Below are 72,089 nucleotides of genomic sequence, written 5' to 3'. Positions count from 1 at the left end.
GGGTTACATCGACTACTGGAGTAGGACGTGCGTTGAAGTCGCGAAAGTTGACGTCGAGGTTTATTGGGCCGTTTGAGATTTTGAAGCGAGTTGGGAAAGTTGCGTATAGGATTGCATTACCGCCATCATTGGCGAATTTGCACGATGTTTTCCATGTATCACAGTTGCGCAAGTATGTGTCTGATCTGGCACACGTGATAGAATCGGACGATGTTCAAGTGAGGGATGACTTGACCATCGAGACTGTGCCTTTGAGAATCGAAGGGAGAGAAGTGAAGAGGTTGAGAAACAAAGAGATTGCATCCGTGAAAGTCGTGTAGGGAGGACCGGCTGGTGAGAATGCAACGTGGGAGTTGGAAAGCAAGATGAGAGATTCTTATCCCGATCTGTTTCTAGGTAATTTCGAGGGCGAAATTCTTTTAAGGGGGGTAGGATTGTAACGACCCATTTTTCGTATTCGTATATTTTATTAAATGTTATTTTATTTATTAATTGGCTTTTATTATTTTAGTGAGCGACGAATAATTATTTAGCCGAACGTAAGTTATTAGACGCGAGAACACTTGTTTTGGGCTTATGGGCGTGAGAGGCAATGGGCCTAAGCCAATTGGGCTTGGTTCATGACAATAGAAGTAGTATATGTAGCAAGTCAAACACATGAATAGTATCACAATTCATTTTCTTTGAGCTTTGAGTGAGTAAGAGCAAGAGCAAAGCTAAGCTAGGGTTTTGGCTAGGAGAATCACGAGCAAGAGAGGAGAGGAAAGGCTTGGATCATCATCTTTGCTTAAGGTAAGAGATTAGAATTCATGATTCTTGAGTGGCAAGGAGAGGGGAGATTGTCTATGTCTCCATTCCCGAACTCTCCCACTCAATTTCTTTTAGACTTTTGATTAAGCTTTTGTATGTGAGTGTGATGTTCTTCATCATTACTTGGTGTGTGTTAATCACTAGCTTGATTTCATGATAAATATGTATATGTTTGGATCATGTTGAAAAAGTTTATGAAAGTTACTTAAAACCCAAGAAATTGGCATGATTTTGATTATTTGAGGTATTTGGATGTTTGGAAGAGATGATTAATGTTCCTTGATACCATATATGTTTGGAATGGCTGTTTATAAGAATTTATAACATGTTTGGATGAATTTTTGAGTTGATTCAATGTTAAACCGCCTTAGAAAACTCAAGAACAGATTTTCTTTCTGGTGTAGTTCGCTAAGCGACCAGGAGTTCGCTACAGCGAACCTGTTCGCCACGAGCTCGCTACCTGTTCGCCATGTACCTGTAATCCTCTGATGTAGTTCGCTACAGCGAACTGAGCTTCGCTTAGCGAATAAGTTCGCTACCTGTTCGCTACGGATTCGCTTAGCGAATAGTACTGAACCTGCAATTTTTGTTGATGTTTGTAAGTGTGATTAGGCACTTGTAACATGGTTTAAGAGTATCCTTACATGATTATTGATACATGTTGATACTGTTAATGCTTATTGTTAATCGTTATATGATTGATAAACGTGTATGCAATAAGTTGTAGCTTAAAGTGAGCAATGTGATGTTTTGACATTAATTTGTAATGTTAAGTGAATGTGTTAGGATTGTGTTCCCGCATTCATAAAAGAGTAGCTTCAAGCTAGAGAATATCATATGGTTGATATGTGTATGCATACATGCATTCATGATTGTATGTGAACATTGGAAACTTGGGTTCCAATAACGAAAATGGATTATGTGTCCATAATGAAGCCGAGGATCGGATTAGATGAATCCATGAGTCCGGAGTTGCTATCCAACAGGATATAAAACTGTGTTGGCTTATCCAAGGGAGATAAGATGGTTCGGTAAGTTCCGACATATCCAGCATGATATAAAACTGTTCTTGGTCCACCGTTGGTGAGACATCTTGGTACCACATGCATTTAGTTATGTCTAGGGATGGCATGACAGTGAATTAATTGGCATTAGATACCTTAGGGTAAATGCGCATATATTTGATAAATGGTATGTGACATTAGTTGGTTGAATTGTGTTGAACCGTATTAATTGATAATCGTTTAGTGCGATGTTTTGGCGTGAGTTAGAATATGTATGATGTAGTTCGAAAGTATAAGACCTTTCTTATGTTCATATGTTATGCGATTATGTTTTTCTAACTCTCTGCTTTGTGTTATTTGCTGGACCTTTGGGGGTTCAGATATTCAGGCTGAGGGCTGTGCCGACATTTAGACTGCGGTTTCAGCGTGGTGTTGAAGTACCTTTTGGTGAGGAGACTTAGAATAGATTACTCCTCTTAGTACTAGCTTTTGGTTAGAGTTTGTAAATAGTAAATGCTGTGGTAATGTAACATCGAGTCGGGGATTACGCTTGGATTTCATCGTATATCGGTGTTACCTTTTGATATGCTAGTTCTTGTATAAGTGACATCCTTAGGGATGAATATGGCTTATGTATATATATATGTATATATATGCATGCTTGGTTTGAATGAATCCGCTGTTGTTCTTCATGTTAAAATTCATGACGCTCTGTGTGCATGCATTGTGTTTTAATTACCGCGTGGCACTCTGCCTTTACACTTGTTAAAAAGTTTTTAAAATTACGTTTTTAAGGGTAGTATGGGTTAGGGTGTTACATCATCTACATATAAGACCAAGAAAACGATCATGCTCCCACTAACCTTCTTGTAGACACAAGGTTCATCTTCATTCTTGATGAATCCATACTGTTTTACAATTTCATCAAAACGGAGATTCCAGATTCTGGAAGCTTGCTTTAATCCATAGATTGATCGCTGCAACTTGCATATCTTATGGTCTTCCTTTGGTATGCCAAATCCTTCAGGTTGTGTCATGTACACATCCTCAAGGAGGTTTCCATTAAGGAAAGCTGTTTTGACATCCATCTGCCATATTTCATAATCATGATATGCAGCGATAGCAAGTAAAATCCGAACAGACTTAATCATGGCAACTGGTGAAAAGGTTTCATCATAGTCAACTCCTTGAATTTGTTTGTAACCTTTAGCAACCAGTCTTGCCTTATAGGTATGTACTTTACCATCCATGTCAGTCTTCTTTTTAAAGACCCACTTGCATCCTATAGGATTAACTCCCACAGGAGGTTCCACCAAGTTCCAAACTTGGTTTGTGTACATGGAGTCCATTTCAGATTTCATGGCTTCTAGCCACTTCTCAGACTCAGGGCCAGTTATAGCCTCTTGGTAGGTCACAGGCTCAACTTGATCCATGAGCAATACGTCACCTTGATCAGTTATGAGATATCCATATCTCTCTGGTTTGTTACGTATCCTGTTTAACCTCCGCTATTCTTGTTCTACTTGAGCAGGCTATTCTTCCACAACTACTTATGGTTCCTGCTCATGTTCCTCCATAGGTTCTTCAATGCTTTGTGGTTCTTGAATTTCTTCAAGTTCTACTTTTCTCCCACTGATTTCTTTGGAAATAAACTCCTTTTCCAAGAAGACTCCGGTTCGAGCGACAAACACTTTGCCCTCTGAAGGATTATAGAAGTAGTACCCTTTTGTCTCTTTAGGATACCCCACAAATAGGCATTTGTCAGATCTGGGCTCAAGCTTTGTTGAGAGTTGTCGTTTCACATAAACTTCACAACCCCAAATCTTCATGTAAGACATGTGTGGTTTCTTGCCACTCCATATCTCATATGGTGTCTTCTCAACCGTTTTAGAAGGAACGCGGTTTAGTGTATAAGCTGCTGTTAATAGAGCGTGTCCCCAAAAGGAGTTTGGAAGATCAGCATGACTCATCATAGACCGCACCATGTCCAAAAGGGTTCGGTTTCTCCTCTCAGATACACCATTCCATTGTGGTGTTCCAGGAGGAGTGAGTTGGGATAGGATCCCGCACTCTTTTAGATGGTCATCAAATTCTAGGCTTAAATACTCATCTCCCCGATCTGATCGAAGGGTTTTGATTTTCTTTCCTAGTTGGTTTTGTACTTCATTTTTAAATTCTTTGAACTTTTCAAAGGATTCGGATTTGTGCTTCATTAAATACACATATCCATATCTACTGTAGTCATCAGTAAATGTGATGAAGTATTGAAAACCTCCTCTGGCAAGTGTGTTCAGTGGTCCACATACATCAGTATGTATGAGACCCAAGAGATCACTAGCCCTTTCACCTTTACCAGTGAATGGGACCTTTGTCATCTTTCCCAATAAGCAAGATCTGCATGTTTCAAAAGATTCATAATCAAATGAATCCAAGAGTCCATCTTTATGGAGCTTGAAAATGCGTTTCTCATTTATATGGCCTAAACGACAGTGCCAAAGGTATGTAGGATTTAACTCACTAGATTTCATCCTTTTTGTATCAATGTTATAAATTGGCATTTTAAGGTCAAGAATATATAATCCATTACTCATTTGTGCATTGGCATAAAAGATATCATTCAAATAAATGGAGCAACAATTGTTCTTTATTATAAATGAAAAACCAAGTTTATCCAAACAAGAAATAGAAATGATATTCCTGCTAATGGCAGGTACATAAAAACAGTTTTCTAACTGTATTATTAATCCACTAGGTAAAGTCAAAACATAAACTCCTACGGCTAATGCGGCAACTCTTGCTCCATTTCCCACTCGTAGGTCGACTTCTCCTCTAGCCAATCCTCTACTCCTTTGCAGCCCCTGCACATTAGTACAAATGTGAGAACCACATCCGGTATCTAATACCCATGTAGAAGAAGTAGATAAATTAATTTCAGTAACAAAGATACCTGCTGAATTGGAACTCTCTATTCCATTCTTCTTATCTTCCAGGTACTTTGGGCAGTTCCTCTTCCAATGTCCAGTTTTGTTACAGTGGAAGCACTTACCCTCCTTTGCAATGCCACCAGTAGGCTTCAAAGCTTGAGAGGCAGATTTGGGTTTGACAACTTCTTTGCCCTTCCCTTTGTTGCCCTTCACTTTGTTGCCCTTTTTGTGATTTCCTTTGCCGATCATCAGGACATGATTCGACTTCCCTTTTGACTTCAAATTCTGTTAAGCCTGTCTCAACATGTTTAACAATTGTGGCAGAGTTTTCTCCTTGTCAGACATGGTGAAATTCAGCACAAACTGATTGAAACTTTCCGGCAATGATTGCAGGATAAGATCAGTCGCAAGCTCATCTCCGAGCGGAAATCCCAATCTTGTCAAGTTCCCCACGTACCCAATCATCTTGAGCACATGTGGACTTACAGGAGATCCCTCAGATAACTTAACTTGAAAAAGGGCTTTGGAAACCTCAAACCTCTCAATTCTAGCTTGCTCTTGGTAGAGCGTTTTCAAGTGTTCAATCATATCGAACGCATTCATTTCCTCATGTTGCTTCTGAAGCTCAGAGGTCATGGTAGCCAGCATGAGACACTTTGCATCCAAGGCATCATCAAGACGCTTCTGATAAGCATCCCTTTGGGCCTTAGGAGCATTTGGGGCAGGTTCCTCCTCAAGATCAGGGTGGGGTTCCTCAATAGCATACAACTTTTTCTCGTGCATGAGGACTATCCTCAAGTTACGGTGCCAATCGAGAAAATTTGTCCCAGACAATTTTTCTTTATCAAGGATTGATCGCAAAATGTTGTTAGAAGTGTTGGTTGTCATGGTAATCTACATTTAAAGAAGTGAAAAATATAAGTATCATTAACATATTCAATTAGGCCTTTAATTAAATACGCTCCCACTATTTTATTCAAAACAAATGACCCTCATCATTTGATTCGGAAAATCCCGTTGGAAGATCTTCTAGTGGATCGAGATCCATATTTCACTATGTATTGAGTCAGCGTTGGCTGATCACCCAAAACATAGCTATTTAGGTAGGAACTCCTTCCAATTGTATCTTATACAATTCTCGAATATTTCAATTGGGTGAATAACTCCTTATTCTAATCCATCTTATGGATCATTCCCAATTCTTGCTTCTTAACATATATAATCTCATTATATTTTAGCTTAGTTAAGTTCGACCCAATATTTTAGAAATTGGATATTACGTTTATCCCATCGCGCCTTACTAATGTAAAATATGCACTTCGCGTTGGACGAACCCACAATATTTGACACTAGTCTTGACGAGTTCTAAAATACGGAAAGCATAAACTTAATATTAACCTTGAGGGAATTTTAATTAGTTTGATCTCACCGGCTTATTTATCATATAAATCGTCTCTCACATGCATCAACATACATACATATACATGCATCAACATACATAAATAAATGAAACAGTTATGGCCCCTAGCGTAATTGTTCTCTCAAGCCAATGAGAGAACCTAAGCTAACCTAATAACGATCTATACTTCTCCAAGCATGATCTCCAAGGTCATCCTCCTTTGTTCTTGAATTCTTCTTCAAAATATTTACATTACATAAAGAATACTCGCTTTACATACGAGGGAATAAGATGAGAAGAGAATTACATCAAGAGATTGAGAGATAAGGCACGACACGCAGGTCGTATTTAAAATCCAAAATAAAACAAAAGAAAAAAAAAACTAAGGCCATAACCGATCATTATAGAAGCATAATAACAAACACATATTTTATTATTATAATCCATTTAAGTCCTGTTAAGTAAATTAAAAATCAAAATTTTGGCAAACGAACGCGACCCTAGCTTCTGCCAGTCGTGCCCAGCGCGGCATGTCTGGCGCCCGGCGCCAGAACGCACTTAGAATTGTTCCTGGCCTCTGCTAGTCGCGCCCAGCGCGGCGTGTTCAGCGCCCAGCGCCAGCACGCAAATGATCAAGTTTTATTTTCGCTTTTGACAGCACAACCCTTGTGTTGTCGCAACCCTAATTTCATGCCGTCAAAACCCATCATGACCGAAACTCAATTTAATTGATCAACATGTCATTGCTTCACCATACTAACGTCGGATTCCAAAGCAAATGAACATGGATCGCTTTAATTGGGTATCTTTCACAATTTGTTTTAATGAACGAAATTATGAACGGTATATCACATACACCGCTTTGCATCACGATCACTTATATCACATATAAGTCTTGATCATTCTTGTTTGTGTAAACTTAGGAAGATTAACATATCGCTGCTTCACCATACAAAAGTCGGATTCCGAAGCCGTTTCAATGTCAATCATCCAAATCAAACACAAATAGATGCCAAATTTTAATTACTCAATTTTAATCTTTATTAAGTGTTTTAATCGAATTAAAACAAAATACAGGAATTAAACAAACATCAAATCATGGATTCGTAAGTGGCTCTGATACCACTGAAGGAAAATAGTGATTAAAAAGGGCAGCGGAATTTAAAATTTTCCTTTGTTGATCCTTACGAATGAGCATGATTCGTGTTAAGAACTTTTACCTCTTGTGAAGGATGAGATTTGATTCACAATCAAAATTGATCACGAGCGTTGAAGATGAACGGCAACGCCTCTAGCTAGTCCACACGAACAACAACCTTCAAGAAGAGTGCTAGCTCCAAGGATGAAGGTTTTTAGTGAGAGGTGGGAGGAATTAGAATTTAGGGTTTAACAAGAGAATTTGCTTCAAATGATTTTCTCACCATCACAAGGGTTCTATTTATAGAATTCCTTGTCTTGTGCACCAAGACAAAAACACTTGTCATTGGGCCTAAATTACACTAAAGCCCTTTTCATTAAATAACCAAAGGGGCGCTTGCCCCATGTGTCATGTACACATGGACGCTCCCTCACCATACCATATGGTGTACCGCTTATTTAATTACCGTGATACCCTTATCACATCTCCATATTCCTCTGAGGTACACCGTACCTTACGGTGTTCCTTATCTCACACTAGGCTGTCCTTATGTGTGTGACCCTTGTAGGTTTCCGTAACGTTGGTAGTTATACATTTAATTATAACAAACAGTGAGCGGTATCTAGCAACACATCACTGCTACCCAAGTCACGGAATTGTCTTGTGATCTGACAAACCTTATCCGGGATAATGCTTATGTGCATAATTACCCTTTTGCCCCTATGTCTATATTGAACACAAGGCATACACTGTGTCACCCTTGTTCGATTCAATATTGGGCCCTTAGACATTTATCCTGTTATGCAGGACGGGCAAATTCCATCTAGGTCACTCATGTCCCTCAGCATGCTTTGTGAAGTACCCATTAACTGTCTTTATGGTTATCCTGTTACGGACAACATTTGATCAGCAACAAAGTACCCGACTCTACATTTAGGGTCCATAGTGGTTTCAGGTCGGAGGGTGGTATACACCACTATCACCATGAGAGCAACTTATGACATCTTGCATAACATTATATGTAGTACTCTCATAGCGGGTCAATCCAGTATAAATATTACTCCTAATATTTATATCTATGTCAAGACTTGATAACTCCTTATCCTATGATCCATGAGATGTGATCATCAGTCTATCTTCATAATAGTCTCTATGTTTTATTATTATCCCAATTCATAATAAAACTCGACTACGGATACTTTAAGAATAGTTAAATGGATTCAACTATTCTAGGGACTTTATCATTTTGGACATACAAACATAATAAAGAAATGCCTTTTATTTATTAATAATAGATTGATACAAGCATCAAAAGTATTGGCCTCTAGGGCTTACACCAACAATGAGATGCCTCCTGTTGCTTCTGTTGGTTCAAGTTCCGGAACAAATCAAAGCCTCGCCATCAATGGTGAAAACGATGAAAAATATGATGGTGAAAAACAAAAAAAAAAGGATTCGATTGATCCTGCAGCAAAAATTAAAGCCCAAGAGCTTCAACTGAAAAAGGAACAACAACTCTGGTTGCATAATGATTATTTATGCAAAGGCTATATTATAAATGGTCTCTGTGATGATTTGTATGACTATTACAGTATATACAACTGTGCTAAAGATGTTTGGGAGGCGCTGAAAAAGAAGTATGATACTGAGGAAGCTGGTGTGAAGAAGTATGTTATTAGTAGGTACCTGAAGTACCAGATGGTGGATGAAAGATCTGTGGAGGCGCAATCCCATGAGCTCCAGAAAATTGCTCATGAAATCATAATTGAAGGTATGCCTCTTGATGAACAATTTCAAATTGCAGTGATGATTAACAAACTGCCACCGAGTTTGAAAGAATTCAAAAACCAACTTCGGCATAAAACAAAAGAATTTTCTATTGAAAGTCTGATTACCCGCCTCCGAATTGAGGAGGAATCCACGAGACAAGATTAGAAAGAAGAAGAAAAGGCCTATGTGGTCACCGGTAACAAAAAGAATGTCGGTGCGGTTCTGAAGCCTAAAGGCAAACAATTAAAGAATCAGAACCGTGGTCAAATGAACCAAAATAAGAATGGTAACCCTTCAAGGGCCCATAATGCTAAGCAGCAGCCACCAAGAAATGACAATGGTGCAAGTGGTGTAACATGTTTCACTTGTGGTAAATGGTCATTATGCTAAAATTTGTAGACTCATAAAAAAAATTTGTTGCTGCCTCTAATGCACAAGTTAACGTGACTGAAGAGCCATATGTGGCTATGATCACCGAAATCAATATGATTGGTGGTACTGATGGTTGGTGGATAGATACTGGCGCTACACGCCATATCTGTTTTGAACGTGCTATGTTTAAGACATACACGGCTGCTGGAAATAAGAAGGTGCAGATGGGTAATGTTCACACTTCTGATGTTGCTGGTATTGGAGATGTTGAATTGAAGTTCACATCTGGAAAGACTCTGATCTTGAAGGATGTCATGCATGTGCCTGACATGAGAAAGAATTTAGTTTATGGTTTTCTTCTTAATAAGGCTGGGTTTAATCAGAATATTGGGGCAAATTTGTACACCATCACTAAGAATGGTATTTTTATTGGAAAAGGGTACGCCACTGATGGCATGTTTAAGCTTAATGTTGATTTGAATAAAATTTCTCCTTCCATTTACTATGTGTGTGATTTTAATATTTGGCATGCTAGACTTTGTCATGTTGGTAAAAAATCTATGTTTAATCTAAACAACATAGGATTAATTCCAAAGTTTAATAATAATAATAATAATAATAACAACAACATAGAAAAATGTAAATTTTGTAGTCAAGCGAAAATAACTAAAACTTCACATAAATCAGTTATTAGAGAATCTGAACCATTAGATTTAATTCATTCTGATATATGTGAACTTGATGGAACTTTAACTAGAAATGGTAAACGATATTTTATCACTTTTATTGACGATTGCTCTGATTATACTGTTGTATATCTAATGAAGAATAAAAGTGAAGCGCTTGATATGATTACAATTTTTGTGACTGAAATTGAAAATCAATTTAGTAAGAAAATTAAAAGGCTTCGTAGTGATAGGGGAATTGAGTATGATTCTATTTTGTGCAATGAATTTTATCAACATGGAATTATACACGAAACGACTGCACCATATTCACCTGAAATGAATGGTAAAGCAGAAAGAAAAAATAGAACTCTTACTGAACTAGTTGTAGCTAGTATGCTCCATTCTGGTGTTGCCTCGTACTGGTGGGGGAAAATTATATTGACTGTTTGTTATGTCCTGAATAGAATCCCCAAGGCTAATAATATGGTCTCACCTTAAGAGATATTAAAGAAAAGACAACCTAACTTGTCTTATTTGAGAACCTGGGGATGTCTAGCTGATGTCAGGATACCGGATCCAAAGCGGGTTAAACTCGCTAGTCGTGCCTATGAGTGTGTCTTCATTGGCTATGCGGCAAACAGTAAGGCTTATAGGTTTTTTGACCTAAATGCTAAAGTTACCATAGAATCGGTTGATGCTGATTTCTATGAAGATAAATTTCCTTTTAAATCAAGAAATAGTGGGGGCAATGAATCCTCAAATAGTGGGGGCACCGAATCAAGTCACATTCCTGTGATAAGAAATTTTGAGAGCAACAAAGAAATTGAACTTCGAAGAAGTAAAGAGTAAGAGTACCTAAAGATTATGGACCGGATTATTCGGTATATTCTTTAGAAGAAGACCCTACGAGTCTTCAAGATGCCTTGTCATCTTTGTATGCAGATTTATGGCAATAAGCTATAAATGATGAGATGAAATCTCTTGAATCTAACGGGACCTGGCACTTAGTAGAGTTGCCTCCTGGTTGCAAACCAATTGGTTGTAAATGAATTTTGAAAAAGAAGCTAAAACCCGATGGCACTGTTGATAAATACAAGGCTCGTCTTGTGGCCAAATGTTTTAAACAAAGAGAAAATATAGATTTCTTCGATACTTTTTCTCCGGTCACTCGAATAACATCCATAAGGGTACTATTTTCAATTGCCGCTATTTATAATCTAATTGTACACCAAATGGATGTTAAAACTGCTTTTTTAAATGGTGACTTAGAAGAAGAAATCTATATGGAACAACCTGAAGGATTTGTAATACATAGACAAGAACATAAGGTCTGTAAGTTAGATAAGTCCTTGTATGGACTTAAACAAGCGCCGAAACAATGGCATGTAAAGTTTGATGATTTGATGTGTCATACCCCAAATTTTGACTTCATGGTTAGTGTTATATTATTTGCAATGCATTTCACTTTCAAATATTTAACTCAGTCCATTTCGTATTGAGAGGAGAGTTTGAGGACTTGCAAGTGTAAGAGCATGAGTTCAAATCCCAAAAAAAAAATCAAAGGATAAGGATACAGTGAGTCCGCTTATGCTATTGATCCAGGAATGGAAAATTGAAATCTTACTCATAAACACAATTGAATCACATTAGTTGTAGATGAGAACAAATCAAACCAAAAAGGAAAATTTTCATTCACTTGCAAACTTGTTCAATCATCGTTCATATCAAATCAATCAGATTCAATGCCAAAACTTAGTCCTATTGCTATATAAATACCACGGAATTCTACGTAAGAGAAGACACGCATAGAAGAAAAGAGAAAAAAACACACAAAAAAAATTACACGCAAAAAAGAGGATTTTACACAAAAACAAAAAAACACCACAAACCCAAAAAAAAAAAGAAAAGAACGGGAACAGAGCAGAGGAGCAAAAGCAGAGGAGCAAAAGGAAAGGAAAAGCTCACGCCGTTGGTATTCACTGCAGGCCAGGTTACACCTTTTAGATCTCAAATTCACTATATATATAATGCATGAGTAAGGATTTTTGTGGTTTAAATATGTGTTCTTTGTGTTGCTATATGTTTATGTTTATGGTAATTTCTTTGTGAATTTTTTTGGGATCTAATTTGTAAAAAGAAAAAAGAGCATAAACTAATAAATCTTGAACGTGTACACCGAATCTGCCTGTTTTGATTTTGGGGCTAGATTCGAGGCGGGAGGAATATTTTTAAAAAAATATATATAAAAAACAAAAAAACAAAAAGAAAAAAAAAATGGGGTTTTCCGGCGGCGGCGGCGCCGTGCCGGTTCGGCAGCCGCCGCGCCGGAATCTGGAAATCACGGTGGCAATCCACCTGAAGGGATGAATGTTCATCCCTGTTCTTGAAAACTCAAGAACCCTAGGAGAGAAGTGAGAGAGACCGTGAGAGAGAAAGGGAAGAAGAAAGAGAAAAATCTGTGAAAATAGAGGAGAATCGGTAACTGGGGGGTATATATAGTGCTTCGATCCAGTGCGCGCATGTCCACCGTAGTACACTTATCCGAGGCCGTTGATCTTTATCAAGCGGCCAGTAACGTCCCTCAGCGGAGTCTCATCAAGACCGTCTGATTGATCAGACGGCAGAGATGTATTCCCGTTTTTTTGTTTGTCCAGCGCCTCTGGGCCCTTACCGGGTTGGGCCTGCTACGTCTGTTGCTATACGCACTCCCATTTCTATACATTCTGTGAAATTTTATTTACTTTTTATTATTATTATTTTTTTTTTTATGTATATTTTTACCCTTTTCATTTGTTCATCTAATTTGCTTAATTTGTTTAATTTAAGTTCAAATATAGTAAAAAAACAAAAAATATAAATCATTTGTAATGTCGAATATGTGAATAAACTTAAATAATTTGGATTAAAAAGGGGACCGGCGGATGTACATCCGCTCATACCTCAAATGACCGAACGCTGGCCATGCGCCTTGCCTACCGGTTGTTTGTCTTCCATAACTTAAAATCAATCTCAACTCATCAAATTTCACTCCTTTCGCGGTCATGCACGCTCAAATTTTTTTTCTCTCAAGCGGGTACCATCTTTCAAGCACGAGGCTTTTTTTAGTTAAAACAAACTTTTTACCCAAGCGCGGTTAAAACTTTTTTTCAATAATTAAAATCAACCAACCAACAATTATTTTCTACCAGAACTACGGGGCTTTGAGTTTCCCATCGCACCAGGGAATACGTAGGAGCAGGATTCAACATCTTGTCGAGCCCACTAATAAAAAACTAACATTTTTCCCCACTTGTAAATAATTTCGATAATTAATAAAAGCAAGCAAATAGTTTAAAACACTCTTTTAACTCTAAAATTAACGCGAAGGTTCCCGTTGAGTACAACGGATGTGAGGGGTGCTAATACCTTCCCCTCGCATAATCGACTCCCGAACCCGGAAATGGTTGCGACGACCATCTTCCCATTTTTTTCAAGGTTTTATCGATATTTTCCTTTTCCGTCTGGAATAAATAAAGTTCGGTGGCGACTTTACTGTTTAAGCGAGCGTTTTACGCCCGCGCATTTTTCCAGCCGCTTCACCTGGCGACTTCACTGGGGACATAAGAGAGTCAAGCCTATTCTTGTTAGTCTTAGGATTGAGTGTTTTCTGTTTGTTTGCTTGCTTTTCGTGTGTTTCATTATGTCGTACCCAAAATTTTGCCCATTCTGTTTGTCATATAGGATTTTGTATCGCAATTTTTCTTAAATATGTGAATTAGTCAATTTGGTAGTAAGGTGGATTGTTAAGAAGTTTTGAGTGCAAGGTCATTGGTTCAAATCCCACCTTAGTTAATTTTGCATATTTTTATTATTTTAGCTATTTTTACTATTATTATTTTTGTCAAAAAATCACAGAAAAGGCAAGAATTAAAGAGATCAAAATCAATTCCTTCATCAATTTTAGCGTGCTAATCCCTCCCATTTTTCAAGTTTTTGGTTTTAATTTTCTTTCCAAATTAAAGAGAACAAAATCAATTCCTACATCAATCCAAATCATCACAATTAAGGTTGAACAATCTCTTCTGAAAATAGGGCAATCAAATTCAATTCTCAAACCTTAATCCTTGAATAAATCAGTGAAGCAAGAGATAGAAAAGGGAGGAGTTTCACGCAAAGAAGAATGGGGATAACCAAAAATCACACCAAAAAAAAACAACACACAGTGCTGCGTATTTCCCATTCCCTGTTTTTGAGTTTCAAACAATATCACCACCATTAACAAATAACCAACACCATAAACCACCACAATAAACACATCACCACCTCCATCTCAATTCACTTCGCTCATAACAATCTTAATCACTATAATAACAACCTTCATCAACAACATCACAACAATAACCACCACCCATTTCATTCATAAATCATCACAAACCACCACCCTACAAAACCATCACAAATCAAACCACTAACTTCTAACCCAAAACCAAAACACCAGAACAGAGATGCAAAAAGAAATAAAACTGAGAAAGAACGAACAAGAAGAAAAGAAGCAGAAACTGATCGAAACAGGAGAAAGAAAGAGGAAGAAGATCGCAGCCTTTGCGGGAATCGCCGAGCCACCGCCGGACTGCACCACCGCCGTAGCCGCAAATCCGAATTCCTCCACCATCGCACGTGGCCGGAACCGCCGCTGGATTCCTCACCGTCGCGCGCTACCGGAATCGCCGTCGGACCTCCACTCTTTGGCTCTCTCGGTTTGCTCCCTTTCATTCTCATCTCACGAGCGTGTTTGTTGTAATCTGATATGTTTATTTTCTTTTTACTTTATTTGTTGTGATCCGCCACGTGTCAACATCACGTTGGCCATATAGTGATCAGATCAGGGCCGTTGATTTTAATCAATTGGTCTTGATCTGTTCCCTTATGGTGCTCTCTACTGGGAATGCCCCACGGGATCACAAAAGAAGATTTGGGCTCTTCTCTGTCGGGCCTTAACTGCTGTTACTATATGCACCCCGCCTGCTTACTTCTGCATCCCCTGTGAATATTATTTATTTTATTTTATTTATTTAATTTTCTGAATTCAAACCAAAAATAAAAGTAAGAAAAACATAATAAAAATACTAAACGAATGAAAAAGGAGTGGATTGACGTATGACTACCCCACTTCCCGGTTATCAGGACTCTTGATGTATGACTCGTAGTCCGGATAATCGTCATTCTCTTAAATAACAATAAAATCAATTTCAACCCATCAAACATTATTTTCACGCCCGTGCGCTCAATTATTTTTTCTCGAGCGGATATCATCGCCCAAGTGCGAGTCCGTCTTCTTAAAATCAAACAAATATTTTTCGCCCAAGCGCGGCCAACATTTTTTCCATAAATAAAATCAACCAACCAACAATCATTTTCTACCAAAGAACTGCGTGTAGCTTTGATTCCTCCATTGCACTCGGGGATACGTAGGAGCAAGATTCCACATCTTGTCAAGCACATTAATAAAAGACTAATTTTTTTCCCTCTTGTAAATAACTTTGATAATTAATAAAAAAAAAAGCAAGCAAATAAATTAAAACACTCTTTTAACCCTAAAAATAACGAGAAGGTTCCCGTTGAGTACACCGGATGTGAGGGGTGCTGATACCTTCCCCTCGCATAATCGATTCCCGAACTCGGAAATGGTTGCGACAACCATCTTTCCTCTCTTTCAAGGTTTTATCGATATTTTCCTTTTCCTTCGGGAATAAATAAAGTTCGGTGGCGACTTTACTGTCTAAGCGAGCGTTTTACGGCCGCGCATTTTTTCACCCGCTTCAGCTGGCGACTTCACTGGGGAATGAAGAGGGTCAAGCCTATTCTTGTTAGTTTTAGGGTTGAGTGTTTTGTGTTTGTTTTCCTGCTTTTTCTGTGTTTTACTTTCGTTTTGTTCTTGCTTTTGTATGCTTTATATTGCTTTATTTTATCTATTTCTATATATCAATTGTGGGGTGGGGTAATACTTGAAGGAAGCTCTATACCCGAGCTTTGAGAAAAAACCTAAGATAAGATGGTGGTTGCGTAATGTTGGTCCTCTTGACGTATGGCTCGTAGGACTGGCAAGAAGACCCCGCCTAGAGTAGATTCTCTTGAAGGTGTTGTTGTCTTGCGAGTATTTGCAATGGCGGCAATGTCTTCCTGTTGGGTCCGTGACTCTAGGGACCTTTTCACCGGTCTAGAACCTGAAACATGCTTTTAGGAACCTTTGTTTAGGACCCATATTAAACCTTAGAACCTACATGTGAGGCGATTTGGTAGTAAACATTTAGAACCGGCCTGTTGTAGGGAGCCCCTTATTTAGGTTATGTATTGTCAATTTCCAATCACCCTATCAACTTGTCATTTGGGACACACCCTGACCTTCTTTGGTCTCATTGCATCATACCATCAAAATCTTTTTGCATACCTAAGAATTTTTTTTTTTTGCATATCCATGCATTCTCATGCATTTGCATACATGCACCTACATTTTCAAAACATGAAGTTCATCTATCTTACACATTCATCCTCCTTCGATCGTAATTCCGCTAGCAGGTTTCTCGATACTCGAAGTGAACTTGAAGTATGTCTCAAGAGACTATGGAAGAACTCCAAAAAGGTCAAGAACTGTTGAAAGAAGAAGTCAATCGGTTGAACCCTCAAATGAACTTGATCATACAAATCCTGTTAGGGAAGGAAGACAACCCTTTATTGTACCAGTCACAAGCCTTCCCAGCGCTGAAACCATGGGTGGTTCCCCCACACCCACAACAAGCATGTCTTGCGCCTCTACCTCAGCAGCCATTGGCGAGGCCTCGACAAAATCATCAGCAACATCAAAGCGGGTACCAATAAAAGAATCAACAAAGTCTTGAAAGAAAGAATGTGCCCTTTAATCAGATGCACTTTGATCGTATACCTGTGCTGTATGATCAAATCTTGCCGTACTTAATACAAAAAGGACTGGTTGAGCCAAGACCTCTTCCCGCTATAAAACCACCATACCCGCCTGGTTTTGATATAAACGTTAGATGTGACTATCATGCTGGGGCACCGGGGCACAGCGTCGAGGACTGTAGGGCCTTCAAGTACAAGGTGTAAGAACTCATCGACCGCAAGTTGTTGTCTTTCAAGAAGGAATCTCGCTCTTAAATGGTCACCCCTTTACCCGGTTAAGTACAAGAATGTCAAGGGGCATCTTCAAAGTTGTCGAATCAATAAGGAGGCTCATCCATAGGGTCACTAGACTTTGCATTTCCAGTTATAATTTCTTGCTAAGTATTGTTTGATTCCTAAATTGTACCTTTTGATTAGTATTTTTAATGAAATTAACATGTATGTTTTTGAAATCCATTCTTTCATATCCACTCTCTTCTTATGCTATCTCCCATTTTTTCATTCCACTTTTCTCATGTTAACAAACTTGGGGGAGGATGACGAAATAAAATAACTGAATTTGCTGACATGTGCTTTTATTAGTAAGACCGAACTGATGATGTAAGGCATTGTTTCACCTTCCCAAACACCGGAGATATAAGGAGATAATCCGTAGATAACCCCTTTGAGCCTGAAGTTGGTGTTCTTTCTATTTATAAAAACCCTTAAATCTTATCCGGGGGCAGGGTAGTTCTTCAATTAATTCAATGGTACATCCTAATGTAAGAGAATCGATCCATCTAATCACTCCACCAAGAGGTTGAAGCATGTTATCTTTCTCGTACACATCATTTGACATAGAAAAATTAATGAGAAGATAAAACTCATAATGGTTGATATGACAATCATAAGCTTCCTGAATCTAAAGCAAATCTCACCAGAGTTGTTCCAAAAAATAAAAAAGAGCCTGCTAAGTAAAAAAGAAAATTGAAAAGAGACTTAGGCAAAAATCAGGGCATCCCGATGGACCGCAAATTCAAAAGAAATGATCCATGCAAAAGTAAGGGATTAAAAGCAAAAAAAAAAAAACTGGAACAAGCTTGTAAAAAAAAGTGATTGTCACCTCAAAAACTTTATCCGTGCCTCGACCATTGTATCTACCTCGGTCATCACAGCTACCAAAATTCTCTTTCCAACTGAATGCATCCATTGAGTTAATTGAATTTTAGAATGGAGGACATCAAAGGAGAACGGGTGGGTTAAAATCAAATTTTTGAGCCTTATAATCATTTTTTCAAAAACCGTGAACCAGACCACGTTATAACCCTCAAAAGACCTAATTGAAGCTAGGTTAACTATGAAAGCATATTCAGCAAAATTGTTGTTAAACTGACTCCTCATGTTTGTGAAAAATCGCTAATCATTTTCTTTCTATCACTTCTGAATATCATACATGTTCCTTGTAACTTTCTCCGATTTCAAAAACTTGCATGTGCGTTGCATTAGAACTACTTTTCAAAAGAAACAAATCAATACTTGACATCGAGGAGATTTCTACAAGGGTCTGATCAAAAGGTGAATTATTTCAAGGCACTCCTAACAAGGGGCAAATCACCTAGGGGTCCTGCTAATCAAGAGTACATCCTTATAATCAAGGGGCAGATTATCCGAAAATTTTGAGGCCAAAATGTTTCTAAGGATGGATCAAACCTTCAAAGCGCCAATCAATCAAGGGCACACTTTTCAACATCAAGTATTGGGGGCAGTCTGGGTCAACGATTTAATCTGGGGCATGCCTTTCAAGGATTCAAATACTGGGGCAACATGTGTTTATCACCCCAAGGATGAAGAAGAGTCTTCGCTCACAGTTTGACGCAGCCAAAATAAAAGGCCTAAAGAAAAAGAGATGTAAAAAAAAATGCTCGCTAAGTCGAAAACCCAAAAGGGCGACTTAGGCAATAGAGAGCGTCCCGGTGGATCGAAAACCTGAAAAGGCGGTCCAGGCAAAAATTAGGGGCACAAAAAAAGGAAATATTCTCCCGGTGGACTGAAAACTCGAAAGAGCAGTCCAGGCAAAAGTTAGGGATGTTTTAAAAAATATATATATAAAGAGAAAAACAAAAAAGGGCAAAATGAGCTACAACAGGGGCAATTCCTCTCCATACTTTCAAGCTGCTCAACTAAACTTGGTCGTGCATCAACAATCATTGAGTTCAACACGAGTGTCGGGGAATTATGCTAGCAAAAAAAAAAAAACCCCTTCTCAACCCATTCATTCCCCACCATGGGGAAACTTTTCAAAACATTCAATTCATAACCATGCATCTTGCATCATTCATACTTACATTACTCTAGAATCAAATCATGCATCATACTGCATCCATTATCTTTTATGAGTCGAGCTTAAATTTCTCTAGCATCGAATAATGCATCAAATTGCATCCATTATGACATGTCTTAACATATCATTCATGCATTTGGCATCATGCTTGCATTTCAAGACCTCCAAATTTTTCAATAAAAGTAGAACTACTTTCACCCAAAAGCCCAATTTTCATTGCTATCCTCAAGGCTCAATGATCATCGAAATCCCCAAAGCTCCGTCTTTATTTGCATTTCACATAGCATACAGACATATCATGCAACCAAGCAAAAAATTCATCATGCATTAGTACACCAAAAATCATCATGCATAGACAAACATGCAAATCATGCATACATAGCATATGTGGAGATCTTGTGTGACTGTTCACTTTCTGCTAAAGCCATCACCTCGATCAAATCAACTTCTCTTTAGGATCTAAGCACCCCCCGAGGCGATGATCTGTTTATCCCTTAGTCTAAGCACCCCCCGAGGCGACGACTTGTCTTTAAGATCTAAGCACCTTCGAGGTGACGATCTATTTATCTTTTAGTCTAAGCACCCCCCGAGGCGACGACTTGTCTTTGAGATCTAAGCACCTTCGAGGTGACGATCTATTTATCTTTTAGTCTAAGCACCCGCCGAGGCGACGACTTGTCTTTGAGATCTAAGCACCTTCGAGGTGACGATCTATTTATCTTTTAGTCTAAGCACCCCCCGAGGCGACGACTTGTCTTTCGATCTAAGCACCTCTGAGGTGACGATCTGTTTATCCTTTAGTCTAAGCACCCACCGAGGCGACGACTTATCCCCCGATCATAGCGATGACGCCCGAGTCTGCGAAGATCTGTTTACTTTTTCAATATAAGCGATGATACTCGAATCTGCTTATTTTCTCGATCATAGCAATGACGCCCGAGTCTGCGAAGATCTGTTTACTTTTTCAATATAAGCGATGATGCTCGAATCTGCTTATTTTCTCGATCATGGCGATGACGCTCGAGTCTGCAAAGATCTATTTACCATATTTATTTTTTTCGGAGGCCCACACTATTTGGTTTTTTCGGATTCTCATCCTATTTGATATTTTCGGAGTCCCATCCATATTTGAAATTTTCGGAGGCCCACACTATTTGGTTTTTTCGGAGTCCCACACTATTTTGTTTTTTCGGAGTCCCACACTATTTGGTTTATTTTGGAGTCCCATCCTTATTTGAAATTTTCGGAGGCCACACTATTTGGTTTTTTCGGAGGCCCACACTATTTGATTTTTTCGGAGTCCCATCCATATTTGAAATTTTCGGAGGCCTACACTATTTGGTTTTTTTCGGAGGCCCACCCTATTTGATATTTTCGGAGGCCCACACTATTTGGTTTTTTCGGAGGCCCATACTATTTAGTTTTTTCGGAGGCCCACACTATTTGGTTTGTTTCGGAGGCCCACACTATTTGGTTTTTTCGGAGTCCCATCCTATTTGATATTTTCGAAGTCCCATCCATATTTCGCAGTTCCATCCTATTTGATATTTTCGGAGGCCCGCACTATTTGGTTTTTTCGGAGGCCCACACTATTTGGTTTTTTTTCGGAGTCCCATCCTATTTGATATTTTCGGAGGCCCACACTATTTGGTTTTTTCAGAGTCCCACCCTAAAGTCTGAAAACCAAAAGTCCATTCTTCGCTGGCATTTTCCAAAACCAAAAGTCTGATCTTATGCGGCAAACAAATCAAGTTCGATCCTATACGGCAAATCAAAAGTCCGATCATATATGGCAAACCAAAGTCCTACCCAATTCGAGAGTTGCGGAATCCTACCCTATGTCGAATTTTAGAGTCCTACCCTACGTTGAATTTTCAGAATCCTACCCTATTTGGTTTTTTCAGAGTCCCGCCCTATTTGGAATCTTGGAGTCCTACCCTAATTGGAATTTTAGAGTCCTACCCTATGTTGAATTGTAGAATCCTACCCTATTTGGAATTTTAGAGTCATACGCTAGTTGACTATTTCAAAATTCTACCCTAATTGATATTTTTCGGAGTCCCATCCACATTTGAAATTTTTGGAGGTCCACACTATTTAGTTTTTTTTCTCGGAGGCCCACACTATTTGGTTTGTTTCGGAGGCCCACACTATTTAGTTTTTTTTCTCGGAGGCCCACACTATTTGGTTTGTTTCGGAGGCCCACACTATTTGGTTTTTTCGGAGTCCCATCCTATTTGATATTTTCGAAGTCCCATCCATATTTCGCAGTTCCATCCTATTTGATATTTTAGGAGGCCCACACTATTTGGTTTTTTCGGAGGCCCACACTATTTGGTTTTTTTTCGGAGTCCCATCCTATTTGATATTTTCGGAGGCCCACACTATTTGGTTTTTTCAGAGTCCCACCCTATTTGGTTTTTTCGGAGTCCCATCTTTATTTGAGATTTTCAGAGTTCCGCCCTATTTAGCATTTTCTGAGTCCCATCCATATTTTGTAAATTCGAGTCTTCTCCTTGTCTGGATAACAACGTAGAGTCTCAACTCCGCTGGCAGTTTAGAGTCCTATCACCGCTGACAATTTTCATCCATGGACAAATTTTGGGGTCCTTTTGTATTTAATTATCTTCCCCACGAGTACATGAAGACTCTCGTCAACCATGACCTCGAGTGAAAAATAATTAAATAGGGGCAGCTGTCGTACCCTAAATTTTGCCCATTCTGTTTGTCATATAGGATTTTGTATCGCAATTTTTCTTAAATATGTGAATTAGTCAATTTGGTAGTAAGGAGGATTGTTAAGAAGTTTTGAGTGCAAGGTCATTGGTTCAAATCCCACCTTTGTTAATTTTGCATATTTTTATTATTTTAGCTATTTTTACTATTATTATTTTTGTCAAAAAATCACAGAAAAGGCAAGAATTAAAGAGAACAAAATCAATTCCTTCATCAATTTTAGCGTGCTAATCCCTCCCATTTTTCAAGTTTTTGGTTTTAATTTTCTTTCCAAATTAAAGAGAACAAAATCAATTCCTACATCAATTCCAAATCATCACAATTAAGGTTGAACAATCTCTTCTGCAAATAGGGCAATCAAATTCAATTCTCAAACCTTAATCCTTGAATAAATCAGTGAAGCAAGAGATAGAAAAGGGAGGAGTTTCACGCAAAGAAGAATGGGGATAACCAAAAATCACACCAAAAAAAAACAACACACAGTGCTGCGTATTTCCCATTCCCTGTTTTTGAGTTTCAAACAATATCACCACCATTAACAAATAACCAACACCATAAACCACCACAATAAACACATCACCACCTCCATCTCAATTCACTTCGCTCATAACAATCTTAATCACTATAATAACAACCTTCATCAACAACATCACAACAATAACCACCACCCATTTCATTCATAAATCATCACAAACCACCACCCTACAAAACCATCACAAATCAAACCACTAACTTCTAACCCAAAACCAAAACACCAGAACAGAGAGGCAAAAAGAAATAAAACTGAGAAAGAACGAACAAGAAGAAAAGAAGCAGAAACTGATCGAAACAGGAGAAAGAAAGAGGAAGAAGATCACAGCCTTTGCGGGAATCGCCGAGCCACCGCCGTAGCCGCAAATCCGAATTCCTCCACCATCGCACGTGGCCGGAACCGCCGCTGGATTCCTCACCGTCGCGCGCTACCGGAATCGTCGTCGGACCTCCACTCTTTGGCTCTCTCGGTTTGCTCCCTTTCATTCTCATCTCACGAGCGTGTTTGTTGTAATCTGATATGTTTATTTTCTTTTTACTTTATTTGTTGTGATCCGCCACGTGTCAACATCACGTTGGCCATATAGTGATCAGATCAGGGCCGTTGATTTTAATCAATTGGTCTTGATCTGTTCCCTTATGGTGCTCTCTACTGGGAATGCCCCACGGGATCACAAAAGAAGATTTGGGCTCTTCTCTGTCGGGCCTTAACTGCTGTTACTATATGCACCCCGCCTGCTTACTTCTGCATCCCCTGTGAATATTATTTATTTTATTTTATTTATTTTATTTTCTGAATTCAAACCAAAAATAAAAGTAATAAAAACATAATAAAAATACTAAACGAATGAAAAAGGAGTGGATTGACGTAAGACTACCCCACTTCCCGGTTTTCTGGACTCTTGACGTATGACTCGTAGTCCGGATAATCGTCTTTCTCTTAAAAAACAATAAAATCAATATCAACCCATCAAACATTATTTTCACGCCCGTGTGCGCTCAATTATTTTTTCTCGAGCGGATATCATCGCCCAAGTGCGAGTCCGTCTTCTTAAAATCAAACAAATATTTTTCGCCCAAGCGCGGCCAACATTTTTTCCATAAATAAAATCAACCAACCAACAATCATTTTCTACCAAAGAACTGCGTGTAGCTTTGATTCCTCCATTGCACTCGGGGATACGTAGGAGCAAGATTCCACATCTTGTCAAGCACATTAATAAAAAACTAATTTTTTTCCCTCTTGTAAATAACTTTGATAATTAATAAAAAAAAAAAAGCAAGCAAATAAATTAAAACACTCTTTTAACCCTAAAATTAACGAGAAGGTTCCCGTTGAGTACAACGGATGTGAGGGGTGCTGATACCTTCCCCTCGCATAATCGATTCCCGAACTCGGAAATGGTTGCGACAACCATCTTTCCTCTCTTTCAAGGTTTTATCGATATTTTCCTTTTCCTTCGGGAATAAATAAAGTTCGGTGGCGACTTTACTGTCTAAGCGAGCGTTTTACGCCCGCGCATTTTTTCACCCGCTTCACATTATTTTCCATTTGGTCTTGCTTTTATGCTTTATTTGTTTTAATTTCATTTATTTATGTTGTATATATATCAATTGTGGGTTATGATTTGTTGTTTGAGAAAAGCTCTACACCCGAGCTTGAGAAAAAACTTAAGTTAAGTAAGGAGTAAGTAGTATGGGCCCATGGGATGTACATCTCAATCGGTGATATGCGAAAACTCCGCCTAGAGTAGATTTGTTCAAAAAGTCCGTCTGGAATTGGCTAGCCCATCCTCTTGGCGGAATTTTGGACATGGTCGATGACTCTAGGGACCTTGTATAGAACCCAATAACTCCATTTAAGGGACACCCTTCAAATTGGCTAGCCCAATCTCGTGGGGAAATCCTGAATGAGGGCCGCGACCTCGGCGTTCGCCCTTGAACAAAAAACCCTAGAACCTACATGTGAGGGGTTTGGGTAGTAAAGATTTAGAATCGGCCTATTGTAGGGAACCCCCTATTTAGGCTATGTAAACAATTTCCAATCACCCTACAAATTGGACCTTTGGGTCACACCTTAACCTTCTTTTGTCTCATCATGACATGTTATCAAAATATTTTTTGCATACCTAAGAAAAAAAAATAAAAAAAATTGCATATCCATGCATTCTCATGCATTTGCATACATACACCTACATTCCCAAAACATGAAGTTCATCTATCTCACACCTTCATCCTCACCCGACCATAATTCCGCTAGCAGTTTCCCCGATACTCGAAGCAAATTTGAAGCATGTCTCAAGAGATTGCGGAGGAACTTCAAAAAGGTCAAGCGCTGTTGAGGGGTGAGGTCAACCAATTGAGGACCCAAATGAGCTTGGTTATACAAATCCTATTAAGGAGAGAAGATGACCCCCCATTGGACCTGCTACAGGCCTGCACAGCACCTCAGACACCGCGACCATGGGTGATTCCCCGGTTTCAACAACAGCAAAATGGGTACCAATGGAAGAATCAATCTGGACCTAGAAATAACTCTAAAGGAAAGAATGTGCACTTTAATCCGGTACCCATACCATATGGTCAAATCTTGTCGTACCTAATCCGAAAGGGGATGGTGAAGCCAAGATCTCTTCCCCCAGTAGCACTGCCATATCCACCCTATTTTGATGCGAATGCTAGATGTGACTATCATGCTGGGTCACCGGGGCATAACGTCGAGGACTGTAGGGCCTTCAAGTACAAGGTGCAAGAACTCATCGACCGCAAGTTGCTGTCTTTCAAGGAAGAAGTCGATTCGTAGGTGGTCACCCCTCATTCTGACAAGTCCGAGAATGTCAAGGGGCATCTTCAAAGTCGATGGATCAATAAGGAGGCTCATCCCTAGAGTCATTAGGCTTGCTATTGTCAGTTGTAGTTTCTTTCTTGCTAAGAATTGTTTGTTTTAAATTTGTACTCTTGACTAGTATTTTTAATAAAATAAACATGCACGTTTTTGGAATCCATCTTGTCATATTCACTCTCTTCTTATATCATCACTCGATTTTCCATTCACTTCTCGTATGTTAACAAACTTAGGAGGAGGATGACGAAATAAAATAACTGAATTTGCTGACTTATGCTTTTATTAGTAAGACCTAACTGATGATGTAAGGCATTGTTTCACCTCCCAAACACTGGAGATATAAGGAGATAATCCGTAGTCAACCCCTTTGAGCCCGAAGTCGGTGTTCTTTCTATTTATAAAACCCCTTAATCTTAACCAGGGGCAGGGTAGTTTTTCAATTAATTTGATGATGCATCATAATGCAAGAGACTTAGTCCATCTAATCACTCCAATAAGAGGTTTAAGCACATCAATTACCTCGTGCACGTGAAGGAAACAATAAGAGGATAAACAAACAGTTGACATGGCAGTCACAACTTTCTCAAATCAAAAGTAAAATCTCACAAGAGTTGTTCCAAAAAAAAAAAAAAAAAAAGAGCCCGCTAAGTAAATATGAATGAATGAAGAAAAATTGAAAAGAGACTTAGGCAAAAGTTAGGGCATCCTGATGGACCATAGATTCAAAAGAAATGGTCTATGCAAAAGTAAGGGATTAAAAAAAATGGAACAAGCTTGTGAAAAAAAAAGTGATTGTCACCTCAAAAACTTCAACCATGCTTCGATCATTGTATCTACCTCGGTCATCATAGCTACCAAAATTCTCTTGCCAACTGAATGCATCCATTGAGTTAATTGAATTTAGGAATGGAGGACATCAAAGGAGAACGGGTGGGTTAAAATAAAATTTTGAGCCTTATAATCCTTTTTTTAAAAAAACCGTGAACCAGGCCACGTTATAACCCTCAAAAGACCTAATTGAAGCTAGGTTAACTATGAAAGCATACTCAGCAAAATTGTTGTTAAATTGACTCCTCATGTTTGTGAATCATTGCTGATCATTTTCTTTCTATCATGTTCCTTGTAACATTATCCGATTTGAAAAAAACTTGCATGTGAGTTGCATTAAAATTACTTCTCAAAAGAAACAATTTCACTCACAAATCAATACTTAGCATTGAGGAAATTTCAACAAGGGTCTCATTAAAAGGTGAATCATTTCAAGACACTCCTAACAAGGGGCAAATCACCTAGGGGTCCTGCTAATCAAGAGTACATCCTTATAATCAAGGGGCAGATTATCCGAAAATCTAGCTGATTGAGGCCAAAATATTTCTAAGGATGGATCAAACCTTCAAAGCACCAATCAATCAAGGGCACACTTTTCAACATCAAGTATTGGGGGCAGTCTGGGTCAATGATTTAATCTGGGGCATGCCGTTCAAGGATTCAAATACCGAGGCAACATGTATTTATCACCCCAGGGATGAAGAAGAGTCTTCGCTCACAGTTTGATGCAGCCAAAATACAAGGCCCAAAGAAAAAGAGATGTAAAAAAGAATGCTCGCTAAGTCGAAAACCCAAAAGGGCGACTTAGGCAATAGAGAGCGTCCCGGTGGATCGAAAACCTGAAAAGGCGGTCCAGGCAAAAATTAGGGGCACCAGAAAAGGAAATATTCTCCCGGTGGACTGAAAACTCGAAAGAGCGGTCCAGGCAAAAGTTAGCGATGTTTTAAAAAAAATTTATAAAGAGAAAGACAAAAAGGGCAAAATGAGCTACAACAGGGGCAATTCCTCTCCATACTTTCAAGCTGCTCAACTAAACTCGGTCGTGCATCAACAATTATTGAGTTCAACATGAGTGTCGGAGAATCATGCTAGCAAAACAAAAAAAAGCTTCTCAACCCATTCATTCCCCACCATGGGGAAACTTTTCAAAACATTCAAACCATAACCATGCATCTTGCATCATTCATACTTGCATTACTCTAGAATCAAATCATGCATCATACTGCATCCATTATTTTTTATGAGTCTTGCATCCATCGTGCCTAAATTTCTCTAGCATAAAACAATGCATCAAACTACATCCATTACGGCATATCTTAACATGTCATTCACACATATCTAGCATCATACTTGCATTTCAAGACTTCCAAATTTTCCAATAAAGTGGAACCACTTTCACCTAGAAGCCTAATCTTCATTGGCAAACCAGAAGCCCAATCTTCATTGGCAACTCAAAAGTTCAATCTTCATTGGCAAATCAAAAGTTCAATCTTCATTGACAAATCAAAGCTAAATATCCATAAACATCAACTAAGCCCAACAACAATTGGCATCCCTAAAGCCTGGTCTTTGTCGGCATTTCATGCATCGATCACGCATTTCACACAACATGCATTCATATTATGCATCAAAAGTGCATCAACAAAATACCTTGCATCCAAAAATCATGCACATATGGCATAAACAAGCATTTGGTGACCACTCAAGGGAGTCCAGTTAGTTCTTTGTCAAAAGTTCATTGCTACGATCAAGAGGGGTTCTTGTCCTAGGGTGACTCGTTAGTTTCCCCAGTAAACAAACAATCAATCAATCCTAATCTAGTTCATACATCAATGACATCATACCGTTGTTTGGTTCATACACCGGTGAGCATGAAAATTTACCATTGTTTGGTTCATACCCCTGCGACAATATATCCTTGTTCGGTTCATACACCGACGACAGTCAACCTTTGCCCGGTTCATACGCGTATGAAAATTCTAGGGGGCCATCTTCAAAGTCTTATCAAATTTCAATCTTTGTTGGCAAACTAAAGCCCAATCTTCATTGGCTACCAATCCTCGTTGGTAGTCTAAAGCCTAGTCTTTGCTGGCAATTCTTAAAACCAATCTTCGTTGGTAATCAAAATCCAGTCTTCGCTGGCATTTTCCAAAACCAATCTTCATTGGTAATCCAAAGTCCAGTCTTCGCTGGCAAATCCTAAAACTAATCTTCGTTGGTAATCCAAAGCCCAGTCTTTGCTGGCAATTCATAAAACCAATGTTCGTTGGTAATCAAAGTCCAGTCTTCGCTGGCATTTTCCAGAACCAATCTTCATTGGTAATCAAAGTCCAGTCTTCGCTGGCATTTTCCAGAACCAATCTTCGTTGGTGATCAAAAGTCCATTCTTCGCTGGCATTTTCCAAAACCAAAAGTCTGATCTTATGCGGCAAACAAATCAAGTTCGATCCTATACGGCAAATCAAAAGTCCGATCATATATGGCAAACCAAAGTCCTACCCAATTCGAGAGTTGCGGAATCCTACCCTATGTCGAATTTTAGAGTCCTACCCTACGTTGAATTTTCAGAATCCTACCCTATTTGGTTTTTTCAGAGTCCCGCCCTATTTGGAATCTTGGAGTCCTACCCTAATTGGAATTTTAGAGTCCTACCCTATGTTGAATTGTAGAATCCTACCCTATTTGGAATTTTAGAGTCATACGCTAGTTGACTATTTCAGAATTCTACCCTAATTGATATTTTTCGGAGTCCCATCCACATTTGAAATTTTTGGAGGCCCACACTATTTAGTTTTTTTTCTCGGAGGCCCACACTATTTGGTTTGTTTCGGAGGCCCACACTATTTAGTTTTTTTTCTCGGAGGCGCACACTATTTGGTTTGTTTCGGAGGCCCACACTATTTGGTTTTTTCGGAGTCCCATCCTATTTGATATTTTCGAAGTCCCATCCATATTTCGCAGTTCCATCCTATTTGATATTTTCGGAGGCCCACACTATTTGGTTTTTTCGGAGGCCCACACTATTTGGTTTTTTTTCGGAGTCCCATCCTATTTGATATTTTCGGAGGCCCACACTATTTGGTTTTTTCAGAGTCCCACCCTAAAGTCTGAAAACCAAAAGTCCATTCTTCGCTGGCATTTTCCAAAACCAAAAGTCTGATCTTATGCGGCAAACAAATCAAGTTCGATCCTATACGGCAAATCAAAAGTCCGATCATATATGGCAAACCAAAGTCCTACCCAATTCGAGAGTTGCGGAATCCTACCCTATGTCGAATTTTAGAGTCCTACCCTACGTTGAATTTTCAGAATCCTACCCTATTTGGTTTTTTCAGAGTCCCGCCCTATTTGGAATCTTGGAGTCCTACCCTAATTGGAATTTTAGAGTCCTACCCTATGTTGAATTGTAGAATCCTACCCTATTTGGAATTTTAGAGTCATACGCTAGTTGACTATTTCAGAATTCTACCCTAATTGATATTTTTCGGAGTCCCATCCACATTTGAAATTTTTGGAGGCCCACACTATTTAGTTTTTTTTCTCGGAGGCCCACACTATTTGGTTTGTTTCGGAGGCCCACACTATTTAGTTTTTTTTCTCGGAGGCCCACACTATTTGGTTTGTTTCGGAGGCCCACACTATTTAGTTTTTTTTCTCGGAGGCCCACACTATTTGGTTTGTTTCGAAGGCCCACACTATTTGGTTTGTTTCGGAGGCCCACACTATTTAGTTTTTTTTCTCGGAGGCCCACACTATTTGGTTTGTTTCGGAGGCCCACACTATTTAGTTTTTTTTCTCGGAGGTCCACACTATTTGGTTTGTTTCGGAGGCCCACACTATTTGGTTTGTTTCGGAGGCCCACACTATTTAGTTTTTTTCTCGGAGGCCCACACTATTTGGTTTGTTTCGGAGGCCCACACTATTTGGTTTGTTTCGGAAGCCCACACTATTAAGTTTTTTTCTCGGAGGCCCACACTATTTGGTTTGTTCAGAGTCTCATCTTATTAAACATTTTTAGAGTCCCATCTTTATTTTGTATTTCTTCGGAGGCCCATCCTTAGTTGGCAATTTCGGAGTCTCATCTTCAATCCGTATTTTCGGAGTCCCATCCTTAGTTGGCAGTTTAGAGTCTCGTGGTTGCTGAGAATTTAGAGTCTCATCTTCATTTACCCTCTCAGGCAAAATTTTGTGTCTTCTTGTATTTAACTATCTTTTATCACTATCACGCGATTAAATATATTTAAATAGGGGCAGCTGTCATACCCCAAATTTTGACTTCATGGTTAGTGTTATATTATTTTGTATTGAGAGGAGAGTTTGAGGACTTGCAAGTGTAAGAGCATGAGTTCGAATCCCACCGGTGTCCCTTTTTCATTTTATTTTATTTTGTTATCTTATTTTATTTTTTATTAATAAAAACAAAAAAAAACAAAAAACGCAAAAAAAAATAAAATCAAAGGATAAGGATACAGTGAGTCCGCGTATGCTATTGATCCAGGAATGGAAAATTGAAATCTTACTCATAAACACAATTGAATCACATTAGTTGTAGATGAGAACAAATCAAACAAAAAAGAAAAATTTTCATTCACTTGCAAACTTGTTCAATCATCATTCATATCAAATCAATCAGGATTCAATGCCAAAACTTAGTCCTATTGCTATATAAATACCACGGAATTCTACCTAAGAGAAGACACGCATAGAAGAAAAGAGAAAAAAACACACAAAAAAAATTACACGCAAAAAAGAGGATTTTACACAAAAACAAAAAAACACCACAAACCCAAAAAAAAAGAAGAAAAGAACGGGAACAGAGCAGAGGAGCAGAAGCAGAGGAGCAAAAGCAGAGGAGCAAAAGGAAAGGAAAAGCTTACGCCGTTGGTATTCACTGCAGGCCAGGTTACACCTTTTAGACCTCAAATTCACTATATATATAATGCATGAGTAAGGATTTTTGTGGTTTAAATGTGTTCTTTGTGTTGCTATATGTTTATGTTTATGGTAATTTCTTTGTGAATTTTTTTGGGATCTAATTTGTAAAAAGAAAAAAGAGCATAAACTAATAAATCTTGAACGTGTACACCGAATCTGCCTGTTTTGATTTTTGGGCTCGATTCGAGGCGGGAGGAATATTTTTTAAAAAAAATATATAAAAAACAAAAATATAAAAAGAAAAAAAAAAGGGGTTTTTCGGCGGCAGCCGCCGCGCCGGAATCTGGAAACACGGTGGCGTTCCACCGGAAGGGATGAATGTTCATCCCTGTTCTTGAAAACTCAAGAACCCTAGGAGAGAAGTGAGAGAGACCGTGAGAGAGAAAGGGAAGAAGAAAGAGAAAAATCTGTGAAAATAGAGGAGAATCGTTATCAAGCGGCCAGAAACGTCCCTCAGCGAAGTCTCATCAAGACCGTCTGATTGATCAGACGGCAGAGATGTATTCCCGTTTTTTTGTTTGTCCAGCGCCTCTGGGCCCTTACCGGGTTGGGCCTGCTACGTCTGTTGCTATACGCACTCCCATTTCTATACATTCTGTGAAATTTTATTTTTATTTTTATTTTTACCCTTTTCATTTGTTCATCTAATTTGCTTAATTTGTTTAATTTAAGTTCAAATATAGTAAAAAAACAAAAAATATAAATCATTTGTAATGTCGAATATGTGAATAAACTTAAATAATTTGGATTGAAAAGGGGACCGGCGGATGTACATCCGCTCATACCTCAAATGACCGAACGCTGGCCATGCGCCTTGCGTACCGGTTGTTTGTCTTCCATAACTTAAAATCAATCTCAACTCATCAAATTTCACTCCTTTCGCGGTCATGCACGCTCAAATTTTTTTTCTCTCAAGCGGGTACCATCTTTCAAGCACGAGGCTTTTTTTAGTTAAAACAGACTTTTTACCCAAGCGCGGTTAAAACTTTTTTTCAATAATTAAAATCAACCAACCAACAATTATTTTCTACCAGAACTACGGGGCTTTGAGTTTCCCATCGCACCAGGGAATACGTAGGAGCAGGATTCAACATCTTGTCGAGCCCACTAATAAAAAACTAACATTTTTCCCCACTTGTAAATAATTTCGATAATTAATAAAAGCAAGCAAATAGTTTAAAACACTCTTTTAACTCTAAAATTAACGCGAAGGTTCCCGTTGAGTACAACGAATGTGAGGGGTGCTAATACATTCCCCTCGCATAATCGACTCCCGAACCCGGAAATGGTTGCGACGACTATCTTCCCATTTTTTTCAAGGTTTTATCGATATTTTCCTTTTCCGTCTGGAATAAATAAAGTTCGGTGGCGACTTTACTGTTTAAGCGAGCGTTTTACGCCCGCGCATTTTTCCAGCCGCTTCATGATGATCTCAAACGGATTCAAAGTGAATGAAAGTGACAAATGCATTTATTATAAATATGAAAATGGCATTTGCACTATTGTATGTCTCTATGTAGACGATTTACTCATCTTTGGATCAAACATGACTGCTGTAAATGTAACACCCAAACCCATTATTTATTTATTTATTTCTACCTTTAGTAAAATCTTTTTCAAAACACGCAACGGAAAATCACATTTAATTTATTGAATATCGGTTCGAGTATTACACTCCTCTATCAAAATAATACTAATGTAATTAATTAGTAAAAGTAGTGTTTATACAAATCTTTGAATCAAATAATGTATTTATTGATTATACAAAACAACCTAGACAATAGACTTTATATACAATATAAAACCCTTTCCCTTGTCACAATCAGAGCAGAGCTTCACCGACGACTCGACATCGAATACCACAAAATCCTGTAAAATCTGGACCCCCAACGGTCCAGCACATAACACATAAAAGAGAGTTAGACAACATACTCAAAATATAAGTGTAAGTAAATGGTACTTAAACACTCATTCATAAAAACATGCATAATCATACATTATACATATACATCACCATCATTCATGCATATTCATATATCATGCATATACTTCATCTATCACATAATCAATCATTCACAAAATACACCAAACATATAGTTTCACGTCGTCTCGGACAATACCAAAACATTAACAAATATCACATAACTCAATTACAAATAGGGATATACATAAAGTTCCTAATGTAATCTAACACCACAAATACATTGTTCAGATAATGGTCATGACGGACCCTGCGTTGTTCATTTTATAGTCATGACGGACTCTGCGTTGTTCATTTTATAGTCATGACGGACTCTGCGTTGTTCATTTTATAGTCATGACGGACTCTGCGTTGTTCATTTTATAGTCATGACGGACTCTGCTCCTCACATACGGATTAACAATCAACATTTACCAAGTATGTGTCAAACATCATTTATTATAAAATGCACACATAATTCCTAATGCAATCTAATGCTTCACATTCATGTTATGTCCTCTAGACACCTCTAATGCATGTGGTATCATCGTCTTTATCAGGGTATTTCACCTCTGATATCCTTCTTTATCAAACAAATATAGTTCGATATCCTTCTTTATTGGACAAGCCAATATCCCTAAATATTCATGATGCATGCACTCAAAACTCATGAATATATACATCAACAATTTTGGCATATAGCCCATCAACAATAACGTGGAACACTATCCAACGTTCGTCTTTATTAAGATAATCAATACCTTAATATCCTTCTTTATCGAATAACACAATTCGATATACTTCTTTATTAAAGTTAATTAACACCTTAATATACTTCTTTGACATTTTAACAAACATCATCACAATACAATTAATCATAGTTATAAACAATCAGTAGCATTTAAAACCACCAAACAACAGTTCAGGTAATACCCCTACTAACACAGAGTACCCCTACTATACCAGAGGACCCCTACTACACATGTGGTTCAGGTAATACCCCTACTATCACGCAAGGACCCCTACTAGCACATAGAACCCCTACTATCACGCAAGGACCCCTACTAGCACATAGAACCCCTACTATTATGCAAGGACCTCTACTAGCACATAGAACCCCTACTATCATGCAAGAACCCCTACTAGCACATAGAACCCCTACTATCATGCAGATGACTCCTGCTAACACAGAGGATAGAAATCTACTAAAAAAAATCCAAGTTTGATGTTCTAGATTCCAAATAAGTTTGTATTCACATATAACAAACATAGATAAACACAAAAGGACGGTCCATTTCTCAGATCTACCTCAGAAACATTGAAAAAGTAAGGATTAACACTATTTCATCAAAACTCTCAAGAACACAAAATTCTTGAGTTTAATCCATTAGAAAACTCGTTTTTAACCATTATTTCCGTTCATTAATCATGTTACAAGCATGTTAAACATATCAAGAACCTTAGGAACGATTTTCATCAAGAAAATCCATTCCAATCTAAAACGAAAATGGGGTGGAGGAAGTTCGGGTGAGGATAAATCGACATTCTCCCCTTCCTCGAGTCACCCACAAATATGAAATCTACTCTCTTACCTGGATTCGAAGAAAACTCGAAGATTTGATCTTGATCTCTTCACTTTCCCTTTGCCCTAGCTCTTGAGCTCTCCCTTCTCTCTTCACTTCTCAACAACAAGAGAAAAATGAATTTCTCTCTCTATGTCAAGCCCTTAATGGGCGCCCCCCACTCATGAGACAAGGCCCATTGGGCCTCAAGCCCAATTGGCTTGGCCCAATAACACGCTAACTCACTCTACTCGCCTAATAACTAAAGTACTCGATAAATAACTCTAGTTATTAACTTAATTAAAATGCCACGTTAAATAAGATATTTTAACACATAAAAATAATAATATGAAAATTGGGTCGTTACAACTCTCCCCCACTTAAAAGATTTTCGCCCTCGAAAATTACGCTACTAAAACAACTCCGGATAACTCCTATATCCGACCCTCCAACGAAACGTTCAAAACACTACACATTACCAAGTTTGACAAAATTAGTTTATCCCATCCAACACAATTTTTAGCTATTTATCAACAAGAGATCAAGGACGGCCAGTTCCTCAATTTGTCGATAGATAGTCAACAATCATGATATCGGCATAAACCATTCTTATCAAACCGCTAAAACGTCAACTTCGCACGAAACATCCACAGACTCACATTCTACGGTACTCACAACTCTACCCCAAAACAGGTACAAACAATCGAACTCTCCGAAAGATACTTCCGTGGAATACTTCCACAACTCCATAATTCTCATAAATCTTTGATTCCCTCATGAATCACTTAACTGTGCTGCACCACTTATTCATATTCGAATCTTATTCCAACTTATCACTTGATAAATCAATTCCAACAATCACTTGATGACCAACATTCCCAAATCTCCCTCGATACATCCTAGAAATTATCGTTTCTAACCGTCAAATTCCTTTTCTCACATTGAGTCGAATCCAATACGACTACTCTGTTCCCAAGTAATCTCTCAACCAATATTTGCATTCCTTAACGCAAACATTTTCCAATACCACTTCTCCTTAATCCCTTAGCAATTCGCTACTTAAAAAAATTAGGCTACCGCCTAAAATTGGTTCTCCAAACAATCATAACCTCTATCTCGTTGATTCCAAACGACATCTTCAATTCGCCCATAATCCATCTATCGGTGTTCCTCATCATCTTGCATTGCAACAAGCATACTCTTCTCCGTTTATTCACTCATCGAATTCTTATTCACCTCCGACCTCTACCAATCATCATCTCTCTATGGATAGCTATCTTTAAACTCCTCCTTAGTACATTCGATACCCAAAATCAAACTCTTGAATTTAATCTACAAAGCTCCAAATACTCGTCATACGATCTAATCCCATCCATTAAATTCTAATCAACCCTTGTCTTAGTATTCTTACTCATGACTCCTTGTCTAATCCCAATATGACATCTCTAGAAAATTTCCAAAAATTCTCGTCCAAAAAATACATTCTAAGTTATACATCAAATCACTACCGTTCCATCATTCCTGATGAAACAATTTAAAATCCTTTACTTCATTGTCACCGATTGTGACCATACTACATCAACATCCACGATGCATCTAACAACACTTGTCTCTACCGACTCTTTCATTCCATGGATTCAAATTTCCTAGTAAATACTTACTTACTCTTATCTCGTGGGCACTACAAAATGCTCTCCGACACTTACCTTAGGCATCGCCTTCAACTCCTTACTATATGTGCTCAAACACAACATCTACTCACATGTGCGGAAATCCTTTTTGCAAACTCTCACCTAACACAAGTCACTTCCAACATAACCTCCTACTACTCATTCTTTGCACGTTCTTCAACGGCTAACTTTCTTATTCTTCATTATTCAAAAATGATACCTCTCTTTTAGCTTCATCTCAACCTCTAGGATCTCTACGTTCTCGTTCAACATGTGACACAAATTGTCCGGTCCTTATCCAAATCCAATCACTCTTTCTTCGACAAGCCTCTCACAAAATCTTTCGAATCGTTATCCTACTTCCATCTTCGAATAAACTCGACTACTCATACAATCCTTACTTCCAACGATTCAACAAACATACCAATCCTATTATGATATTTCTCAATTCCATTCTCATTCACTTTAAAACCTACTTCCATATGCACGACTCACATAAAGCTTCTTACTCAAGAATCCGGTACAACATCCGATCCACTTGGATGACAACTTACTTCAAAATCATCACCTCCTCAAGAATCTTAATCACTCCCTCTTCTTCATATTCGACTCACACTAATCGAATAGGTACTTCAACTTGGTCCACAAAACACGCCTCCATACTTCTAGTGCAACACACGATCTCCAATCATTCCGAATACCCTTCATCTCACTTAACCAATCTCACTAACGCCCCACGGCGAAACACTTGGTCTGACAACTTCCCTTCTAGTAGTTTCTCACAACTTGTTGCGCCCATTCATTCCACTTCGAACAACGTCGCCAATTCCTGAATATTCCGCTTCAAGAGCATCTCTACTCATCTCATCTTCTCACGTTCGAAACATCTCGGAGGGATATAACCTTCTCCCCCACTTATCTCAAGCTCACTCGTACTCTTCCACTAGAACTTCTGGTGCTCACACCTAACGGTTCTATCGTCTCTAAACATATTCTTCCTAAGAAGAAACTAGTATCGACATCGTTCGTACGCATGTCGCATACAAGGGACAAAACCTAACCCACGATACCTAAACACTTACACAAAATCATGCAAGCATCCAAGTAACCTATACTTCCCTCACTTCTCAAAGTTAGGAAATCAAACAACACAAGAAAAATGAACATTGCAACGCAATAATTCATATTCACATTTATTCTGGTCCTAACAAACACAAGAAAACAGGAATCTCACATCTAATCAACTTAGGACAAGACATCAACAAAAATAAATTTCTTGCCTGGCTCCCTCGCTTAGCAAAAGCTAGCGAGCTCCCGGCGAGACAAGTCAAAAACATTCACAGGATTTAGCAAGACTTAGCGAGACTCAGCGAGATTCAATCTTCGCCTAGCAAGCACATCCAAAAATATGGGTGCTCTGCTACGGTTTTGAACTTACGCTCACTAAACTCTCGTTTTCTCGACTCACTAATCCACAAAATCCAAAACATCAAGCATATAACATCATTATAGACTTGAAAGCACAATTACATTCATGCATCAACAATCACGACATAGAATTATGAGATCTTCATGTTTTTACTCATAAAACGCATAGCAATTCAAATCCCTAGTAATCATCTAACACATGTTATAAACAAACATATAACAAACACATACAAGGACACATTAATATCCTAATCTTCTCACCATTTTGAAATTTTAATTTTCACTTATTCAAAAGAAAATAACTCTTTATTTTCACCAAAATCTTCAAGAAATAATATTAGTTTTTAAAATTATTTCAAATCATTACCACATGCAGTTTTATATCATGCCGGATCGTCACATGCAGTTTTACATCATGCCGGATCATCACATGCAGTTTTACATCATGCCGGATCATCAACAATTAGAAATAAGCATCAATCCATCAAGTTTAAACTACAAAAAGGTTAAACTCTACGCATATACAACTATTATAAACATAGGAGTATAGCACTGACACCACTACTCAACAAAAGAATGGATCGATTAATCCAATTCACACCACTCATAGTTCTTAAATGAACAACATAAGTGATTTCACAAAACAAACACAACAAAATCGTTAGACAAACACGACTGACACACAATACTCACTTGGTCTGACTGCACAGACCTGCTCTGATCGACACATAACCCACACAGTCCGAAGACAACGGGGCTCTGATACCAATTGTAACACCCAAACCCATTATTTATTTATTTCTACCTTTAGTAAAATCTTTTTCAAAACACGCAACGGAAAATCACATTTAATTTATTGAATATCGGTTCGAGTATTACACTCCTCTATCAAAATAATATTAATGTAATTAATTAGTAAAAGTAGTGTTTATACAAATCTTTGAATCAAATAATGTATTTATTGATTATACAAAACAACCTAGACAATAGACTTTATATACAATATAAAACCCTTTCCCGTGTCACAATCAGAGCAGAGCTTCACCGACGACTCGACATCGAATACCACAAAATCCTGTAAAATCTGGACCCCCAACGGTCCAGCACATAACACATAAAAGAGAGTTAGACAACATACTCAAAATATAAGTGTAAGTAAATGGTACTTAAACACTCCTTCATAAAAACATGCATAATCATACATTATACATATACATCACCATCATTCATGCATATTCATATATCATGCATATACTTCATCTATCACATAATCAATCATTCACAAAATACACCAAACATATAGTTTCACGTCGTCTCAGACAATACCAAAACATTAACAAATATCACATAACTCAATTACAAATAGGGATATACATAAAGTTCCTAATGTAATCTAACACCACAAATACATTGTTCAGATTATGGTCATGACGGACCCTGCGTTGTTCATTTTATAGTCATGACGGACTCTGCGTTGTTCATTTTATAGTCATGACGGACTCTGCGTTGTTCATTTTATAGTCATGACGGACTCTGCGTTGTTCATTTTATAGTCATGACGGACTCTGCTCCTCACATACGGATTAACAATCAACATTTACCAAGTATGTGTCAAACATCATTTATTATAAAATGCACACATAATTCCTAATGCAATCTAATGCTTCACATTCATGTTATGTCCTCTAGACACCTCTAATGCATGTGGTACCATCGTCTTTATCAGGGTATTTCACCTCTGATATCCTTCTTTATCAAACAAATATAGTTCGATATCCTTCTTTATTGGACAAGCCAATATCCCTAAATATTCATGATGCATGCACTCTAAACTCATGAATATATACATCAACAATTTTGGCATATAGCCCATCAACAATAACGTGGAACACTATCTAACGTTCGTCTTTATTAAGATAATCAATACCTTAATATCCTTCTTTATCGAATAACACAATTCGATATACTTCTTTATTAAAGTTAATTAACACCTTAATATACTTCTTTGACATTTTAACAAACATCATCACAATACAATTAATCATAGTTATAAACAATCAGTAGCATTTAAAACCACCAAACAACAGTTCAGGTAATACCCCTACTAACACAGAGTACCCCTACTATACCAGAGGACCCCTACTACACATGTAGTTCAGGTAATACCCCTACTATCACGCAAGGACCCCTACTAGCACATAGAACCCCTACTATCACGCAAGGACCCCTACTAGCACATAGAACCCCTACTATTATGCAAGGACCTCTACTAGCACATAGAACCCCTACTATCATGCAAGAACCCCTACTAGCACATAGAACCCCTACTATCATGCAGATGACTCCTACTAACACAGAGGATAGAAATCTACTAAAAAAAATCCAAGTTTGATGTTCTAGATTCCAAATAAGTTTGTATTCACATATAACAAACATAGATAAACACAAAAGGACGGTCCATTTCTCAGATCTACCTCAGAAACATTGAAAAAGTAAGGATTAACACTATTTCATCAAAACTCTCAAGAACACAAAATTCTTGAGTTTAATCCATTAGAAAACTCGTTTTTAACCATTATTTCCGTTCATTAATCATGTTACAAGCATGTTAAACATATCAAGAACCTTAGGAACGATTTTCATCAAGAAAATCCATTCCAATCTAAAACGAAAATGGGGTGGAGGAAGTTCGGGTGAGGAGAAATCGACATTCTCCCCTTCCTCGAGTCACCCACAAATATGAAATCTACTCTCTTACCTAGATTCGAAGAAAACTCGAAGATTTGATCTTGATCTCTTCACTTTCCCTTTGCCCTAGCTCTTGAGCTCTCCCTTCTCTCTTCACTTCTCAACAAGAGAAAAATGAATTTCTCTCTCTATGTCAAGCCCTTAATGGGCGCCCCCCACTCATGAGACAAGGCCCATTGGGCCTCAAGCCCAATTGGCTTGGCCCAATAATACGCTAACTCACTCTACTCGCCTAATAACTAAAGTACTCGATAAATAACTCTAGTTATTAACTTAATTAAAATGCCACGTTAAATAAGATATTTTAACACATAAAAATAATAATATGAAAATTGGGTCGTTACAGTAAACGCAGTGAAATCATTGTTGTGTAACAACTTTGATATGAAAGACCTCGGAGAGGCAAGTGTGATTCTTGGGATCAAGATCACTAGGTCAAAGGAGGGAATAACTTTAGATCAATCACGCTATGTGGAAAAGATTCTAAAGAAATATAATTACTTTGACTGTAAACCTGCTTGTACGCCGTATGATCCCAGTGTAAAATTGTTTAAGAACACTGATGAAAGCGTAAGACAAACTGAATATGCGAGCATCATTGACAGTCTTAGTTATGCCACTGATTGTACCAAACCCGGCATAGCATATGTCGTCGGACTGTTGTGCAGGTTTACTAGTAGGCCCAGTAATGAGCATTGGCAAGCCATTGAGAGAGTCATGAGGTACCTTAAAAGGACCATGAATCTTGGATTGCATTATCAGAGATTTCCTCCTGTACTTGAAGGGTACAATGATGCTGATTGGAACACCTTGTCGGATGATTCCAAAGCGACTAGTGGCTATATATTCAATATAGCTGGAGGAGCTGTGTCATGGAAATCAAAGAAACAGACTATATTGGCTCAGTCCACTATGGATTCTGAAATGATAGCGCTTACCACTGCTAGTGAAGAAGCAAGTTGGTTGAGATGCTTGCTATCTGAGATTCCCTTGTGGGAAAAACCTATGCCAGCTGTGTTGATCCACTACGATAGTACCGCGGCTATTGCTAAAATTGAGAATCGATTATATAATGGCAAGAAACGTCAAATAAGACGTAAGCACAACACAGTGAGAGAGATGATCACTAAAGGTGTTGTGAGAGTGGATCATGTACGCATTGACGAAAATTTAGCGGATCATTTGACGAAAGGACTAGCTAGAGAGAAAGTCCATAATACATCTAAAAAGATGAGACTAATGCCTATATGAATTTCTCATGATGGAAACTCAACCTAAAAGACTGGAGATCCCAAGAATTAGGTTCAATGGGTAATAATAAGAGTCGTGAGAAGTTAATGAGGATCATGCAAATAAAAATAAGAAAAGCATGATTCCTGAAAGCGAAAGGATGAGTTGAAACTCTTAATGAGATCTATACTCTGTATGAGTGGAGTACCGAGCTTCAGGAGTACTCTTGATAGACACACCTATATGAATGTGGAACTGAGGCCGGTTCCTATGGAATTTAGAGGCGAATTCCTAGAGCTTTCTTGAAACCGGGATTAACGTGCAGGGCCAATAAAGCACGGGCTATTAAGAAACACCTTGTGAAAAGGTTGTGTGCGGGTTTGAGAAAAATCTGAGATAGAGTTCAAGACAAGTGTCACTCTTGCTAAATCGGGCTCTTACTCGCTATGCAAAGGTTCAAGTCATAGACACCTTTGCTTATGCACAATCTTTTAGAAACCTTTGAAACACTTTTTTTTTTTTTAAATTCAAGTGGGGGATTGTTGGAAAATGAACATAGTAGTGTTCATTTAAGTGTGGAAGTTGAAACATTGTGATCGGAAATGGGATGAACACATTGGTCTTGTAGGACAGTCCTATTCCAATCAGTGTAGTATGATTCTAAAACGGATCCATTAATCCCATTATTCCACTTGAAATTCGTTCTTTTGGATCTATAATGAATCCAATTAAGCCACTTAAATTTTGATGCCTCCTTGTCTCATCAGTTTTTCTTTTGGTTATATGAAGAATAATATGTTCTTCATTTTTCAATATATATTTTTTATACGACAACAAAACAACTCAATATACAATTCATATACTTAAAAACATTCCACAAAATATTGCTCTCGTGCTATTTCTTTGTCAAAGACAATTCTTTGTGTTTCATTGGTTTTGTGAACTGCCATTGTTGTACCAGCACTGATATTGTTGTATCATTGAGATTGATATTGTTGTATCAATTTTCGAGTGGTTTTGTAGAACCATTCAAGAAGGTGTTCCTTCTCCGATCATTACAGTGCAATACTTGATCGGTTCTGTGTTGAACAGGGATGTTTTATCCTGGGGACGACGCGGTTGGATTGTCTGCTTTGCACAATTTGAGCAGTACCACGAAACGTCTTAAAGAGAGCGACCTAGTACGCGACTCAGCCAATAAAATCTTCAGTTCTAAATTTTTAGAAAATTATTTTTTCAATATCAAAAACAACAATTTTAAGACGTTTTCCAAAACTGCTATGGATACTGCAGATGTTATTGGCAATTCGGTTCTTGGTGCAACTGAAAGACCGTTTAAGTTTGAAGGACTCCACTTCAAACGTTGGCAACAAAAAATGTTTTTCTTCTTAACCTTAAAAAAAGTTGTCTACGTTTTAAGTGATGAGATGCCTCTTGTTGCTTCTGCTGGTTCAAGTTCCGGAACAAATCAAACTCTCGCCATCAATGGTGAAAACGGTGAAAAATCTGATGGTGAAAAACAAAAAGAAAAGGCTTCGATTAGTGGCGACTCCAGGATTGTTAGGGAGCCTGGGCAAATTTTTGGAGGGAATTTTATCAACCCAAATTTCGAATATAGAAATATTTAAACTCTGTTTTTCAATATTTAATTTTGGAAGAAATTTTTAAACAAGAAATAACATGCAAGAGTATAGCCATGTTTCCAATATAATTAAGGCTCAACTAAATAAGAGACTACAATGAAAACTGAATCCACATCGACGTATATAATTATATTAAACTACTTATTTATACAATCAAAACAGCTTAACAAATTTTAAAATTCAAAACACCATCAAGTCATCAAACAAAGATTATAGATTGAGAAGGTTTTAGGTTGTTAAAAATTAGAATTAATTGCATATTTGATCTGTTATGTTTATTTTAGGTTTCAATTTGGTCCCTTATTTTTTAAAAGTTTCAAGTTGGTCATTTTCCTCAAATTTTAGTTTAAATCGTCGACTTTTCTAATGAATTTGCGTACGTAGACCACTTAGGAAAGTACTATGTGAATGTTTTAGAAAAATTAACTCAAAATTTAACAAAAAGTTAGAAAAAATTAACTCAAAATTTAACGAAAACGACCAACTTATGTTGAGATCAATAACATAAGGAATCAACTTGAAACTTTTAAAAAATAAGGGACCAAATTGAAACCTAAAATAAACATTAGAGACTAAATATGTTTCGTACGGTACCTTTACGAAATGCGTTTGTTTCTTTTATTTTTATTTTTTCTTGTTTCTTATTATTACAAAAAAAAAAAAAGGCAGCCCAGGCATGTGCCGGGCATGCCGGACGGCATAATCGCCGGTGGCTTCGATTGATCCTGCAGCACAAATTAAAGCCCAAAAGCTTCAACTGAAAAAGGAACAACAACTCTGGTTGCATAATGATTATTTATGCAAAGGCTATATTATAAATGGTCTCTGTGATGATATGTATGACTATTACAGTACATAATTGTGAGATCCTGGATTCGAACCCGGGTCATGACGTCCGGCCTAACAATTTCGATATTGTTTGACAGGTGAACTAGGAGTTATGTGACGAAATTATAAAAATTTATTTTTATATTTTTTTCTTTTTTATGTCAAATAGCTAGTGTTTCTATATATATATATATAGGGAGTACTTCAAGTGAGAGCAATGTCTTATAATGAGAGATGAGAGGAGAACTTAATAACCCTTAGATTAGATTTACGGTTGAGATTGTTAATTAATTAAAAATACTCCTGTACACTGTTTTCTTCTTTCACGTACCCACGTTTCTGTTTTGCCGCAAAAGTTTTCCGCAATATCTTTGAGTGCCGCCATCACCCAAACCCTTCTCTCTATACTGCTTTTTTGCCTCTCTCTTTGTAATCATCTTCTCCAATCGTATGAGGTAATCCCATGCTTTTTCCTGGCTCATGATTTTGTGTTCCTGAATGTCATTTTTAGTTCTTTTGAATGATGTTGTTTATGTTATGCATATTACAATTGCCCGTTGAAAGACATTTGTGAAAAGAAAGAACAATTCCTGAATGTTAAGATCCTTGAAAATTCAAGAATAAATAAATCAATCCCTACCACACTTCCTCTTTTTTTGTCTATTTTTACTTTTGCTTTTTATTCAATTAATTATTGTTGTTGTATATCATTTATACAATGGGATATACGGTTCATCACAACTACACAAATAATTGAAATTAGAGTTTAAACATAAAAGATAATAGTATTTTGAAGGATATTTATTAATTTACTATAATCAGAATATTAATGAACTTTAGATCAATATCACAGTATCAAATCATTAGTTTTTGGTATTTGCTGCATATTTTAGGTTTGCATTTTTATTTTATCATTTTATTATTATTATTATATCATACTTGAAGACTTGCATTTCTCTTTATCCCAGTATGGAAGAGCTACAAAGTCCTGATCCCGAATTCGCTTCCTACCACAACTCCGAAAGTTCCAGATCACCCGTACATTCGGTAATCACGATAAACCAACAATTTTTTGTTAATAATATTGTAGATCTTTTTAATTATGAGTTTATATATATTATTGTATTTTTCTATTTTTAGGAAAATGAATGTGTGCCAAATGATTGTGATGATGATCTGAAGCCTAAGGTTGGACAAATCTTTGATACATTAGAAGAGTGTCAAACGTTTTACCAAAACTATGCACATGCTGTTGGATTTAGTGTGCGCGCCTCATCGGAAACTAAAGATAGAAATGGGGTGAAGCGTTGGAAGCATTATGTTTGCTCGAAAGAAGGTTACTTACCAAATAAGACAAAAGACAAGGAGCAAAGTGAACCAAATATCAAGACTAGAAGAAGGAGTCCTACAAGAGTAGGATGCAAAGCAAAAGTTGCTTTCAAATGGGTAGAAGGTAAATATGTGCTTATTCAATTTCATGAAAGTCATACACATGCACTTGCGTCACCTACGAAGAGACAGTTTCTTAGATCGGCAAGAAAAGTAAATCCTGTTCACAAGAGTTTATTGCTTGCATTTAATAGACAAAATATTGGACCTGCAAAAACACACCGTGTAATGAAAGAACAATTTGGCGGTTATCAAAATGTTGGGTGCACACAAAGAGATCTCGAAAATTATTCAAGAGATTTAAAAACCTTGATTAAGGGTGCTGATGCACAAATTTTTATTGATAACTTTAGAAGAAAGCAAGAAGTTAATCCATCATTCTATTATGCATATGAGGTGGATGAAGAAGGTCGACTGAAACATGCTTTTTGGGCAGATGATATTTGTAAAAAAAAATTATTCGGTGTTTGGTGATGTGGTTTCCTTTGATACTACATACGAAACAAATAAATATTCTAGAATTTTTGCACCATTTACTGGAGTAAACCATCATAGACAGTCTATTACTTTCGGAGCAGGTTTTTTAGAAAATGAGAAAATTGATTCATTCAAATGGTTGTTTGAAAAGTTTTTGGAAGCAATGGGAGGACATAAGCCAACTCTTATAATAACTGATCAAGATCCATCCATGAAAGTTGCTATAGAAGATATTTTTAAATCTTCTGTTCATAGATTTTGTATGTGGCACATTATGAAAAAGGTTTCTGAAAAAGTAGGTGTTTCCTTGAATGATAATGAGGATTTCAATAAAAGCTTCAAGTCATGTGTTTGGGGATCCGAGACTCCTTTAGATTTTGAAACAACATGGAAGTCTATAATGTGCAGGTTTGAGTGTGATAAAAATAAGTGGCTATCACATATGTTTGATATTCGAAGCATGTGGATCCCAGCTTACTTTAAAGAAGTTTTTTTGGCTGGGATATTGAGAACAACATCAAGATCTGAAAGTGAGAATTCTTTTTATGGTAACTTCTTGAATCCTCATGTTAGCTTGGTTGAATTTTGGATGAGGTATGATTCTGCAATAGAAGCACAAAGGCAGAAAGAGTTACTTGCCGATAATAATTCGCTTCATTCTCTACCAAAACTATTGTTGGATCGTGGTTTAGAGAGACATGGAAGAGATGTGTACACTCATGAGAACTTTTATATATTTCAACAAGAATTGTGGATAGCATGTGTAGATTGTGCAGTTGAAAACAAGAAAGAGGAAGATGGAATGGAAACATTGCATATAATTGATAATAGTGAGAAAAATAGTAAACTACGAGAAGTGGTTTATAATCCATCTAATCACAATTCAATTTGTTCATGCAAAATGTCGCAAAATGCAAGAAAACGCCGGAGAAAATGTTCAGAACGTTGGATTTATACGAAGCGATTTCCGAAAATTGGCATCAAATTGAATCGATCTTTTCATCGGAATCAAATTACACGATCCGTTCTCAGGTGATTGCATCACAAGTGAGACTCGGTGAGACCGTTATAAATATGCTAACCGATTTCGAATCGGCGATTCAGAAAGAATCTTCGAAGGTTCCGGTACCAGGCGGAGGAGTTCATCCTCTAACACGCTACGTCATGAATTACATTGCACTTCTCTCCGATTACAGCGATGCAATCGCCGATATAGTTTCCGATTGGCCACTAAGAGAAAATTGCTTAATTAGGAAGACAAAAAACACTAAAAGATGACCTTTATGAGTGCACAGTTTTAAAAGTTGTTCACAGTTTTAAAAAAAAGAAAAGAAAAAAGAAAAGAAGAAGAAGAAGAGAGAAGTGATTCACAAAACAGAAACGTGGGTACGTGAAAGAAGAAAACAGTGTACAGGAGTATTTTTAATTAATTAACAATCTCAACCGTAAATCTAATCTAAGGGTTATTAAGTTCTCCTCTCATCTCTCATTATAAGACATTGTTCTCACTTGAAGTACTCCCTATATATATATATATATATGAGTAATCAGTCAATTTAGTCCCTAAACTATCACTCTCTCACCAACTTAGTCCCTAAACTATTAAAAATAACTAAAAGGTCCCTAATCTATTTTCCATCCGTCAATTTAGACTATCAATCTCTCACCAACTTAGTCCCTAAACTATTAAAAACAACTAAAAGGTCCCTAATCTATTTTTCATCCGTCAATTTAGTCCCTAAACTATCACTCTCTCACAAACTTAGTCCCTAAACTATTAAAAACAACTAAAAGGTCCCTAATCTATTTTTCATCCGTCAATTTAGTCCTCGGTTAACTTGTGTATAAAACCCTAAAATATTATCACCCTTTCTTTTTCCACGTGCTTCGACGAAAACAACCACCCTACTCGCCGCCAACCACTCCACTCTCCGGCAACAACCGTTTTGCTCGCAACGCAAATATAACATCTAGTCGTCGAACTCAATTCATTCTTTCAGAATAATCATTTAGAACGAAAGAGATCTTTAGTATGAAAAAAGTGGCAATTGTCGGTTTCTTTTTTTTTTAACACAGAATATTTTTTTTATTCAACTTTTTGACTGAAAGATTAAAAAAAAATGATATGATTCAACCGTTTTTGGTTTTATAACTTGTTGTTTTGTCTGGTTTAATAATACTGCTTATCCTATTGAGTTTTATAGTCCCACTGGACCGGAAGCTTCTCAAGCTCAAGCATTTACTTTTCTTGTTAGTGACTACGCTAAAATCAGGTCTGTTTTTTGTTCTCACTTTTGTAAATTTGTAAGGGTTTGTGATTTTGTTTTATCTCTTTGAAGTTTATACTGTGATCTCTTGTTTCTAGCGGGTCTGGGAGTTTTTTTTATCCTTCTATTCCTTTTCTTCTGTTTTAGTATGCTAACAAAGTCTTATTAAATTTCAAGCATTTGTATGGTGAATTATCTTTGTGCAGGCTGATTGTGTTATTGGTAATACTAGTAGGAGCTAGCTTTTTTCATCAATGCTAGTGTGTTAAAAAGTGCCTTGAGATATTATAACAGGTTTGTTAGGAATCATAAAATGATGTTTGTGAGGGACTAAATTGAAGGATGTGAATATAGTTTAGGGACCTTTTAGTTGTTTTTAATAGTTTAGGGACTAAGTTGGTGAGAGAGTAATAGTTTAGGGACTAAATTGACAGATGAAAAATAGATTAGGGACCTTTTAGTTGTTTTTAATAGTTTAGGGACTAAGTTGGTGAGAGAGTAATAGTTTAGGGACTAAATTGACTGATTACTCATATATATATATATATATATATACACGAGTTCTATATATAAGTAGGAGTTAATTTTGTTTATGTTAATATTAAAAGGAGGAAATATTTGTCAAAAACAAAAATAGGTTGAAAATATATATAAAGGAAAAAACGCAGTATTAGAAAGCAAGGAGGAAATACCCATCACTCTTTGTCTTCCTTCATCATCATCATCATCATCATCATCGTATAATCTTTTTGTTTTTCTGCAATTCGCAACTTTAGAGAGAGAGAGAGAGAGAGGAGAGAGAAAGCGCGTTAAAAGACCGATTTAACCTTCGTTATTCTTCGTTTTCCTCTCTCTCGCTCGATCCCTCCTTGATTCATTTTTGCTCATCGCATTCGTGTAACCATGAACGAGAAAGCCAACGTTTCAAAGGAGCTCAACGCTAAACACAAAAAGGTTTTCATTCATCCCCTATTTTCATATTTTGTTCCTCATTTCACGATTCTCTTCAGATCAATCACCGTTAATTCTTCCGATTCGGTTCAATCATCGATCAATCAAATTTCCATTTTTCAACATTTTATGATTTCTTATGTCGTTATTAGCTGTTAAATAATAGTAATAGTTTACTATTGTTATTCGTTTTTTCTTCTTAGCTCTAGTTATTATATGATTTGTTACATTTGAGTGGATCTTATATGATTTGAAAAAAAAATTGCATTTGTTTCTTAAATGATATACCTTTCGATTGGATTTTTGTTTTGTTTTACACCATTCGAATCACGATCAATTTACATTTGTTGGAATGGAATTTTCCTTCATGATCCTGAATGCATAACTTAATATTAAGATTTAAGATCATGATTTTTTATCATATCTACTTTAATTTGGATAATTTCCATTTTTGAGTGTTGTTGCATTTGACAATTCCCCGTTGCTACATTTTCTTCCCCTTTTCCTTTTCTCATTTGGTAAATGTTTTTTATTGTTATTTATTTACTTTAAATTTACACGCAGATATTGGAAGGACTTCTTAAATTACCGGAGAATAGAGAATGTGCTGATTGTAAAGCCAAGTATGTATCTGGCTTATTCTAAGTTATCTTTGTATTAAGCATTTTCGGGATTATTTTCTAATTATTTTTTTTTTTCATCGAAATTTTGATTTGCAGAGGACCAAGATGGGCTAGTGTCAATCTTGGCATCTTTATTTGCATGAATTGTTCAGGAATACATCGAAGTCTTGGTGTACATATTTCAAAGGTAATAATGTTATGCTCGTTCCTATATTAGAAATGCTTGGGGTCTGTAGTTTTCTTTTGAACTATGAGAAAACAAGTCATGAGGGAGAATTTGTGTGTTCTTGTTTGTGTTATGGCTATGTTGCTTCAAATGTATCTTGGAATATTGACTTAAGAGTCTAAATTATATGTATTGTTTTGAGATGCTGTATTGGTATTATTACTCGTGTAACTCGCTTCTTATATAAATACTGACAAATGGTTTCCAAGAGAACAACATTAATGAATATGCATTTTTTAACTGGTAATTTGCCTCATGCGTTTGTTGTTGGAAGCATTGTAGCTCTTCTGTAGGGGGAATCTGCTTGTCAATATATTGTTATTCTGTTATTTATTTTTAATGTGGATTTAAATGTTGCTAGGATGATAGTCTACTTGGTTCACAAATGTTTCATTATAACTAAAAGCTTTTTCTAAATTTCAACTTGCTACTGCAATATTTTTATTTTTATATGCTTACTTAATAGTTTTTCTGCAGGTTCGTTCTGCTACTTTGGACACCTGGCTCCCAGAGCAGGTTGCATTTATTCAATGTAAGTGAATCTAAATAGCCACTAGTCACGGCCTCGTGGTTATTGAATTTTGCAAGTGTACATTTGTTATAGTCTTCTCACTGTATTTGTATTTCCGTGCTTTGTTTTAAAAAGCTATGGGAAATGAGAGAGCAAATAGTTACTGGGAAGCAGAGTTACCTCCAAATTATGATAGAGTTGGTATTGAAAACTTCATCCGTGCCAAGTACGTATATTGATGATACCTTCAACCAGACCTTATTTTTTATTTTATTTTTTGTTTTTTAATATTTGTACAGTTTGAAGTGTATATTTCTTGCTATGTGCATCTTGTGAAGCTGACTCTTAGCTTTCATTCACTGCACATATTTGAAGGTATGAAGACAAGAGATGGGCTGCAAGGGATGCTATACCAAAATCACCTTCAAGACTGCTAGAAGAGAAAAGTCCTTCACAATGGCAAAAGCCTGTGGAGAATACATTTGAGGAAAAGAAGAAAATCCAACCATCAAATGCAATTCCTGCTACTAGAATTAGTGTTCTTGCTCCTCCTAAAGGACATGTGCAGGTATCTCTCCTTCTCTTAATTTTTCATATTATTGTGGTGAATTGTCAGCCATTTTAGTATTAAACTCTGATTCTGCAGTCAGAGTAGACTCACGAGTCACTAGTATCTTTTTCGCAAGAAGGGAAAACAGTGTTCCCTTATAACAAATAAAATTCTTAACCTGAAGTTTTAGGTAGTTACCCCTTTACTTTGAAGAATATTGTCCCAACCTAAATGGCCAGTTTTGAATTATTTTTTGGTAAACCAAGGTATCCCTCCTGAAACTTTGGAGATTAATCCTTTGAGGTAACTGAGATAAATTTAAGGGGTTAACCTCCACCAATATGTTTCCACACGTAAAGATCAAGGATCAAACTCCTGGCCAAATTTATTTATTTTTTTAAAATTTAGGGGGCTTAATTTACATAACTGATAAATCGGGGTTATGTTCACTTCTTACCAATAACCAAGTTTTAATTGCAGAGTTGTGCACATCGTAAAACAGTAACATTTTTTACCTAGGAAGAAGGAATATGGTGGTAAACTTTGGAACATAGCCTTAATGTTGTCGTGTGTGTTACTCGTGTTTATGTTTCTTGCATGTCTTAAATGCCCCGACTTACTGCTAGAATTATGTTTTTATTTACAAATTTCATAGTTTACAAGAAAGCAAATTACTCAAACTTAGACAGCAGCATGTAATTAATTCCTCTAGTACCTCATCACTGGTCTGAAAACCTATATATTGGAATTAATCTGTATCTGCACCAACTTAAATAAATTGTTTTCAGCTTGTCATACCTATAACTTTTCTTTTAATAAATATACTCAACAAACTTTTCTTTTAGTAAAGGTGATAAACCATCTTTTGTTGGATAGAGAACTTATCCTGTTAGGCCCCCAAATATCACTAAATAATGAAAAAAAGGTTTTTGAAGGTTTTGATGTTTAACAAATACACAAACCTCACATTGAAAAAAAGGAAAATATTGATCAACAAATAATTCGGAAAACTAATGTCTTAGATATTTAAAACTTGGGTGACCTAACCTTAAATGCCAGAACATAACATTATCCTTATTTGTCCGAATTGGTGTCTAGTTCCAGGTCCATTTTCTAACTTGTAGAGTTCCGCATTCTGCTTAGCACTGCCAATCATCTGAGGTCAAATCCTGAAACAACAATAAAGAAATGAGCTTGACATTTTTTCTCTGAGGCTAGTTTCCTAGAAAGATTATAAGCTACATGACAAGTTATGAACATGCACGACATCTTGAAGGGTTAATAATGAAAAAAAGACAACAGAACCTTTCCCTGCCACCACTGAACGAGAGTCATCAACAATCTTAAATTTCATGTTACCTGCACAAGGACTATATGAAACAAATAAACTATAGACTTTCCTGTCATGTGATCGGTAGCACATTAATCAACAATCAAAGTATGGCTAGGGTTAACACTAAGAAGGATGACTTGAAAAAATCACCTTTCTGGGCTATGGAACAGGAAGGGGCTTGAGCACTAGTTTTTTTGCCTCTTGATAAATTGAACACTATATTCAGTACAGTTCTAGTTTCTCTCACAACAGAAATCTAATTCTTGCCAAGGAATCATTAATTCATTGTAGTAGATAGTCACATCTCAATCACCCTTTTTTTAATAATGCTTGTCACCCTGCTTTGAGTTCCACAGTTTTGATTTAAGACCATAGATCAAAGACGAGTTATGAATATCAGAGTAGGTGTTCTTACAACACCCTAGACTAGTTTTGCTATGGGCAAAAACATGAATGACTTCCCACTTCCTGTTTCCATCAAAGAGTTTTCAGATTTCAGGAACCTATAGGCTGGATCTGCCTTTGCAAGTTCCAGGATATCTCTTGTAAGAAAGCCATATTTCCGCTTGCCGTACCAAATGAGCTGGACATCTTGCGACCATTATGTATAGTTTGAGCCATTTAGATGATTTATAGTTTTGACCTTCACCTCCTGGACCAAATGGACCAGCATCGCCATAGCCACTGTTGTCTTAGTTGCCGAGTCCGCCATGGCTGCTCCTCCTCCGTGGCCTGCACAGCCTGCGAGAATCACAGGGCTGCCACCACCAGCTGGAACCCGAAGGCTTTCACCGCCTATGAGAATCCCAGGACTGGCACTGCGGCTAGGACAGCTTCCGGTTTCGATTCCTCTGGAGCCATTAGCGCGGCTACCTCCTGACTCGCTGGTTGGTGGGTTTTCTCCATCACAAGTAGAGATGCTGGTTGTAGAGGAGTTTTTGTCTGAGTCGGCGAGGGCCTGCTGCCAAGTGGTTTGGCGTGACATTGGGGAATAAGTATTTTCCCTCGATCAAATAACCCAGGGCTTCTGATACCGTGTAGAAAATATTATAAGAACTCCAATGGTGTTTATCCTAATGAAAGAGTGTTCCTTTTATAGGAGAGAGTGCACAAAGTCAACTCCTTAATCAAGGAGTGATATATGAAATAAAAATAAAACGAAATAAAGACTGAATCAAATGATATTAATAGTAATAACTAACTAAATATTTCAAAAGTTGCTAAAATCTGGAAGTATGAGTTTCATTTCCCATAACCTGACATCCTCGCACATTGCCTCCATTTCACTCTTTTATGAATGAGCAAACTAAACATATTGATATCGACTGTCATTTCATTCACAAGAAGAGATTGTTCCCTTGTTGGTTGGATCTAGTGATCAATTAGCTGATATTTTTACAAAGTCTCTTCAAAGAGCAAGAGTTTATATATGACAAGCTCGATGCATACAATTTGTATGCCCTAGCTTGAGGGATAGTGGTCAGATATTGTGTAAATAAGAAATTAGGATCATGCTCTTCAGATTTGACTTTATCCTTTCCTTATTTTTAGCCTCGCCTTTTATTTATATATTGGAATACTCATTGTAAAGAATGAATCATTTCGAAGTACAGTTTACTCATTATTTCCTCTCTGATACCAATTGGTCGAGGTGAATATTGATGGTGACAGATGTTTGGAAAATATTACTGCCTTACTGGTGATAATTTTGACATCTCTTACAAAAAGATAATTTAGCTTAACATACACTTTCAATAGTTTACATGATAAATTATGATAGAGGAACAATTAATTTGTTTTATCTTTTCTTATCTAAAGGAAATTCGTTTTCTTTCTCTTTAAAGTTTAAAGTGTCATCGTTTAGTAGGCATAAAAATAATCAATTTCTAAACAGGTAACTCCAGTAGTGGCTAAACACCAGCATATTGAGAAAGTGGAACCTCTGGTGCCACAAGTACAAGCTGAAACATCACAGGAGACTGGCACATCTCATAACCCCCCTCCAAAAGTTGACTTTGCTACGGACCTTTTCGACATGTTGTCTATGGATGATCCAAATGAAAAGGGCTCTGTCGTAGCTGATGCATCTGCTGACGATGATAACAACTGGGCAGGTTTTCAGTGTATGTTTTCGGTATACTTTTTAAAAATGAAATTAGATGATGATCTGCCCATTTTGTGGCTGGAATCTATTTGTCCTGGTGATATCTAATATTATAATATGAGCTAGAATAGGTGTATGTAGCTCATGGAAAAAAAATAATTTGTTATTAGCATAGTGATGTCTTTGCATGTGAGGTTTATATAATACACAACAACTTAAAGAACATTTCTACTCCTGAAAAATTATGTGTTGACTCTAAGATACAATTATCTTATATATTATCTACATTTTAAACTTTGGCAACCAAATATCTAGACATTATATTTTTGTAACAACGTCTAATCTCTTTCCTGTATAATGATCTTTTAGAATTTAAAAAGTCATTGCAAAAAAAATCGAGTTCTCCCAGGATCCGGTGCTATTTACTAAATGATCTCCATTTATGTAGTTGTTTTGATTTGTTAGCAATTCATATATATGTTAAGTGTCTATCAATTGATCTGACATTCAAAGGTTCTATCATGTTACGATTATCTTGTGAGCTATACTCTAGGTTCCCATAATAAGCATGCTTCTAACCTAATAGCGACGAGTATGAATATGAATGTAAGTTATTATATGACGAAGAAAATGGATTATAACAATTTGAACTTTTTTTTAATATAAAAATGGTAGAATGAATAAAAGTAAAATGGAGTATGTTTAAAATTGGTTTACAATTTTGTTGGTATAGTGATGAAATTAGGGACTGGATAGAATTTCTATGCTATGTAAAACCTTTGATCATGATCTATAACTTAGTGGAAGATCCATCGGTATGATTGTGTAAATGTTGTAATGAAGGGATTTATAAAAGTTTTCATGTTTGATGGGAGTTATTTGTTTCGATGCTACCTTTTCGAGATGGAAAAAAGGACACAAAAGTGCATGTAGGAATGGGAGAGGTTTCGATGAACTGTTTTCCATGATCATATCTCATCATTTTAATGATGCGCAAAATAGGTGTACTTAGGTTTTATTATTATATATACTATAATAGAAAACAGATATGGGAATAGGAGCTTTCAGACATTGTTTTTGAGGATTTGGAGAAGCTTCTTATGATCATTTTGTATTGCTATAATTGTTGCAGCTGCTGCAGAGACTTCAACAGCCGAGAAAACCGACACCAGGAAATCCGTTGAGAGTACACCCCAGCCCACCTCTGGAATTGAGGATCTATTTAACGACTCGTCTTCAGTGACACCAAGTTCTGCTCTTGAAAAACCACAAAAAGATGTAAAAAATGATATTATGAGCCTCTTTGAAAAGGTTAGTGCAATGCTTTTTAAGATTGTGAGATCCTTCTATGACTTGATATGGTTAGTCTTATTGAGGGCCATCACGTCCTATGCGACATTACAAGTGCATGTAGCTGTTGATCTCTACCTACAGATGGGGTGTTTTGTTTTGGTATGTCAATATGATTTTACTTGACTCAGTAAATGGGATATATGCAGAACAATATAGTATCTCCATTTGCTATGCATCAGCAACAGTTGGCTATGCTGGCACAGCAACAGTCTCTTCTAATGGCTGCTGCTGCAGCTAAATCTTCTAGTGAGGATGCCAAATATCCTGCTAATGTACAGCAACCTGGTCTCAATATTCCTATCCAAAGTTGGCCAGCTGCGAGCTACCCAATTCCAGGAGTAATGCATGTGGGTAGTCAGGGAGACCTGCAGAAACTTATGCAGGTAATAATCAATATGAGCTTTTAGTTAGTTGATTGAGGATTTATTCTTATCTGTTCTGCAATTTGTTTATCTTCTTCCTTCTGGGTCAGACAATGAACATGACTTCCGCGTATCCAGCAGAGAGTTCAGTTCAGTATCCACCATCTAGGTATGCCACTAGTCTTTGATTTTAAAGCTTGTTAAATGTATATATAGATAGCTGATACGGAATGATCCGAATATGTCCTGATGTTGCTGCATAGAATTTTGAATAATCTTATATGTTAGGTGCCAATCAGAAGGAAACATGGTTCCACAAATCAAAATATAGAGCATAGACTGTGCAGCCAAAAGGCTATTTAGGGGGTTCTTTATTCCATTGAGTTTATGACTTTAAAAAGTTCATCCTCTTAATATTTTTTTCCCTTTCATAGTTGAGGGTTGATGCCAGTATCATCGGAATAACTTTCATATTAATCAACTGCTGGTTTTGCTTCCCAATATGCTCTTTAGATTTGAGAACAAATGCTAAAGAGACATTGTTTTATATCAAACATTTCTTACAATTTATGAGGATTATAAGTTAGGAAGATGATATCGTAGTCTGAAGACTGTTTCATTTATTCTTGTAACAAATAGTATGTCATTCATTTAGTCATCGATATTTCATAAGCAATTCTCCATTTATATCTAGCATTCTCTTTTATTTATCATACTCCTCTTTTTGTTTAACTAAGTTGCCAATTGTTGCAGTTATTTTACCACGTCACAAGTTGCTCCAGTTAATGGCACAACGACAACGGCAGCAAGTAAACCTCAGTCAGCTACTCCGGTATCATCGAACACTACAAATACAGTGAATGATTATGATTTTTCCTCATTAACACAAGGAATGTTTGCGAAACCCTGATTGACTTTTGTTTAATATGCCCCCTTCTGTGTCATACATACCATGGAAACTAGTTACAAATTACAATTACAGAAAAGTGCACTTCCTTTTTCACCTTTCCCTTGCCTTGTCCTTGGGTTGTAAACCATTTGTAGAGCTATTGAGCTAGTTCAATTTTTCCTCTATTTTTTATATGAATTTTTTCTCTTGTTTGGGTGATTGCTGCCTTCATTTGTATCGATAGGTGATTCACAATAAAATTCAGTGTTATTATCATCATATAGTCCTGTATTTCCTTATATTTCTTCTGGACTATGGGTGTTAGGTCTTCGACTATGTGTACAAAAACATGTTTAATTATATTTCATACATTGGAAGTTGTATAATTTGTTACTTATTTCAAGTGTTGTGCACAATGAGAATTTGGTGACTTAAATGTCTTGAATGGAAGAATACATATGGCCAAAGATGAATACCTACAAGATACAAAAGTTTTAGAAAAATTAATCTTTGGACTTGATTCGAGATGAGTTAATTATAACATCATAACATGAGTTAAATAGCTCCCAACATGAGTTAAATTAATCTATAGCTCACCTAAAATTAACCTTGTTTCTAAATGCCAAATACTCCAAAGAATAAAAGAATGTTAATATTATTCGTAAAGTGTCTGGTCTTACCAATATACAACATTTGTTAAGTAACTGCTTAGTTATCTAATAGAAAATCATGTGGTCATTCATTCTAGTTGATATTTTATAATGTACCTTTTTCCTTTTTTTTTTTTATTGACACTGCCTGCAATGGAATCATATTTATATTCTAAATGAATGCTAAGGATTGAAAATGTATTTCATATTTTAGTGATATAAAAACCAAATGATATTTCTTTTATGTTAGCTAAAATCAAATTTACTTATTTTTAAGTGACAAAATTCGCTATTTTAATATGGACAGACTTAACCCACTATTTTAATTAAAAAAAGAGTTTAAAGATGATAAGCAGTCAGTCAGTGTAATGAAAGTTTACATAAACATCAAATGACAAACCATCACTCTTCCACATCGTATAAGTGGTTTCATAATAATCATACATGAGTAAGGTGATGTGGCAGAAAGATAAAACATTGGACAAAACTTACATGCATTTCCATACATGCATTTCTTACTTTTCCTCTCACAAAGAGGTAGTTTTTTTTATTAAAAAATAATTTTCTTTTATTTTTTCAAAATGAAAAAACACAAATAACCACCTCTTTGTGAGTGGAAAAGTAAGAAATGCATGTATGAAAATGCATGTAAGTTTTGTCCTAAAACATTATTGGTTGTTTGTATAATATTATTTTACTTTGTCTGCTTATATCTTTAATCTCTTAAAAAATTCATGAATAATGATATAGGAATAAATGAATCCTACATGTGCTTGTTTAAACTGCATATGGTTTACTAGTTTTTTTAAAAACTGTAATAATTATGATAGCGGTTAATTTTTAAAGGTTGCCTGAATTTTGCTTTGTTAAGTTGGTAAAAAAATAAGAACCACCGCCGGCCCTAAAACTCTTTTTGATTTTCTTCTTCTTCTCTCACCCATAGAGGGGTGGTTTTAGGTCAATTTTTGGCATAAAATCACCCCTTTACATTTTTTTTTCTTCTTGCTTTTTAATACAAATAAGTGATTTTCACATAGTTTAAGTCTTATAGTTTTGTTTTCATCTTTGCGATTTTATCCTTTGCTTTGATTTTCAGTATTGTTGTCCCGTCTTAGTGCGGAGTATTGTTGTCCCGTCTTAGTGCGGAGTATTGTTGTCCCGTCTTTGTGCGGTGTTCATTTGTTTCAGGTTTGAAGATTAAGGTTGATCCAGTGCAGATCCAATCAATGACTTTTGTACCATCAACGCTACAGATCCGGCGACATGAATGTTCCGGAAACTTCAATATAGTCAAATATGTAGGCTTTTGCAATATGCCGTTTGATGCTATTAACACGGATGCTGTGAGTTTGTTCGCAGATTCATCCTTTTTGTTTTTAGCGATTTTGATTTGTATTTCATCGATGTACTCTTATCAATTTGAATGAATGAATATCTTTTATTTAGTCAAAAAAAAAAAAAAGTTGGTAAAAAAATCGAGCAACCAAAGTTAGATGATAGTATTTGTTAGAAAGTTTCTCACCCAATGCCCCCAAGCTACCTTAGTATTTGTTAAGTTGATAAATTTGCTCAATGTAGCAGAATTTCCGGCGCATTTAGAGAGTCACACATCTTCATGTCTGGCAGTTGGTTTTCACCATCAACGAAGAGATTCTATCTTAAGTGCTCAAAGAATGAACTTTTCTTCGTCCAAAAGCATCAGAATTTTGAATCTGAGGGTCAACAAGATGAACGATTCCCTCTTATTTGAATTTATCTTTTAAGAGTAGTTAGTCGTATGATATATACACACAACAGTTTCAACTTTCAAGTAAAATATCATCACTACATGTTAAAGAGCTACATGATTTTCTACATTGCCATTGTTGTGGCTGGGAAGAGCCTATCTAAGAAGGTATATACACCGCCTCCTAACAGCATTGCTCCGCTGTTGGACAAGAAAATTGCGACAGGTATCAGAAACATGGAGAGTATAATTTATCCAATTAGGAAGTGTGATGACAAGGGGAACACAAGTGCAACCTTCAAGTGCTTATTGATAGTTCGAAATAAAAAATTACCTTATAGGGTTGATCCATGCTGAGTACTTGCGAAATGAAAGCAAGCTCTGTCAATATAGATTTCAATTAGAAACATTGTTTTCAATTAGAGGTCTGTATCGTAAAGGAATCCTTTAAGGTTATTCTATAAAACCAAAAAATCGTGTATGAACCTGTAATGCTCCAGCAAAAGATGCAGCCAAAAGTAAGGGAGAAATGTAACCCGTTGTGTATGTCAAAAGCAAGCTGCCTCCGATCACTGGATTCTGTCAAGAAATCATCATTTCCTTCTTTTGCATAAGATTGACTAAATATGCAAAATGAAATGCAAACAAAAAACTAAATATTGTGTATATTGATTCACATCATGGTCATCAAATCGTGAATCGGAAAACAATTTTCCTAATCGTGAATTGAATCTTATTATGAATCTTTTAATAAGAACCAAGTTAGTTTAAACAGTTGATATAACCTCAAAATAATTCAAAACTTAAGTCATAAACCAAATCAAAATGAAAAATGTCTGGCTATACAAAGTTAACAAAAAAAAACATGTTTGGTTGCACTAAGTTTCGATAGTAATTCATTAGAATCAATCAGAATTCATCATTATAGTGAATCAGGGTTTATCATTCATCAGAATGAAATGAGATTCTAGATGAGATTCATGTCAGAAATATATACATACTAGGGATTTGTATCGATTGGGTTCAGTGTTGCATCGAGTCAAGTTATGACTCATGATAACTACCCTTGATATGGATCAAAACTGTACGATCAAATATATGATGCACCAGAAAGCCATTTGTCATAGGGGAAATTGAGTGCAAAGTAGGAGTGTGCATGGTTCGGTTTCCAATAATTGTTTCCGTAAAAACAGGTTAATTTTTGAAATCGGTTTAAAATGGTTCAGAACCGGTTTATTTTGAAAACTGGTTTAATTTGTGTGAACTGGTTCTAAAATGGGTTTTTTTACTTCCTGTTTTTGACAAAAAAATGGGTTTTTTTTTACTTTGAACCCATTAATTACATGTTCTGTTTATTTTTCCTATGCACAGTAGCACTAAAAAAATTGTGTCTCATGTATTAAGAGAACGAAGACACTTGCACAGTGTGCATGATCTTTGACCAAATAACACTGGTATACCCTTGATTCTTTTTCTAACACATTATATAAATGTTGCCAGCAAGCAACAACATTGGTTACTAACAGGAACTGAAGTACCTTAGATGCAGCGACATATCCCAGAAGAGTAGCAAGAACAGGTGTACTGCAGGGTGAGGCAGCTAATGCAAATGTAAGCCCAGCAAGGTATGCTTGCACACCTAATAGTATAATTCTTTCATGTAAAATTGTCTGCATTCAAATATAATACTGAAAGAACTAAAAGGCAGCATAAGAGCATTGACTATTTGACTTACTTGATGGAAAATTGGCAGCCACTGAACGTGGATCAAAACTTTCGAAGAACGAGGGGAGCTGTAACTCAATTATCTGCAAAAAATGATATTTTAAGGTGAATAACAGTAAAAACACAGCAAAAAGTCCAGTCAAATTTTGAAGCTTCATAATTAGAAGAATGTCTTCTTGCAAAACATACATAGCATGCATCAAACTGTCTCCGATGAATTGAAAATTGTTAAGAGTCCCACATGGATGCGAGATGGCCAGATGATGTGTTTATAATTGGGGGCAATCCTCACCTTACAAACCGGTTTTGTAGGGTTGAGTTAGGCCCAACCCAAATTTCTAAGATAAATCCACTGTAAGAAATTTCACAGAGCTTAAAGTAATGGAAGTAAAGTTTATCTGCATATTTGATGTTGGTAATTTCGAGTTAATGAAACTATGTCACCTGCAAATTGTAGGACTGCTTTGATAGTCCTAAAATACTGTAATGCTTTACAAGATTTAATGACCTTGTCTAGAAGAGGATGAAAATATGATTTCAAAAAAATCAGTGAATAACACTGCCAACTGAGAGTTAGAAAATGAATGTTAGCGTAAGAACTAGGAAATTAAACAAGAAGAAAATGATAGTACAGACTCAAAATTTTGTCAATTTTAGAATATAAAGGGGGTGTGAAAGAGAAATACTTTCAGTACCTCAAGAAGGTTCAGACCCATAATTACAGCCAAACCAGAAGCAGCCAAAGGTAATCCTTGGCCAATCTGTCCATAAGCCTTTCCTGCAAATGATGCTCCCACACCCAGAAGTGCTAACGTGGTTGCGAGACCCAAGGAAAATGCAATGGAATCTCCAATAACCTGATAGAAAGAAGACATCATCCTTGTGAGAATTCAGTCTCTCAAAGTGTTTTTGTGTGTGTCTCTGGGACTTTAGACACTCAGAAATAGAACTTATCCAAAACAAAGGAATCAGTACTGCAAGTGGAGGAAATGATGCTTTGAGAAAATTCATAAATGAAATGTTATAGGAAATAAAAGTATGAAGCATTGACACAGACTATAAACATGACACTGACACGTAGACACCGATAATTATTTGGGAAAATGACGGTGTCAGTTTCATGTTGATTTCCGACATTGACACATTTCAAACACTAGACACCCATTCGATCTAAAGTGTATGCTAAATAGAAATAGAAGGCTTCAAGAGACCAAACACCCAACAATTTAACCTGCAATGCTTTAAAGAAAGACTGTCCTAAAGAGAAATACACTGGTTATGAATTTCTGCCATATATAAGTGCCTAGCAACAATAATTAGAGAAAAGCAAATTTTCAAATAGGGCCATAAAAGAAGATAAGAAAAATAATGCCACATAAAGTAAAACTGGTTACAAGATATATTACCTGTCCTTTGCTTTTACCAGAGCCAAATGCCCCTGTCATATTTCAACAGATTTAGGCATTTTCAAAAGTTTTTGATACCGAAAAATGCAAAACAGCAGCAATCTTACCAATATAACCGAGAGTCAGCGGTAACACACTAAGTGTACAGGGAGAAAGGCTGGTTACAAGTCCTGCCCCATAAATTACAGCCAAACTGTAAAGTTGAATAAGAAGAAGATGAAAAAAAACCATAAACACAAGTTTCGCATTATCAGGCGTAAAGATATAAATATAATAACGTTCAGAGGAATTTATAATGCACCTAGTGAAGCTTAGGGACGATAGTTGGTCCAGAACTGCTTCATTGGCCTGTTGTCCCGCTGAAAATAGAATGCCTCCAAACCAGTCACCGAGACCTCCATCAGCCAAAGTAAAAACAGAAGCAGCCATTTCCTATTCAAATACACATAATTCTTCTCCCTGAGATCTATACCATGACTATCATATCATTTAGATGCATAATGTTTGTCAAAATTTAAACACGAAAACTGATTTGTATGGTCACTCACTATCTCCTTAATTCTTTGTATGGTCGACCATTATATAAATTACAGGTCTTCTATAACTATGATCAAATAAGGACAAAAACTACCCCGAGAAATAAACGAATCAAAAGGATCATTGAAAAGAACCAAGAAAGAACGCTAGAAGATATTAATGCAAAGAAACGTATAAATATCTCAAGATTCTCACTAACACAGTTATTTGTACTTACAGCTTTTGCAGTGGCCGGAGCAAACAATTGTGCCACTGAAAATATTGGAAATTTGAAAAAAAATGCTAATCAGTAACACACAAAAAAAAAAAAAAGGCAGTGATAATATGTCATATACAACTTCCATGTCATCCAAACAGAAGCAATGGATTTTTCCCAATTTTAATTCACATCTTAAAAATTGATCAAACAACATGATTACACAACATACTGATGAATAAAAGAAAGTAAAGAAAGGGATTAAAAAATGAGATAGTAATGTAAAATCCACATTAACCATAGGTTAAGAAACAACGAGCATTACCTGTGATTCCACCAATGAATGTCATAATACTGTTGCCATTAATCTTCAACTTTGACTGAAGAGAAATTTCATTTTCAGCAGGTTTTTTGTGCGCATTGGTGGGAACAATATGCCTGCCTATAACCAAAAAGTATTAAAAAAAAAAAAAACAAAAATATCTTCACACATAAGAAATTTTCAAGATAATTTATGAAAATAGCTTACAACAACCTATATGAGAAAAGTTGAACCACATAAAAAAATTAAAATAAAATGAGGAAATTCATAGGACATAACAACTTGAAAAAGAACAAAAAACAGTAGCAACCATGATGGTGAAGATTGCAATTTGTGATTGTGCAAGATTGAAGGCGAAGAGCGTTACTGCTGCAGTAGCTCATAATCAAACTCATCTGAATTGAAATTTGAATAAGCTGAAAATGAAATGTTTGAGATGAGTGTGTTACTGTCTTAAATTGGAACACGGAACTGAACCGATGAAGGAAGGAAGGAAGGGTATGTCAAATGTGATGTGCTTATGCCTTAATTTGATTGGTTTAGTGTCCACCGCGAGCTGTGTTATTTTCCACACAAATTTTGATGATACCAAATTAGTCCCCAAAGTGTTAAAATTCAAACCCATCCAAATTAAAACGGTTAAACGGTAAATAAACCTCTAAAAAATTTAAAACCAATATCGAATATTTTTAGATGAATTTAGATATTTTTTTGCAATAACTGTTTGATGGGCTTTGATGAATCAGATTTTGGATTCATCTTTCAAAACCCAACTAAACTGCTTAAATATATTTTAATATTTTTTGAGTAATTTTTTTTTTAAGTAAGGAAGTTAAAAGAAAAGAAAAAAACAAAAAAAAAAAAAACTATTCACGAAGAAATAAGGTTTCCATTGCATCGTTCCTAAGAAGATCACAAACGTCTTCTAGAGGAAAAGCATGAGTCAAGAAGTCAGCATATAAAGTTTGCCTCTAGTGGTAGTTTTGCCTTGGAATCTTAGGGTGTGTTTGGTGTAACACCCAAACCCATTATTTATATATTTCTACCTTTAGTAAAATCTTTTTCAAAATACGCAACGAAAAGTAATGTTTGATATTATAAAAGTTGTGGTTCGAGTATTATACTCTTCAATCAAAATAATACTAATGTAGTTAATTAGTAAAAATACTTGTTTATACAAATCTTAAATCAAATAATGTATTTATTAACTATACAAAACAACCTAGATAAGGAGACTCTATATACATATAAAACCCCTTTTTCCCGTGTCACAATCAGAGCGGAGCCTCACCGACGACTCGACATCGAATATCACAAAAACCTGTAAATCTGGACCCCCAACGGTCCAGCACATAACACATAAAAGAGAGTTAGATAACATACTCAAAATATACAAGTGTAAGTAAATGGTACTTAAACACTTCTTCATAAAAACATGCATAATCATACATTATACATATACATCACCATCATTCATGCATATTCATATATCATGCATATACTTCATTTATCAGCATACATCATTAACCTCATTCAATTATAAGCTACGAAAGGTTATAACCAAATATCAATCATAATTCACCAGATATTGAAGCCAATTACATTTAAAAATCATCGGACAATCAACACATACATCAAGTCTAATATACATAGACAATTATCACAAATTCCAAACATATGTGTCACATATCAAATATCAAATAATGTACACATATCCTAATGCAATCTAATGCCACAATCTTCATGCTATGTCCCCTAGACATATCTAATGCATGTGGTACCATCGTCTTTATTAGAGTATCTCACCTCTAATATTCGTCTTTATCAGATAATATAATCCGATATCCGTCTTTATTGGAATATCCAATATACATCAACAATTCATGAATGCATGTATGTAATTCATGAATTCACACTCACACAATTAGCATTTTGCTCGTCATTTATAATGTGGAACACTATCCAACATTTCGTCTTTATTAAGATAACACTATACCTTAATATACGTCTTTATCGAATAACATAATTTGATATCCTTCTTTATTAGAATCATATAATCCTAATATCCTTCTTTATTAAGTTGATTAACACCTTAATATACTTCTTTGATATTTAAACAAACATCATCAACACAATCAACAACAATTATATTCCACACATATAATCAACAACTATCATCACAATACAATTAATCATGGTTATAAACACCTAATTGTATGTTAGAATACCCTAATCACATGTTACAAGTGTCAAAATGCACTTAAAACAATTATCAAAAAGTTGCTGTCACAGTGCTGTTTGCTGAGCGAAGGCTTAGCGAGCCTCAGCGAACCTGCCCTGTTCGCTGAGCGAAGGCCTAGTGAGCATCAGCGAACCACACCAGTGGGACACTGGCTCCTGGCAAACCGTAGCGAGCAGCAGCGAGCTGTTCGCTGAGCGAAGGCCTAGCGAGCGCCTTTTGTCAGGACAACTCAAAACCTGCGTTTTCCGCACCAAATCACCCAAAAATCCCATTTTTCATGTTATAAACCCCAAATAAGTTTATATTCAAGTGCAACAAGCATATCTAAACACAAAAGGACGGTTCATTTCACCGATCTACCATTTTTACTACGAAAAAGTAAAGATTTACCACTTTTACTCAAAACACTCAAGAACACAATGTTCTTGAGTTTAATCCTTTATAAATCTCGTTTTTAACCATTAGATTCGTTCATACATCATGATAAGAGCATGTTAAACATGTTATGAACCTTAGAATCGATTTCCATTAAGAAAATCCATCCAAAACTAAAACGAAAATGGGGTGGAGGAAGTTCGGGTGAGGAGAAATCGACATTCTCCCCTTCCTCGAGTCACCCACGAATATGAAATCTACTCTCTTACCTGGATTCGAAGAAAACTCGGAGATTTGCTCTTGATCCCTCTAGCTCAAGCTTGCCCTAGCTCTCCTCTTGCTCTCCCTTCTCTCTTCCTCTCACAAGAACATGAAAAATGAACTCTTTCTCTCTCTAAGGGCTTCATATAGCGCCCCCCACCTTAAGTCCAAGGCCCATTGGGCCTCAAGCCCAATAGCTTGGCCCAACTCGCGTTAACTCTCACTAACTCGCGCGTTAACTAAAACTCTCGATAAATAACTTAAAGTTACTATCATACTTAAAAACCACATCACCAAATAATTAAACACTTAAATAGTGAATAATAAATTTGGGTCGTTACATTTGGTAAGTCCAATAAGCTAGCTTATAGCTCATTGGACTAGCTTATAAGCTTATTTGAAAAAAATAAAAGTGTTTGGTAAAAAGCTTTTCTCATGAGCTTATTTATAGCTTTTTTTGAGATGCTATTTCAAGTAGCGTTTGAACTTATAGCTTATAGCTTTTTACGGTTTTTTCCATTTTTAACCTTTAATTTAATTTTATTATTTTTTATAAAATAAAAAAATAATCCACTAAAAAAACACTACCCACTACATATAAATGTCCTTTTATGTCTTTTTATATTTATCAATCATTTAAAAAGCTAATTTTACCAAACACTTTAATTTCACTCAGCTAGCTTTTCAGCTATCAGCTAGCTTATCAGCTATAAGCTAGCTTATAGCTTAAATTTACCAAACAGAGCCTTAATACCCCATGATCTATTGTCATGAAGGTAATGGAGAACGTGCCTAACCATGTGTTTCCCTCCACTTTACAATTTTGCCCTTACAAAAAACTTTGGTTTCTTGAAATCGATTTTTTTTTTGCCTTTAAAAATAATTTCGGTTTCTAAAAATTCAAATTTACTCTGAATTTTCACTAGAAAAAATTTGGTTTCTTCCAACCGAATTTTCCTGCAAGGTAAAATCGAAATATTGGGGCTATAAAAGAATCACGGGTGGTCGGAAGAGAAAACATCTTATATTTTACTAGTATTCTGGATATAGGCCCCTTGTAATGTGATAAGCCCAATATATGTGTTGATGGGCTAGGCGAATTGGACCCTGGTTTGGTCGCCCGGTCCACCATTTTTTGAGTAATTTACGCAAACAAATTCTAACATAGACTAGTACTCCATGTGGTCTATCCGTCTATGATGGACTATGATCGACAAAAATTTATGGTGAGTAAGCCCTAAAAGCCAATCTATTTTTGATAGAATCTTCTTTTGTATCATGACCTTGATTTATATATTTAATATATATATATATAATAAGGCATTTCTTTATTATGTTTGTTTCAAACTAATAAAGTCCCTAGAGTAGCTAGTCTAATTAATGGAACATTAAGTGTGACTTAATAGTGAGACTCCATTAAACATAAGGACACTATTCTTAAAGTATCCATAGTCAAGTTTTACTGTGATGTGGGATAACAGTAAAACATAGAGACAATTATGTGAGTAGACTGATGACCTCATCTCACGAGTCATGGATATGAGATATCAAGTCTTCACGTAGATATAAATATTAGGAGTAATATTTATATTTGATTGACCCGTCATGAGAATACTACATAGTATGTTATGAAAAGTGTCATAAGTTATTCTCATAATTATCGGTTTTGTTGATCAAGTTTTATGAAAACTAAGATTAATAAAGGAAATCTTGTGCACACAAGAAATTCAGTGGGAGTATTTAAATTAATCTGGTATTATATGTGGATGACATACTGATCATCAAGACAATTTTCATACACTACACATGTAAGACATGATTAGGTAATTATTTCTTGATGAAATACTTAGGTGAGACTTCCTAAAAGATAGGAATCAAAATCTATAGAGATAGATTGTTGACATATCTCAACCTTAGCCTACATACATATTTGATGAAGTGTACAGACACCTCGTGTGCTTAATTTTATTGAAATTATTGCATACGTCACATGATGTATTTTGTCTCAAAGACAATATCCAACCTCATTAGATGAGAAAGGGATGCATGAGGAGTATCCAAATGCTTTGACAATTGGATTGATCATGTACATCATGACATGTACTAGACCAGATGTACTATGTGCTATTAGCATAAACAATATGTACCAAATTATTTCTAGTGATTATCATTAAATCACCATCAAGAATATCTATGGTTATCTTAAAATGACTAAGGATGGCTTCTTGATCGGATATGGAAATGATCATTGTAAATGAGTTACAATGATACTGATTTTCCAAAACCGAAGAACAGTATACCTAGATTGTAGTCTGAAATAAACTTTATGCTCGGATGTCAACTTTGTAAGCTTACAAGCTTCAGAAGATTGATATATCTATTACAAAAGTCAAACATATGATTTGAATCATTTGTCTCATAAGATGAGGAAGAAAATTGTTTTCCTTACGTTGCAGATTCCCTTGACCTCATTAAAGATGGTAACGGTTTAATCTTGCAAGCAACGAAAAACTAGATCTCACCAACGATTCAAATACAAGTTTTGACACTTTATTTCCTTTTGATAGAAGATCAAAAGTGTAAATTGGAAGATGTATCGGGTAACCAACATAGGAAAGAGTTCCTTATCCACTAATAGAAAATCTTGCATAGAAGATGCTTGATGATGACGCTAGTCCAATAGATGTTGAGTTAATATCTGATTGGCTTTAGTGCTAGTGGGAGATTGTTGGAGTAAGCCCTAAAAGCCAATCTATTTTTGATAGAATCTTCTTTTGTATCATGACCTTGATTTATATATTTAATATGTATATATATATATATATATATATATATATATATATATATATATATATATATATATATATATATATATATAAATAATAAGGCATTTCTTTATTATGTTTGTTTCAAACTAATAAAGTCCCTAGAATAGCTAGTCTAATTAATGGAACATTAAGTGTGACTTAATAGTGAGACTCCATTAAACATAAGGACACTATTCTTAAAGTATTCATAGTCAAGTTTTACTGTGATGTGGGATAACAGTAAAATATAGAGACTATTATGTGAGTAGACTGATGACCTCATCTCACGAGTCATGGATATGAGATATCAAGTCTTCACGTAGATATAAATATTAGGAGTAATATTTATATTGGATTGACCCGTCATGAGAATACTACATAGTATGTTATGAAAAGTGTCATAAGTTATTCTCATAATTATCGGTTTTGTTGATCAAGTTTTATGAAAACTAAGATTAATAAAGGAAATCTTGTGCACACAAGAAATTCAGTGGGAGTATTTAAATTAATCTGGTATTATATGTGGATGACATACTGATCATCAAGACAATTTTCATACATTACACATTTAAGACATGATTAGGTAATTATTTCTTGATGAAATACTTAGGTGAGACTTCCTAAAAGATAGGAATCAAAATCTATAGAGATAGATTGTTGACATATCTCAACCTTAGCCTACATACATATTTGATGAAGTGTACAGACACCTCGTGTGCTTAATTTTATTGAAATTATTGCATACGTCACATGATGTATTTTGTCTCAAAGACAATATCCAACCTCATTAGATGAGAAAGGGATGCATGAGGAGTATCCAAATGCTTTGACAATTGGATTGATCATGTACATCATGACATGTACTAGACCAGATGTACTATGTGCTATTAGCATAAACAATATGTACCAAATTATTTCTAGTGATTATCATTAAATCACCATCAAGAATATCTATGGTTATCTTAAAATGACTAAGGATGGCTTCTTGATCGGATATGGTAATGATCATTATAAATGAGTTATAATGATACTGATTTTCCAAAACCGAAGAACAGTATACCTAGATTGTAGTCTGAAATAAACTTTATGCTCGGATGTCAACTTTGTAAGCTTACAAGCTTCAGAAGATTGATATATCTATTACAAAAGTCAAACATATGATTTGAATCATTTGTCTCATAAGATGAGGAAGAAAATTGTTTTCCTTACGTTGCAGATTCCCTTGACCTCATTAAAGATGGTAACGGTTTAATCTTGCAAGCAACGGAAAACTAGATCTCACCAACGATTCAAATACAAGTTTTGACACTTTATTTCCTTTTGATAGAAGATCAAAAGTGTAAATTGGAAGATGTATCGGGTAACCAACATAGGAAAGAGTTCCTTATCCACTAATAGAAAATCTTGCATAGAAGATGCTTGATGATGACGCTAGTCCAATAGATGTTGAGTTAATATCTGATTGGCTTTAGTGCTAGTGGGAGATTGTTGGAGTAAGCCCTAAAAGCCAATCTATTTTTGATAGAATCTTCTTTTGTATCATGACCTTGATTTATATATTTAATATATATATATATATATATATATATATATATATATATATATATATATATATATATATATATATATATATATATATATAATAAGGCATTTCTTTATTATGTTTGTTTCAAACTAATAAAGTCCCTAGAATAGCTAGTCTAATTAATGGAACATTAAGTGTGACTTAATAGTGAGACTCCATTAAACATAAGGACACTATTCTTAAAGTATCCATAGTCAAGTTTTACTGTGATGTGGGATAACAGTAAAATATAGAGACTATTATGTGAGTAGACTGATGACCTCATCTCACGAGTCATGGATATGAGATATCAAGTCTTCACGTAGATATAAATATTAGGAGTAATATTTATATTGGATTGACCCGTTATGAGAATACTACATAGTATGTTATGAAAAGTGTCATAAGTTATTCTCATAATGATAATGGTGTATACCACCCTTCGACCTGAAACCACTATGGACCCTAGATGTGGAGTAGAGTGCTTAGTTGCCGTTCAAACATTGTCCGTAACAGGATGACTATAAAGTCGGTTGATGGGTACTCCACAAATCAAGCTGAGGGACAGGAGTGACCTAGATGAAATTTGCCCCTCCTACATAACAGGAGCAATATATGTAGGCCTCTTGATGGAATATGACTGATAAAATGCGTGGCCACGCCGAACTAAGTCAATATAAGATATTGAGCTTATTCGTTGCTCAGTATATTCTGGGATCAAGAAATAAGATATTGAACCATACAAGGGTGACACGATCTATGCCATGTGTTCAATATAGATATAATGGGCAAAGGGGTAATTATACACACGATCGTTATCACAGAAAGGTTTCGTCAGATCACATGACATTCTCGTCGCTTGGGTAGCAGTGATGTGTTGCTAGATACCGCTCACTGTTTATAATATTAAATATATGATTTAATATTATTGCCAACATTCCGAGAACCTATAGGGTCACACACATAAGAACAGATAGAAGAGAGATTAATTAAATGG

At 36.3% G+C, this 72,089-nt stretch overlaps 2 protein-coding genes and 1 pseudogene across 2 annotated transcripts; 2 read left to right on the top strand and 1 right to left on the bottom strand.

Annotated features, from left to right (window-relative positions):
* Window positions 1-30,703: 30,703 nt before the first annotated feature.
* LOC123881575 lies at window positions 30,704-47,351 on the top strand (annotated as a pseudogene).
* Window positions 47,352-48,955: 1,604 nt separating this feature from the next.
* On the top strand, window positions 48,956-57,678 carry LOC123881574 (ADP-ribosylation factor GTPase-activating protein AGD5-like). The gene is made up of 11 exons (XM_045930291.1): window positions 48,956-49,333; window positions 49,895-49,953; window positions 50,050-50,140; window positions 50,657-50,711; window positions 50,826-50,916; window positions 51,066-51,258; window positions 54,468-54,696; window positions 55,810-55,988; window positions 56,177-56,413; window positions 56,503-56,561; window positions 57,146-57,678. The coding sequence occupies exons 1-11, from the start codon at window positions 49,283-49,285 to the stop codon at window positions 57,300-57,302; spliced, it is 1,401 nt and encodes a 466-aa protein (XP_045786247.1). The 5' UTR covers window positions 48,956-49,282; the 3' UTR covers window positions 57,303-57,678.
* A 1,957-nt stretch (window positions 57,679-59,635) lies between these two features.
* On the bottom strand, window positions 59,636-64,445 carry LOC123881573 (cytochrome c-type biogenesis ccda-like chloroplastic protein). Its single transcript, XM_045930289.1, has 12 exons — window positions 64,154-64,445; window positions 63,847-63,963; window positions 63,543-63,577; window positions 63,090-63,220; window positions 62,896-62,981; window positions 62,789-62,820; window positions 62,078-62,239; window positions 61,393-61,465; window positions 61,196-61,296; window positions 60,144-60,236; window positions 59,992-60,038; window positions 59,636-59,858 (listed from the first exon to the last, which is right to left on the bottom strand). Exons 1-12 carry the CDS (start codon window positions 64,236-64,238, stop codon window positions 59,783-59,785), a joined length of 1,038 nt encoding a protein of 345 aa, XP_045786245.1. The 5' UTR covers window positions 64,239-64,445; the 3' UTR covers window positions 59,636-59,782.
* Window positions 64,446-72,089: the final 7,644 nt, after the last annotated feature.

The sequence above is a fragment of the Trifolium pratense genome, linkage group LG4 (assembly GCF_020283565.1).
Source record: "Trifolium pratense cultivar HEN17-A07 linkage group LG4, ARS_RC_1.1, whole genome shotgun sequence".
In the NCBI taxonomy this organism is placed as follows: Eukaryota; Viridiplantae; Streptophyta; class Magnoliopsida; order Fabales; family Fabaceae; genus Trifolium; species Trifolium pratense.
The sequence above is the reverse complement of the archived record's forward strand: the minus strand, read 5'-3'. Positions and strand labels throughout refer to the sequence as shown.

Bases quoted from the DNA above. Each gene is read 5' to 3' on its own strand.
- LOC123881573 (XM_045930289.1), bottom strand. From the start codon at position 64,238: ATGAGTTTGATTATGAGCTACTGCAGCAGTAACGCTCTTCGCCTTCAA. The intron at 63,578-63,846 runs GTAATGCTCGTT...CAATATTTTCAG, and splicing joins ATTCATTGGTGGAATCACAG to TGGCACAATTGTTTGCTCCG. The intron at 62,240-62,788 runs GTAATATATCTT...TCTTTCTATCAG, and splicing joins CTGGTAAAAGCAAAGGACAG to GTTATTGGAGATTCCATTGC.
- LOC123881574 (XM_045930291.1), top strand. From the start codon at position 49,283: ATGAACGAGAAAGCCAACGTTTCAAAGGAGCTCAACGCTAAACACAAA. The intron at 49,334-49,894 runs GTTTTCATTCAT...ATTTACACGCAG, and splicing joins TCAACGCTAAACACAAAAAG to ATATTGGAAGGACTTCTTAA. The intron at 56,414-56,502 runs GTAATAATCAAT...CTTCTGGGTCAG, and splicing joins ACCTGCAGAAACTTATGCAG to ACAATGAACATGACTTCCGC.